This window comes from Quercus suber, unplaced genomic scaffold (assembly GCF_002906115.3).
Source record: "Quercus suber isolate HL8 unplaced genomic scaffold, Cork oak 2.0 scaffold_463, whole genome shotgun sequence".
Classification (NCBI taxonomy): domain Eukaryota; kingdom Viridiplantae; phylum Streptophyta; class Magnoliopsida; order Fagales; family Fagaceae; genus Quercus; species Quercus suber.
In genome coordinates this window covers 506,394-578,482 of record NW_027069914.1, presented here as the reverse complement: position 1 = coordinate 578,482, position 72,089 = coordinate 506,394, and the positions used below count along the sequence as shown (strand labels likewise).

At 36.3% G+C, this 72,089-nt stretch overlaps 1 protein-coding gene across 2 annotated transcripts; it reads left to right on the top strand.

The window, feature by feature from the left end:
* The first annotated feature begins 16,738 nt into the window (after positions 1–16,738).
* On the top strand, positions 16,739–54,530 carry LOC112030746 (probable E3 ubiquitin-protein ligase ARI8). 2 transcript variants are annotated; one of them, XM_024063411.2, is made up of 15 exons: positions 16,740–17,124; positions 25,207–25,331; positions 25,623–25,728; positions 25,841–25,931; positions 30,455–30,627; positions 41,008–41,112; positions 41,314–41,402; positions 43,513–43,620; positions 43,953–44,043; positions 44,179–44,268; positions 52,530–52,577; positions 52,960–53,031; positions 53,106–53,205; positions 53,284–53,410; positions 53,823–54,530. In XM_024063411.2, the coding sequence occupies exons 1-15, from the start codon at positions 16,849–16,851 to the stop codon at positions 54,094–54,096; spliced, it is 1,875 nt and encodes a 624-aa protein (XP_023919179.1). In that variant the 5' UTR covers positions 16,740–16,848; the 3' UTR covers positions 54,097–54,530. The 2 variants fall into 2 exon arrangements, with proteins under 2 accessions (XP_065618625.1, XP_023919179.1); XM_065762553.1 differs by lacking the exon at positions 41,008–41,112 and having other exon boundaries at positions 16,739–17,124.
* The last annotated feature ends 17,559 nt before the right edge of the window (positions 54,531–72,089 follow it).

Genomic DNA, 72,089 nt, shown 5'->3' with positions numbered 1-72,089 from the left:
TTCATACCCATATTGAACTTTCATATATATACCTGCTCACCCCTTCCAGTGTAATTATCATAGTCCATGTCACCTAAGGTAAAGCGATGCCTAATTTCGGAAACAAAAGTAAGGTGACATGTCATCGGATTTTTAACGTGGAAATCTAGTACTTTTCCCGAATGTCTTAGGAAAGCATAGATTAGGACCACGGCCATTCAAAAGCCAAGCCTTAAAGCCCCCTATGCATGCAAAGCTCCAAAAACCAATGCCAAAATCTTTTTTTTTTTTTTTTTTTTACTGTCAATCTCCGAAAATTAAGATTTTATCAAAACAAATGACTGTCCTTGGACAGGCATTGTGGGATGCCTAACACTTCCCCACAGATAACCAAACTTCCGAACTCAAGAATTAAGATTTTTTGTCATCCACATTAGATTAGGAAAAATGTCATTTTTCTTAACCTAGGATTGGTAATAAAATCAACAAGAAATAGGTGACCAATCACACCTTAGAAAAACCCAATGATTAGTGGCGACTTCACTTACCTTAAGTAGTCACCTAAAATTTGGTCAAGATTCCTGTCACACCTCCAAATGTAGACAAATACCTTCCTCCACTGAGAGAGAGAGAGAGAGAGAGCACCTGAAGCTTCACACGAACCACACAATTATCGAGAAGGGCCTTCAATGGGCCCCACAAGCGTAGGAGTGTCTCCACGACGAGTGGTCAAATGAAAGCCTGACGGCAGTTTTCTAGCCGTTCGAGGCCCGAGCGTTGACAACACTTCAAACCCCAACCAAATTACCTGACATCCACAAATGGGGGGAGATACTTCAAACCCCAAGCAAGTTACCAAATGCCTACATATGGGGGAGACGCTTTGAACCCCAATCAAACAACCTAATATCTACATACGGGGGGAGACACTTTGAACCCCAATCAAATGACCCGACATCCACATATGGGGGGAAACACTTTAAACCCCAAGACACTGATCTAAATGATCCAACAAAAATTTTCCACATCACAAAAGGAAGACACTTCAAACCCCCACATTTGGAGATAGACAACCCAATAGAAGCCTTGAATAAAGCCACCCGACAAACACCTACCAAAGAGGATGAGGTCCTCAAGCAACTACAGAAGACACAAGCCAAATATATCTTTATGGAGTTTACTCATGGCCTCATACAAGCACTGTCAGAATCTAGTAGACATTCTCAATCAAATCCAAGTCCCTACAACCACTACTTCTCATAATCTGAATGCTATGATTGGGTCCATAAGTAGGGAACTCACTATTTCCTACTCTAACAAAGATTTGACGAAGAAGGAGAAGTACCATAATGACCTATTACACATTACTATAGATGTTAAAGGTAAGAGGATTCTGTTGGTTCTAATTGATGATAGAAATGCCTTAAATGTGTGTCCTTTAAAGAATGCAAGTTGCTTGGGCCTAAGTATTGAAGACTTTGTGCTAACTGATCAGCATGTGAGGGCATATGACAATAGTAGGAAGGAGGTCTTGGGAACCGTGACATTGGAGCTCACTATAGGGCCAATGATCAAAAAGGTGGAATTTCAAGTCCTGAACATAGCATCATGCTTCAATATGCTCATTGGGCGACCATGGATCCATAACACAGAGGCTGTACCTTCATCCTTATACCAAAAGGTTCAGTTTCTGCATAGAGCCATAGTTACCATATATGGTGATACTTCAACCATACCGAAGCCCATTTTTGGTATTGATTCTGAAAATGAGCCATTGACCTTGGGTGGTTTTGAAATCAAGAAGCTTGGTTTTGGAAGAAGAGAAGAAGAAATTGAGAAGATCCCCATGGACTTTGCTTCCTATAGTGACAATAATATGGTGGCAATGATGAGAAGAATGAATTTCCTTCCAGAGATGAACTTAAGGAAGACTGTGAAGAAGGCAACTGCTTAAGTCCCAATAATTCCCACTACCACACCACTTTTTGGGCTAGATTATAAGCCATTTAATGATGACTTGCTAGAGATGGAGGTAAGAAGAATGGCTCGAGCAAAGGCCAAGGCAAAGAGACTTCCTTGTCCTTCGTAACCCCTAAAACCCTATACTTCCTCAAAGCTGGAGATAGTCAACGTTATTGGGGATTTCCTGAACTGAGATTCGATCCTGAGTTAAGAACAATGGTGCCCGGATTTGAGCTATTATTTGATTGCAACAATAAGCTTCCAAAGCTAAAGAAGGAAGACACAAATTAGGTCCCTACTGATTGGGCTGATTATATTGACCCTGATATAATGACTACACTTCTAGGAGATGCCATTTGCAATATAGAAGACGACGAAGAGTACTGGGAAGCTTGCCAAAATGCATTGAAGAGCCCATATGAAGCAGGAACAAGTGATGAAGATGAGGAAAAGGGAAAAGCTCCTAGTGATAGTGATGAAGGTAGTAACAGCAAGAGTGATAATAGTAGTAATAGTAGCAACAGTGACGATGGAGATGGTGAGATGATAGCAACAATGATAGTGAAAGCAACAAGAGTGAAGACTAAGATAGCCTATATAGTGGCAATGATTAGGGTAAACCCTTAGTGATACAGAGGATGAAGATGTAGGACCTTTCTATGAAGACCACTTTGATGACGACGTGGATTACTATGATGGAGATATAGAGGATGATGTTGAAGCTGAACCTATAGATGCAGAGAATGACGTTGAAAGTAAAGAATATGAGCTAGAAAATGTGCTGAAAGCTGTAGGAGAAGAGGTTGAAGAGGCCAACAATATATAGACTACGATGATTACCTTTATGGGCATCCCTCGAATTAGAGCTGCATTACTGATGTTAGTTCAAGGTCAGGTCCTCGATATGACAAGCATGGTAGGGAGATTCCTAAGTTAGGGTCATTTTACAATTCAGATCTTGGCTCACTAACCCCGTACACTGAGGAAGAAGACGACATAGATGCTAGATTGGCCACTCTAGACACAAAGTTGATGATCCAGAGTTTTAGAAACTTAACACTAGAGAGTCTTGAAGGTGAAGATGAGAAGATGGAAGGGAATGAGTTAGAATATCTCCCCCAATACATCCACCTGAGCAACAAAGGAAAGCAAGATCTGTTTGGTGAGTGGATGGATAGTATAGAGCGTCTGGATACTTATGTGACTGACAAGCCCATAGATATGGAGAATGATGGTGAAGGCACAGATTATATGAATGAAGACCTCAAGGTATTGATGTTGAGGGAAGAAGAAACTCATTAGGAGCCACCTGCCATTGTTGAAGCCAAAACCAAGTAGAAGAATTGGGCATAGGAGGGAGTTGCCCACCTGATGAAAGTCTCTATGAAGAAAATCAAGATTGTCAAGCCAATCACTCCTACCAAGAAGATCAAGACCGTCGAGCCAATCACTCCTAACAAAAACATTGTTTCTATCCCTATTGAGTCTGTTTCTACTAGTATTATTGTTCATGTTGAGTCTATTTGTGATCATAGTCCTATAGAGTCTATTTCTGTTGAGTTTGTTAAGAACTCTTTCCTTTATAATATGATTTCTGATTTTGCTTATTTGTTGGCTTTGAATGTTTTTATTTCGAAAATTGGTAAAAAAACTCTTAATAATAAGGAATTCAAACAAGGGCATGTAGAACCTATAAAAGAAGAAACACAACTTGTTAACCTGGGAACTGATGATGAACCTGAGATGATACAAGTAGGCAATACCCTAACCTACTCAGAGAAAGATGCATTAGGGCACTGTTAATAGAATTCAAAAGGGTATTTGCATGGTTATATGAAGACATGCCTGGGATTGATACAAATATAGTGCAACATTGTATTCCAACAAATCCAACCATAAAGCTAGTCAAGCAGAAGTTGAGAAGAATGAAGCCAGAATGGACTCTCAAGATCAAAGAAGAAGTTGAGAAATAGTACAATGCAGGATTCCTAAGAGTGGTCAACTACTCAGAATGGTTAGCTAATGTGGTTCCGGTGCTGAAGAAGGATGAAAAAGTTAGAATGTGTGTAAACTTCCAAGATCTTAATAAGGCTAGCCTGAAAGATGATTTTCCTTTGCCTCACATTGATATCTTAGTTGATAACATAGCAGGACATGCCTTGCTATCATTTATGGATGGTTTTCAGGATACAATCAAATAAAGATGGTTCTGAAAGATATGGAGAAAACCTCCTTCATTACTTCTTGGGGGACAACTACTCTGTTGCATGATTTGATCCACAAAGAAGAAGAAGGTTATGTTGGTGACATGATAGTGAAGTCTAAAAACCATAAAGGGCATATACTAGCTTTACGGAAGTTCTTTGAAAGAATCCAATTCTATAAGTTGCGGTTGAATCCAAAGAAGTGCACTTTTAGTGTAACATTCAGAAAGCTATTGGGGTTTATGGTAAGTCATAAGGGAATTGAAGTCAATCTTGACAAAATTAAGGAAATTATAGAGATGAAGCCATTTGAGGGTTCTTAAGGAGGATACAGTACATCAACAGATTCATAGCCCAACTCACCATGACATGTGAGCCACTTTTCCAACTGCTCAAGAAGGAAGTTCCCACGGTATGGAACGAACAATGTCAAAAAGCTTTTGAAAAAATTAAGAATTATTTGATAAAGCCACCAATACTAGTCCCACTGGTACCAAAAAAACCATTATTGTTGTATCTCACTATTGAAAAATCTGGTTTTGCATCTCATATAAAACACACAGCGAAAGCAACAAATACGGATCTACTTCATTCATGAAAGATAGCATATAATCTTGAATTTTAAAACAAAGAATAGAAAGCGTACCTTGATGCTGTGAAATTCAAAACCAAGACTTGAGAATACCTCTAATCAACATCCTAATTCCACATAGTGCCTAAGAAGAGTAGTCTCTCAATCAATCTTTATGTACATTGATTCTCAAAGAAAATTTCATTTTAAAAGATATTGTTCTTCTTCTTCTCATTGTAGAGAAAAACTGTTTTCTTTTCTTTTCATCATACGTACATTCTAACAACCTTGGTAGTTACTTTATTTAATAACTTTTATTAAACAAAAACTAATTATTTAATTGGGTTAGCCTTTTGAGCCTACCTAATTGGGTTTAAATTTATGGCTTAAGATGGGATCAAAGGGAACAAATAAGATTCTAACTCCAATGGGCTTTGGGCTTATCTGTCAATTCTTGACAAGTTTAAAATTACTATTAATTTTATTTAATACCACTATATAAATATAATTGCACTTTAGGCCTTACTAATAAATTATGTTCCAAGACTCTAATGATATCATTTGACCTCTCCATGAAATATCCATAGTGAACAAAGTAATAATAAGCTGTCACTTTGTAAACAACTATTTTATCCTTGAGTACCCTATTTAATCTTTTATTTATTCATATTTATTGAAATCCAATTTCAATAAATATAAACTTTAGTAACTCCTTACTAAAGTGGGCACCCTGAATAACCAGTTCCCATTGAACTTATCTCAAGGGGATATTTCGTGTCTCTATTAAAAAAAATTATGGATTTTATCTTGAGAATATGTGTTTCTTCAATACTAAATATGATTACCCAACATACTGAGGTTTTGACCGTCAATATTAGATCTCACTCTTGATATATTAAAGTAACTTACATTTTATGATCGGGTTCACTACCCTCTTAGGATTGAGAGTCTATGAAATTAGAAGTCATGAGATTAATCATTCAGATGACAGTTGTTGATTGAATAATTAATCTCACAATGGTCCAGTTCAATATGTCTTAACATTTAAGACACATCAACACATCAACTAGAAGTCTCCACTTCCATAATCAAGACAAACCATCTTAATTGATGTGTTATAGTCTTCGCGGATGAAATGCCTAATTTCATCACTAACTACGAACAATATTTTGAGTTTACAAGAAACTCGTGATTTATATATTCTGTAACTAAATTACATAAATTACATACAATGCATCTCAAGGACTATAATAATGTTTCATTAGTTCATTTATAAATAGTCTTATATAATTAAACAATTTAATTATTTATGACATGCCAAAAAATTGGATTTTATGACAAAAACCCCAACAATCTCTCACTTGCCCTCAAAGACAATATACCATATATCCGACACTTATTTCCCTTTAGAGTAATTCATAGTCACTCTAAAGCAAGGTTTGAAAACAAGTTTCAACTTGATTTATTGCATAAATTATATTTTCTACTATTACATCTCACATACTCAGATCTCTTTAATGAGATAATACTTACTCTTGATGTTTATCTTCACTGCCTAGGATGAACTATCTTTAAGTCCAACTTCATGAATTACAATTAAACTACAAGTCAATATTTGTACAACCAGTAACCATCAAATCCTCACTTTGGTGGACAAGCATATAATCTCTCGTTCTCTTAAGATATTTGAGTATATGCTTTACTCCCACTAAATTAAGTGATCTTAGATTCAATTGATATTTGCTTACCATGCCCACCGCAAAATAGATATTTAGTTTAGTATAACATAACATAAAGACTTGCTCTTGATATGATATAAGAAACCGTCTAAATATGCTCTTCCTTTTCTATGTCTTAGGACTATAGTCCTTTAGAAATGAACTTCAAACTTAAAAGGAAATAATCATTTCTTGAAGTATTGCATGCTATACTTGACTAGAATCTAATCTATTTAAGCAATTTGAGATAGACCCAACATCCTAATTTTTTAAATTTTAACAAAGTTTAATTCTTAGGATGTAACCAGTCTTTTCCAAATACTTTATATCAAACTGGACTAGACAAAAACAAATCCATTGTTGACAATAACTCTACATCATTATAAATTATTAGAATGTCATCAACATACATTAAAAAATTTATTATTCTATATAACTTTTACACACATAAGACCTTTTAATACTTGATCAAAATCAAACAATTTGATTGCTTGATTCAGATGTTTACTTTAGTCCATAAATGGACTTTAAGCAACATGCATACTAAGCACTACTAGTTCTTTGCTATGAATAAGTCTAATTATATCATATAGATGTCTTCTTCAAGATTGCTACTAAAAAAAGTTTTCTTGGTATCCATTGTTATATTTCATCTAAATGAAATATAATGAATAAGAGAATCTAGATAGAGTCAAACTTGACTATTAGTGAAAAAATCTTTTCATAGTTGAACCATTTCTTACCGAATAAATCTTTTTGCCACTAGTTTTGACTTTAAAGGTTTACACTTTCTAATCTATCAATCTCATTTTCTTGTAGACCTATTTTAAAACAATAGGCTTAATGCCACTAGGCGCCTTTATAAGTTCTAGACTTTAAATAGAATCTAGTTCTATTCATATAACCTTAATCCAGTAATACATATTCATATCATCTATTGCCTTTACGCAGGACTAAGAATCAAATTCATATCTTTGTGGAATGACTTCAAAAGTGTATTTCAAAAGTATGAATTTATTTGGTAATTGATAATCTTCTCACTACGATATTGTATCGGTGTAATAATTATCTATAAAATAATATCTTATGGTGTATCTAATACAACTGTCTCATTTCTAAATGTATTTTGTAGTTGTCCTACAACAAATTCTAACATTTTTCTTCTAGAACATTCTACCTTTAAAAGAGCTTTATTCCTTTTTTATGTATGCACAAACTTAAAGAAGTCACTAGAACTTTATTCCTTTATAAAAAATGAGCCATAGATCATATCATCCTCTAAATAGAATTCATAAACTGGAATTATAACAAAAATAATGGTTCTAAAAGCCCATCTTTCACAAATTTTGAATATCATTTAGATTAATAAAAATTTGATATAAGTGCCAAAACATACAATACCAAAGGATAAAAACTTTCTCTTTAAAAAGTAAAATATGTAAATTTTCATCTAGAAAACAATCATGGACAATACTTAACTTTACCAAAACAGAAACACTTTCCGTTTGGTCATACTTTTGAGTCTAATTTCCTTTTAGCAATTACTAAGGCAACTAGCTTGTCAAACTGTTTGGTATTATAATTCCTCTTCTTACCACCCTTACCTTTCGGTTCAAACTAAGAATTTAAATTAAATCATATTGATCCTATCCTTAACTTTTAGGATGTCTTCCGTTACGTAAAACTCACTTATGAACTTAGATAATATAGAAAAAATTTATTTTCAAAACAATCTGAATTGATCAAATGACTCTAACAAGGACTTGTGGATCATATTCATATGAGATTAACATTTAATCTCTACATCCAAGAATTCCAATTCATTTAAAAATAAAACATTTTCATAAAATGATATAGAATTGAAACTCCTTAAGCCTTTCTAAGCACTCAATATGATTCATATTAAACACTTATTTGGACTTAATATAAAGTCTAAGTCTAGTATTAACTCTTGCATCTCATGCTGTAGCACAATTGAAATAGAAGCCAATGTAATATTTTAGCATTTCAATGGAGACTATGATCAAATCATAAGCTATCTTCCATAAATGCATCATGTATAGGAAATTATGACAATACTAAATCGAAACATATTTATATACTTCAGCTCCTTTAAGCACCATGTCCAAAATTATTTCTTAGTTAATGTGATTCAATTAAAATAGAAGTTAGAGAATAAAAATTTATGACAACTTTATTTTGATACTATGAATATAAATACAAGGACATTATAATTTTGCATCTATAACCATATAGTATGAAACTTAAAAACCATACTATACTAGGTGCAACTAAAACCTAATCCCACAATTAATATTTTTCAGCATAAAGTGAATACCAACCACTATGATCAGGCAAGAACTATTCTCATTATTAATACTATCATGGTAACTCTTACAAAACAAAAATAATTTACTGCTCTTCCTTTAACCTCTAAGTAATAATGACATAGCTTCTTTGGGAGATTAACATTACATTTAGCTTAGTGTACACCATTATCTAGAATTATGTGTAGCCAGATTTCATCTCTCTTATAGTGTTTAAACTTGTAGTACCATGAAACAAAACACTCTCATTTGGGATTGCAAGGCATATACGCCAAGAATAAGGTGCTTGTTCACACTACTTTAAATAGGTAAGTTCAATCTTATAGTATTATAAAGTAAACACCCTCATTTGGGATCGCGAGGCATATACGCCAAGACGAGGTGCTTACCCACACTAGTATGAACCGATAATAAAGGCCTTGAGATTCAACCCTTGTATCTCTTTCCCACTATAAATTTTAAAACAAGTGGATTGTCTTGAAATCATTGTGATCTTATCACAATTTTAAACCTACACATCAAATGTGTTTAATTGTTTAAATTTGATGTGATTTGACTAAGTCACGTCATAGTAGCGTAACGAACATTCGCGTAATCACAAAGAAGTTTAATTATGTAATCTGTGAAGTAAATACCCTCCGCATAGAATGCAAAACTTAATGCCAAGACAAGGTATCTATTCACATTACAATAAACATAACAAAAGGATTGTTTCAGCACTTTCACTTGTTATTTGGGTTTTCCTTTAAATAATTATGATCCCATCACAACTAATAACTTTGCACTTATTGAAGACTCTAATTTCATTAGAGTCACTAATTAAAATGGAAGTCCCAAACTATTTAGAATTCCTTAAACCCTAATGGATCAAAAATTAGTTATAATGAACTATATCTTTAATTTACTAGATAAAGTATTCTAATCTCATTAGAAACTATATAACTTTAATTAGAATTTTAATCTCATTAAAAACCGCTAATTAAAATAAATTAAGAACTTTTAATCATACAACAATTCCAATCTCATTAGAATATTTCTTAAAAGAGAGGTCCTAAACAAATTAGGACTAAGAGTTCTATTTAATTAACATCTTTGATCTCATTAGGTCTTTTAGTTAGATAATGATTAATAAATGTCTTTAACTTTTAAGGACTATAAAAATTAATCACTTTATATAGAAACATGTGTAATCTCATCACACACAACCTTGTCTTTTATCAAAGTTTTAACGCTTAATCAAAAAGTAAGTGAAAATTCAAAATTTAGTACGTTTGATTAGTCGAATATTTTCCTCGATCGAATGAAAAAATGAAGAAATACATCACAAAGTCACTGTCTCATTCGATCAATTCTCGATTCCTATTTGATCAGTCGAAAAGAACATTCGATCAATCGAAAGGGATTCTCGATAGATCGAGACAATGAAGTATTTCGTCATAGAGTTTCTGCTTGAATTGATCGGTTCTCGGGTTCTCTTCGATCAATCGAAAAGAATAATCGATCGATCGAAAGGAATTCTCGATCAATCCAAACTCGCAAAACTAAATTTTTCTCAGACTTTTCTGGTAAACATTTTTGACATCTTCATTATTCTTCCATCAAAAACACCTTTTGATTTTGTCAACGAAGATTTACTGATCAAACATTAGCGTACACACACTTCGAGTATACGTATGCATGCATGAAGCATGCGCACGCATCCACGCCTAGAACTCTAAACCCAACAACATAGAATAGAAAACTAAACAAAAATAAGAAAACTAACGAGAACAAACAACAAAATAAAGAAAAGTGAAGAGTTAAAGTTAGAGCCTCTACCTCAACACAAAAACTCTCTAGAGTTTGATTTGACCATTCCCTTAAATCAATCTAATCAACAACAAAACCAGTAAGTTAGTAAGCTTTAGAGCTTAAAGACTAAGAGCAAAATAAGTCCCAACCAAGCAAAACTTGACATGAGGATGTTTTATGAAAAACTCCTTCTTTGATTCACTATTTTCTAGTTCATCTTGCGTATATCTGTCTCCTTGAAAAGTGCTTTTATGACTTTATATAGTGGTTAAATAGGGGTGTGGGGTGGCTCCTAGACAATGCGGGATTCGTTCCACACAGATTTATGTGCAAAAAAGCTTTCTTTCATAGTTTCTGAAACCCTAGATGTGTGCATGTACTCGGGGTAAAATAATCAAATTTGATGTTTAATGTGGAAAACAATGTTTTGAATGAAAATATGTAGATTTGATGTAAATTATGTAAAGAAAAATAAAGTTTTGATGACTGGGTGAAAATTTGGAATTTAATATGAAAATTTATGAATTTTGGTGAGAAAAATACAAATCTGTTTTTTTTTTTTTTTTTTTTTTTTTATATATAAAAAATAATGAGTTTTTAATGAGAAAATTGTAGATTTGATTTAAATATGAAAAATGATGAGTTTTTAATGAAAAAAATTTAGATCTGAAACCTATAGTAACAAATAACCATGGATCTAAGACTATGTTATGAACAACCCTAAATCTACATGTTCAAGCATATGAATCAGCCAGTCATTATATTCTAATCATGGAATCAAAATCCAAAAGAAAGAAAATCATACTAGAAACTGATATTTACATGCTAACATGGAATTCACAATCAAACATAAATGCTACTAAAGAAAGAAAATTAATACTTGTATCAATTAGAGAAGACAAAAGGGATTTCTTTAGAAATTGGAGAGAAGGGATCTCTCTAATCTCTAAAGAAAGAGCAATAACAAAAGAGAAAAGTTTGAAGGGAGGTTTTCTACATAAATTCTAAATTAGTGAAGATCAGAATAACGGTAGAGCTTCGAAAATCTCTCTATTGCTAAAAAGGTTAAAGGGTGTTGAATTTTGGGTATTTTTCTCTATTTATAGAGGTGTTAGTTGCTAAGAAAATAAGCTAAATCTGACTTGAAAGTTAGTAGACATGAATTGGGTGAGATTTATCAAAAAACAAAAAAGAAAATGATTTGATTAGTTTTAAAGTGGAAAAAAACCTAGGGCATATTCTAGAATTTGTGCTAATCGGCATTGTGGCACTCCTCGTAGATTTCCCCAATTTTCTTTTTTTTACACGTTTTGGACTCTTTTCAGCATTTTTCTAAGTTGGAAATTGTATTTGGATGTGTTCTAGAATTATTTTCATGATAAAACTCATTCCATCTTGATAATTAAGCTTTTAAAATAATTATTTTTAAGATAATTTCTCTAAAAATCTAATTATCAATCCAAATTTACTATTATTAGCTTTTTTCTTTTATTCTTATGTAACAAATCGCATTTTAATAAAAATATTCCACCAATCACAAAAATTCATTTAATTAATTTCAATTAACAGTCAATCAAAATTAATTTCAATTAATCTCGTGTGATAGGTTCCACTCAAATGAATGAATGCAGACCATTAAAACTTGATTTTGTGATATCTTTCAATTTGACCATTCGATTTGGAAACCGAACATATCATTGTGATCGTTAGAAACTTAAGATCATTTTAATGATATATGATGAGTTGTTGACTAAAATGCAACCATGATTTTTGGGGTATATAGAATGGTCATTTTGTCATCTTCTAAGGTTAATTTATGGGTGCGAAATGGAGTGTTCGGAGGTAGAACATAAAATGAAATACATGGGTAGAAGATTTTTGTTTGCCCATATAACACCTACTCAGGAATGGGTATACATCTTATGCATGAATTATGTTCTTCCATGGATCTCATAAATATGTAAAGCCTATCAAATATAAAGAGACATTGCATAAATATATCCCTTAAAATAGTTTTTCAAGTAAAACCATGCTCCCACTTCCTCCCCCTTTCCCCTTCTTAAACACAAAATAATCACTAACAAACTAATTAACAAAAGGCTAAAGTGTAAATTATACCCATAAAGTTTAGGCATCTATAAATTTTACATCTTGAAATTTCAGAATTTGGATTCTTAAAATTATATTATGTTTAAATCAACAATCCATTGGTTCATGTTTTCTATTGAGTGTAATATAAGTTTGTCACATGTATTTAATTTTTTTTAGAAAAGTCACATGTATTTAATTAATTCAATAAAATGATGTCATGTCATTTTTGGACTTAAGCTACAAAAATGGAATGACATCAAAAAAAAAAAAAAAAAAAAAAAGAGGAAACGATATTATTCTTTATTCAATTAAATCATGTTGTACAATGGGGAGGAGGAAAGAGGGGCATTTTCCTAACCAAACAATGACCTCCTCATCCTTTTTTTGTAGCACTAGCTAGAGTTAAGGCAACACGAATACATCGTAAATGTATACTATTAAAAGAAATTAAAGAAAAACTATCTCTAATTAAACCAATGTCTTCAATAATCCAAGCAAACAACAAATTCTGTCTGAATTCAAGAGGTCCACAAGCTTAGCAAAGTTGCATTCCACCATCACCTTTTGGAAACTGGTATTTTGACAAAACAATAGTGCCAATCTCATCACTATATCTGCTATGCAGAAGGGGTTCAAACTTTTCTATAGACAATGTTAGGAAATTTAGATCTCGGTTGATAGAATTGACAAATTTTAAATTCAAGTTGTTAATTAGATTAATTATGAATAAACTTTGTTAAAACAAATAAACATTAATATTATGTCAAAATCATACAGTGAAAAAATAAATATGACAAGATATTATAACCCAAGAAAACTAATGAAACAAACTAGTTTCATAGTAAAAAAACCTAAAGGAAAACCTTTTCGAAAAGTAATCCACTATAGTAAAGAGGAGTTTCAGATCTAGTACAAAATCTTTATCCCCAGACTCTACAATCTCCGTAGATGAACTTACAGTAGAAACCTTCTACCGCTTTAGAATATCTGAACTCTTCAATATATGAACGCCACCCTTTTTTGCACTAATCCTAGTACGTGACTAATCAATGATGCATGGCTTTCAGTACATGACTAACACACCAACTTGAAGAAAATGTAACTTGAAGAAGCACTCTAAGGCGCAAAGATGTAGTAGCTTCTTTCAGAAAGAATAAGGCATCGGTTACCTTTTTCATATGTTCTCCTTGTATTCTCTTATGTGACGGCTTCTAAAATAAGTCTTATATATGTCTAGAGTTGTGAGAAAAGAAATTCTACACAAATATTTAAGCATGGGCTGAAAATTAGATCTGGAAATCTGAATTTCATAATTCTCAAGATACCCAGATAGGTAGTATTTGTCGAGCTTCATTAAACCTCGATAGATGGCTATCTGTCGAGCAGCTTTCGAGCTATCTATTCGTAGCTGTTAAGCTATCTGTCCAACTTTAATGAACAACTTTTCTTCACTTGTTTCTTGGTCCAATTTTCGTGGCTTTAATACTAGATTTGAACAACATGTTTCTTGAAGTATTAAACACATTCTAGATCTACCCAATTACAAGTAAAGTGCATTTTGTCAAAAGATTAGCCAATTACATAAAATGTTGACATATGTTCCTAACATGAATCACATATGTCCTAACAGACGATGACATGATACCTCTAAGACTTCACCTTTATTGTTCCTTATAAGAAAATCAATCCATTTGGATCCCAAACCAATCTTTGGTATTGCAAAACCATCCATCACCTCTAATTTCCTCTTTAAGCTATGAAAACCATCCATGTTGAGACGAGTTTTAGATAAAAAGAGGATTTTGGACCTTCTTCATTTGCCAAACAGCGAAGTTCTTGAACTGCCTCTAGGATCCCAAGCCCTCGGCAATTGAGGCTTAAAATCTTCATGGTGAGAGCATTGTTGAAGGAGTACCTCCACCTATAGTTTGCAATATACTCAGACTTTCCGTACTTAGCAATTATTTCTTATGAGCGTGTGAATCCAGAGAACTATGCTTCGAAGACATACGCTTTGATAAGCATGGAAGTTTAGGTGAAACTTTAGTTGCAGCTTTGTTATTAGAACTCCTAGGGATGCGTTTCCAAGACCGAAGAGAGGATTTTTTCTAATTCGGGAAGAAAATCCAACTCCATATCCCCATTTGAACTTTCCCTGTTTGGATTTAAATCATCCACTAGCTTATCCTTCGCCTTTATCAGTTGTTAATTACTATGCAAAGACTTGCCACTCTCCATCTTCTCAAGAACTAGAAGAGTTGTGTTGTAAGTGTATCCCTCAAAACATGGAGCAAGTTTATTCGATATTTGTCGCCCAACATCATTGGATTCCATCGGGTTAACAACTAGCCGATTTTCTTATGAATTCAAAACTTGAGTCACTGAGGGAATAATGGTATTTGGTGCTATAAATTCAGGCTCACCATTATCTCATTTTGAATTTGAAATTTGAGTTGAAACCTAACGATTTGAATCTCTGTGTTCCTTCGAGTTTCTTACTGTGGATGGGTGAGCTTTAATCATCTTTCCAGTGAACTCATCGGCGGATGACATTTTTAGTGGTTGCTACCGAAGTTTATCACCTCTAACTGCATTATCTTCCTCATCAGAAAGGAATGTATCTTTTGTTTCAACATCACTGTATCCGTGTGGACCGGAATTTCCTTTTTTTTACTTGGTTTTTGGGGCTACAGCTTGCAACCAAAGGCCAAATTCAAGCACATCAACATTTGTATGGAAGCATCCTTTATTAATCCCTTGATAATCACGATCCTGATGGCCTAGTATACCACATCGATAACAGAACATAGGCAGCCTCTTATACTTAAAAAATACCCAAACATCCTCCATCTCTTCAATGTGAATCATTTTTCCCTTCATAAGAGGTTTTGTGATGTCTTCATCTCCCTAAATCCTGAGAAAAAGACCCCAAGCAAGGCCACTTTTTGAAGCGTCTATCACCAACGAAACTCCAATCTCCTTCGTAATACGATTACCAACAGCAGTATTCATACTTTTGATTGGGATGTTGAAAACCCAAATCCAAAAGGGAAAGTATTGAAAGGAGACACTACTTAGACTAATATCTCCATTGAAGTGCTTTAGTAGGATAAGCTTTCTATCGAATGACCATGGGCTTTTATCAAGAACATCCATCATGTCTTCCCTATGAACAAAGCTATCTAGAAAAAGATTTTTTCCAACCTTTTAATAGTGACTCCCTGTGAACCACACCAAAGTTTTTGAGTGGTTGATTTGAACGCCTCCTTATTAAATTCCTTAGTAGCTTGTAGCTTGAACAAGATATTGAATTGAGCATGTTCCTTCAATGAGGCCACCTTCTAAGAACTAACAGACAAAACACCTTTTTCTTCCTTTGAGAGTGGAATTTTTTCCACAGCTCCTCCAACGCCATATCCATGGTAAATATAGATCCTTATAAATCTGATCAAAGAAAAGAACCTGCAACCAACCTATAACAGTTGAGAGAATAAGAAAAGGACAAGAAAAGAAAGATAAAGAAAAAAAATCCTCTACTTAGATCAGCAAAGCTAATCTTAGAGGTTTGAGACCTTACGTAAAGAAACATAAGTTGGTACCTTTTACTTTCCAAGACCACAGAGAGTCATGGAGAGAAAAGTTTTATTCACTTAATGACATCAATTTATTGACTGAACTAAACATGTGTGACAAATTTTTTATATAGTACTCAACATAAAAGAAGGACAAGAAGACCATTTATGCAAATAAAATATGATTTCGATGTCTTTCTCAAAAAAAAAAAAAAAAAATTTCAATGTAAAATATAAATTTCGAAATTTTATGATGTAAACTTCAAGGACTCGATGGGTATAAGAGCAACCACATCAACGCATGCAAACTTTCCACCTATTTTACATAAAAAAAAGGTACTTTTTTTTATTTTTATTTTATACATTTATTTTTTTAAAACACCTGCATCGATCTATTTATTCTATATACCTATTTAATAAAATATTTATTATTTTTTTTTTCGCTCTCTTTCTCTCTCAATACTACCAAAAAATATTAAAATATTAAATGCATGAGCTATGCAAAAAATTTTTTTTACCCCTACTTCTTCATATTTACAGCTATCCCTCTCTTCTCCAATAAAAGCACCCCCAAATTTCTAGGGCTTCTCCAAATTCCACAAATCCTTTCAGTTTCTTCTGAACCGAAAAAAAATGGAATCGGAGGACGATTTCGACATGCACGACGCCCGCGACACCCATCAAAACGAAATCACCACCACCACCACCACCACCATCAACGACAATGAAGACGGTGTCGTTTCGGTCGAGGACGACGACTTTTATAGCGGCGACGAAGACGACGACGAAGATGGTGAGACCGCCAACGCTTTTGCTTTCGACAGCGACGACGATGCTGACGTGGCAGACTACGAGTTCATCGACAACGATTCTGACGATTCCGACGACGTTGTTTCACACCGCTACCAGGTGGCTGTTACGTAATTTTGTTAATTGGTTTCCATTTGGGTCTATTGGATTTTTTTTTTTCGCTTTAGAATATTGAGCTTTTTTTTATTGGCTGTTTCATAATTTTGTTAGATTCCATTTGGGTTTATAGGAATTTTGAGGTTTTTGCTGTGGAAATTTCGAATTTTTAGAATTTTGGGTTTATTGATTTTGATTATTGGATTTCATTTGGGTTCTTAGATTTTTGTTGCGGTAATGTTGTTTCTTATTACTTTTTGGATTTTGGCTTTGTGGATTATTAGAATTTTATGTTTTTATTTTTAATTGTTTTTGTTGTTGTTTAGATTTGGCTATGCTTGATTTTAATGATTAGGTTCCATTTGGGTTATTGAAATTTTGAGGCTTTTTTTTTTTGGTCGTGGTAATGTTGATTCTGATGGATTTGTAGTTTTGGGTATCTGGGGATTTTTTTGGTTAAGAGTTATCTGCTTCATTCTTGTTTTTTTCGTCTAGTTTGGGTCATTGGAATTGTGATGTTTGTGGTAATGTTGATCCTGATTTTAATTTTTAGAGAGCTAGCTTCAGTTGGGTTTAGTTGGGGTTATTGGAATTTTGAGACTTAATTTTGGTAAGTTAAATCTGCATGATTTCTGGTATTGTGTTAATTGGGATTATCCAAAATTTTGAGTTTTTTGTTGCAGTAGTGTTTATCCTGCATGAATTTGGTTAAGTGGTTAGCGTGTCTAATTGGTGTTATGGGAAATTTTTTATTTTTTGTTCTTTTAATGTTAATTTTGGTTGATCATGTGAAGGAAATTTAACATGGAAGCTATTTTTTAGATGTCTAATGAAAAAAAGGAATAGGATTAGGTACATTGTAGGCGTGGTATATTAAGTTTTGACACCGCAATTTTTGAAAAAATAGGACATGGGTTTGGCAGGACATGTCTATTAAATAATTATTAAATATATTTTTATTTATATTTTCTATATATTGTTAAGCACTTATTTTTCATATAATGTTATATATATATATATATATATATAAATATAGAGTAATAGTGGACCATAAAGCAAATCCATGACTCTAAAGGATGTTTAGACGTTATATTACAAACCAATAATAAAGATATTTATTAATTTTCAAAGGCATTATTACTATTCAGAGCATGAATGCTCCCTTTGTTTTGTGAAAGGGTATTCAATTCCTCTTGTTCTCATGTCTCGGCTGTGTTTTGTATTTTTATTTTTTTAATTTTTAAAAAGGACACGGCTGAGTCACGCATGTAGAAGTGTCCTAGAGGTGTCAAGTGTCTGACACGGGTACTACACTCCAAATGAAGTGTATGTGCTTCCTAGGTTGAAATTTAATTGGGGAAATTAATAAAATGCGACCAAAGTATTGTACCTAAGTTTACCCATAAAAAATATGGAGAAGTTTGTAATGATCTTCACAACTCCATATGGTTTTTCGTGTCCTAGAGAAAGTGTATGATCGGGTACCTAGGGAGGTTATGTGGTGTGTTATAGAAAAGAAATGAGTTTCTCTAAAATATATTAAGTTGATTAAGGATTTGTATGATTGAGTTGTAATTAGTGTGAGAATTAGGGTTTAAGTGATAGCTTAGCGGGAATGGAATCTTTGGGGTGCTCCAAGTTTGTGGTTCAATCAAACCCCACCTCTCCCGTCCCCACTATCTACCTATGAAAAAAAGTTGTAATTAGTGCGAGAACAATTAGATGCATCGCAAGTGAGTATCCTATCACTATAGGATTGCACCAAGGAGCAACATTAAGTTCATATCTCTTTGTACTAGTGATGGATGAGTGCATTAGATCGATTCAAGATGAAGTACCTTAGTGTTTACATATGTTACAATTTTAGTGGATGATGAGAAGATAATGTCAAGTTAGAAATTTAGAGGGATGCTTTAGACTCTTATTTATAATTTTTTATTAATGGTGGTTTTGTGGTGTGGGAGGGGGGCCTGGGGGGGTGGGTGTCGGTGATGCTAATTTTTCTTGATTGGTATTGGATTTATTGAGGATTATGAAAATTCGTTGTTTGGGTGAATCAGGCAATAAAAATCTAGAGTCTAGTCACTTATCAACAATAATAATAATAAAAGGGAAAAGAGAGTTGAGGAATTTAATTTCCTCAGTTAATTATGATAGAGTGTTGTTAGTGTGGTAGAAATGACAGTGGGATAGTAAAAGTCTTTATGAAGTTGAAAATGATTCCATGGAATGTTAGAGGATTGAATGCCTCCTAGAAACTTCTGGAAGTGAGAAACTTGTTACGTGAGTGGAAGTGTGATGTTGTATGCTTTTAAGAAACAAAGCTCCTTGGCATGGATAGACGGTTTGCAGTTTGTGGAGCTATTCGTAGGTGGATTGGGTGGCTCTAGATGCTGATCAAACTGCTGGTGGAGTTTTGATTGTGTGGGATAGGAGGGTTTTAGAAAAGTTGGAGGTTCTGGTGGGTTTGATCTCAATGTTGGTTCAATGGAAAGGTGTGGAGGATGCTTTATTTGGGCATGTTCAGGGGTTTATGGTCCAAATGATAACAATGTGAGGGGTTATATGTGGGATGAGTTGGTTGCTATTCAGTAGTACTGGAATGTTCCTTGGTGCTATATTGGAGATTTTAACGTTGTTCGTTTTCCAAGTGAATGGAGGGGTGGTTCTTGTCTTACTCCAGCTATGGAAAAGTTTTCTGAGTATCTAAACTTGATAGATTTGCCATTGGAGGGAGGGAGTGAGTTTTACTTGTTCTAGTAGTACTAACCTGCCATCCATGTCCAGGATTGATAGAGCTTTGGTGTCACATGATTGGGAGCAACACTTTCCGGATGTGATCCAGCAGATTCTACCGCGACCTGTTTCAGTTCATTTTGCAATTCTTTTGGAGGTAGGGGGTATGGCGAGGGGGAAAATTCCCTTTTGGTTTGAGAACATGTGGTTGAAGACAGATGGGTTTGTTGATAGAGTTGATTAATGGTGGAATTGCCATTCTTTCTTAGGTACACCTAGTTATGTGTTTGCTAAAAAAGTTGAAGGCTTTGAAAGAAGACATTATTTAGTGGAGTCCTTGAGAATTTGGCAATTTGGCAATGTTGGTCGTTAGAAGAAAGAATTATTGGGGGCTTTAGAGTTATTAGATGCTAAGGAAGGGGATCTTGGACTCACTAAGACGGAGATAAATGAGAGAAATGGAGTGAGGTTGCAAGTAGAGAATCCTCTTTCTCTAGAGGAGATCTCATGGAGACAGAAATCGAGGATGTTGTGTATTAAGGAGGGTGATAATAATACTAAATTCTTCCACAAGATGGCTAATTCTCATAGAAGGTATAACCATCTGAGTTTTTTGAAAGTGGATGGGGTGATTTATGAGAAGGGAGCAGAAGTGGCTGCTCAGGTTGTTCAATTTTATAAAACTCTGTATCAGGAGTTAGAAGAGTGGAGGCCTTTTGTGGAAGGTTTGGATATTGATCAAATTGGAGAGATGGAGAGGGGTTGGCTGGAGAGGATGCTTGAGAAGGATGAGATACTATCAGTTGTCAAAGAAATGGAAGGGGATAAAGCTCCAGGTCCATATGGCTTCTCTATGGCCTTTTTCTATCATTGCTGGAGAGTTGTGAAAAGAGATGTCCTTGCAGTTTTTGAAGAGTTTTATTAGCACTGTAAGTTTGAGAAATTTCTTAATGCTACCTATAGCTTTAATTCCTAAGAAGAATGATACCTCTAACATTCGAGATTTTAGATCTATCAGCTTGGTGGGGAATATTTATAAGATCTTGGCCAAGGATTTGGCAAATCAATTGAAAGTGGTGTTAGATTAGTTGATATCTGAATCTCAGAATAGTTTTGTAGGAGATAGACAAATCCTTGATTAAGTTCTCATTGCTAATGAGTGTGTTGACAGTCAGGTGAAGTGTAAGATTCTAGGGGTGATTTGTAAGTTAGATATTGAGAAAGCTTATGACAATGTGAATTGGGAGACACTTTTGAAGTTGTTGAATTGGCTTTGGGGAGAAATGGTGTGGATGGATTTGAACCTGTATTTTTACAGTTCAGTTTTTTGGGTTGGTCAATGGGTCTCCAGCTGACTTCTTTGGTAGTTCTAGAGGTTTGAGACGAGGGGATCTGTTGTCTCCCATGTTATTTTTAGTTATGATGGAGATGTTTAGTAGGGTGGTGAAGAGAATGGAGGGGGTAGGATTACTTAGCGGCTTTAAGGCAAATGGTAGGAGGGGCAGATGGGAATGTGTTTTGCACTTGTTTTTTGTAGGTGATACTATTCTTTTTTGTGATGCAGATGTGGAGCAAATCTTACATGTTCGTTAATTGCTTATTTGATTGGTTTGAAGGTCAATGTATCTAAGAGTGAAATGGTTCTTATTGGGGAGGTAAATAATGTGCATGCTTTGGCAGGGATCTTGGGCTATAGGGTTGGGTTCTTGCCAATGATTTATCTTGGTATGCCTTTGGGGGTGTCTCATAAGTCCCTCTCTATTTAGAACCCTATATTGGAAAAAAATTGAATGGAAGTTAGCCGGGTGGAAGAAGTTGTATTTGTTGAAAGGTGGTAGATTCACATTGCTTAAAAGTATGTTATTTAGCCTTCTTACTTATTTTATTTTATTTTATCTCTTTTAACCATTCCTACACATGTGGCTTACAAAATTGAGAAGTTGCAAAGAGATTTTTTGTGGGGTGATTCGAAGACACATTTGTTGGGATGGGATAAGGTGTGTGTGCTTATTGCCAATGGCTTTGGAGGAGGGTGGTAGCTTTTAAATTTGGGGAAGAAAGAGAGGGGGGGGGGGGCGACCTCCAAGCTGGGAAGGGGTGTTCATGGGTATGGTTTGTGGAGAAGTATCTGGATGGGTTGGGAAGTTTTTAGCAAAAACATCCAGTTTAAGTTTGGGGTGGGGAATAGAGTGAAATTTTGGATAGACCTGTGGTGTGGGGATCTTCCTCTCCATTTGGCTTTTTCGGTTTTGTACAATTCTGTTGCAAATAGAGCGGCTTATATAGACTCATCTTTGATATGCCAAGGAGCGAGGGATGAGAAAATTTGGGATGTTCGTTTCATAATGATTGGGAGGCGGATGTGGTGGATGATTTCTTTCAATTCTTGGCTTCCAATTTACCTTCAACAACTGATGATGATTGTATGAGATGAAAGTTGACAAAGAACGAGGATTTTAATCCATTCATTTTTTCATAAGTTACACGGTTCTTCTTCTGTTGTTTTTTCATGGAAATGTATTTGGAAGGTTAAGGCACTCCAGCGTGTCTCTTTCTTTGTTTGGACAGCTGCGTGGGATAGGATTCTCACGGGAGATAACTTGTTGATTAGGGGATTTGATTTCGTTGACTGGTGCATTATGTGGTGGTGTTGTGGGGAGACAGTGAATCATTTGTTGTTACGTTGTTGAAGGGCTTATCGGCTGTTGGGCTTTGTCTTTAAAACTTTTGAATTTTGTGGGTTCCCTCATGTTCGGTGACAGATTTTCTATTTGGTTGGTGGAATTAATTGGGGAAGATTCATCTGACATTTGGAATTTAGTTTTGTTGTGTTTGATATGGTGTATTTGGAGAGAACGCAATTGGTGGACTTTTGAGGACTTGGATAGATCCGATGACTAGCTACTTGCTCTCTTTTCTGGTTTCCTTTTTGATTGGTCTAGGGCTTGGGGACTCACATCTAGTGATTCTCTCCCTTTGTTGCTTAGCTTTCTCTTTCTTTGTAATTAGTGCTTCTTTTATGTTTTTGCTTTTCTCTTTTTTATTTTATTTTATTTTTATTTTTTTTTACTTTTTGACATGCTTTGTGCCACTTTGCATTTAGCAGCTTTTTGAATATACATCTTTCTTACTTATCAAATAATGATGATGATGATGATGATGATGATGTAGAGCCTAGTTTGTCATGGTAATATCATTTTTGGTTGAATTGGGTCTTTGGCAAGTGCTACAGTGTTGGCAATGCTTAAATATTTAAATTACAGGAAAACTGGTAGAATTTTCATTTGTTTGGGCACTGCTTCTATGAATGAACTGGACATCTGTGGCATTGTTGCTACTGTAATATTAATTGGAGTTGATTTTGTTGGCTTAAAAAAGGACAATTTTAGCACCTATCAAATAAAAAAAGGAAAATTTTATCAACCTATAAAAGGAACACTGGGTGAGTTTTTCTATGTTGATGATTTTCGTTTGGTGATTGTTGCTTCTTTGTTGTGGACTATACAATCTATTTTTTTTGGTTATGCTGACGTGAGTTCTTTGAATTTGAACATGATAATTTGAAGTAGTCTTAGCAATTTGTAAGTATAGGAACTTGGTAATTTGGATATGTTTTATTGAATACTTGTGCTTCTTGTGCAGAATGCTCAAATGATGAAACCTTTAAAATATAACTATGTTACATAGTCTCCCCAGGTTCTTCTTGAACGTACGTAGTTGTGATGTATGGATGTTCATGAAAGTCCAGTAGCATGCTAGTTCTAACCTTTTGGAAATGTTATTTTGTTATCTGTCTATCTTAGTGGTACAAGTTTCAAAGGAATTTTACCATTAATAATATGTCCATTCCCCCTCTCCTCCTTCATGGACTAGCAGGTTTTATGAGATTATATGTGCAAATGCAATTTAAATCATTGTATGGTGAATTTTTGGGACTCCTTTTATGGAAGTTAGAAAGGTGGTGGAACCTCTTTGTTATGGTTTTAAAAACCAGACCGGTTTGGCCGGTTTGACCGGTTCAACTGGGAACTGGATCTTAATCCGGACTGGTTATTATTTAAAACTGGAAATGAAAGAAAAACTAGACAAATAGGACAAACCGCCAGTTCAACCGGCATAACCGGAAACCGGTGTGGTTAAATCGGTTTTAGCATTTCTTCATAAATACTTCAACTGTTGTGTTTTTAACCCAAAAAAAGAAAAAGAAAAAGAGAGAGATCTTGTTTTAGATTTAAGAAGAGAGATTTTGATTTTGAAAATGTTCTCTCAAGTATGAAGTGATGAAGCCTAAGACACTCATAGTAACCCAAAAACATCAAATTTACTTTACTTACCTTTTGCTCAAAAGAAAAAAAGAAATCAGATTTACTATATTTTTGTTGAGGAAGAACCAAAGAAGCCCAAAGATAAGCAGATTTATAATGATCTGTCTGCTTCAGTTGAGGCTTTTTTTGTTGCTCTTGCCTCTTGCACATGCGCATATGAGGAGAGAGAGAGAGAGAGAGAGAGAGAGTATCGTAATATGCACAAAACTATTGTTAAACCAAACATGTGGATGTATGGATTTCAAAATGTGTGGTAGTTGGGATATTAACTTGTAAATGTTTGGAGGTAAAAAAAAAAAACCAAGTGGGCAGTGATATTGTTACCCATTGGTGCATTTACTTTTTGTTATTTGAAAGGTTAAAAAATAAGTAAAATATTTTATAGTGGGCTTGTGGGTTATGGGTGCTTATATATGTTTTTTTGTTTCTGTTTTAGTTGAATTGTGTTGAGTGGTGTCTAAAAGTTGGTAAGCTAAAGTTTAATGTTTTACTATTATTTAATTTTTTTAGTTAAAATGACCAGTTATAAAATGATTTATTTATTTATTTTTATAATTATTAATTAAATTATTTATGACGTCACTAGTTCGACTAGAAAACCAGTAACTAGTCCCTTTTTTTGGTTTTTTCACCGTACTGGTTTTTAAAACCATGCTCTTTGTAATTATAGGGCAAATTATATGGCAGTTATAAAATCGAAGTATGCATAACTTTGTGTTACTTTTTGAGTTTGTGCTTGTTTGTGTTGATGTATGTATGGATACTTGTGATACAAATGACTCATAATTTTTCCTTCTACTTGACTTCCATCATATATATATATATATATTTGATTGGTAACTTTCATCATATAAATTCTATTCTTTTGCCATCCAATTGTTCATAAAGACCATGTTTTCTGCTACAAGCACACACTTATGCATGTGCATGCATAATCAAGGAAAAAGAAATGAGTCTTTTAGTTGCCTTTCTTCTTCTTTTATTGTAATTTTTTATTCTAAGCGTGTATGGCTTCTTGTCTTAGCAAAGCTTTACCATTCTAAGTGAAGCGGATATTCATCAACGTCAAGAGGATGATATCATGAGGATATCAACTGTGCTTTTTATTTCAAAGGTTGCAGCTAGCATACTGCTCCGCTATTATAATTGGTAAAATGCTTTGACTGATTATCTAATGTGGTTCTTACATAGTTTTGGAATGACATTATATTTGTTCGTACAAACTGATTTGAGCTAGTTATCAAAAAAGCAAACAGATTTGAGCTCTTGAGTAAATGTGCAAGTGCCCCCAAAAAAAAAAAAAAAAAATTGTCCATTGGTTTATAAATTAAAAAGAACTTGTGTCGTGCAGATTACTTGTTTGTATTTGGTAGCCCCTTGGTTTTGAGCATTGTGGTGCCTTGATGTTCTGTAGAATTTATATTTCCTTTGTATATGCAGGAGTGTCAGTAAAGTGCATGATGAGTGGTTTGCAGATGAAGAAAAAGTTAGAAGGTCTGTTGGCTTGTTGGAGAAGCCAGTTGTTGAATATCCAAATGCTAGAGAAGTATGCAGTTCATTCTCTACTATGCTATTAAAGTTTTGAAAGCTAGGGTTTTGACTACCTTGTTTATCCTTATTAGAATTATGTGTGTCTTGATGTATTCTTGTTTTGACAGCTGACTTGTGGGATATGCTTTGAAGCCTATCCTTGTGACAGGATTCACACAGCTGCTTGCGGTCATCCTTTTTGTAGTTCATGCTGGGCAGGTTTGTTCTATTGGAATGTCATTCTATATGATCATCCTGAGAAAAGTCAACTTCAGTAAAAATATATGGAAAATGGTGGCGTGTTTGTTGCTTTTAACTGTCCTTATCCATAAAAAGATTATCTTTAAGAAATGGCTGCAGAGAAACAAGCAACTACCATTTGGCTAGACCAAACCTTGACCTTAATTAAATTCTCCAAGCTCAATCAAGACCTTGTTTACCTCATCTGAAGGAGGGTCCCCCGGATAATATATGATAAGGGCTTTCATTGGGCATTCTCCTGAAGATATATATTAGGCATGAAGACCATCCCAATTACAATTTATGGATACAAATAAGCGAGGAAGACATGCAAGCAAAGATGAAAGTAGAGAGTTAACCTACAATTTGAGTAATTTGCTTAATAGAGATACCTCACCAGATTTAGTTACCAACATGATACCTATTTGAAATAAGATTTAGGGTCCGTTTGGATACAGTTGAAAACTGAAAACTGAAAATATTGTAGCAAAATAATTTTTAAATGTGTGAATAGTGTTGTGGGACTCATTTTTAATGAAAAAGTTGTGAAAAAGTGAGATTTGTGGGACTCGTGAACGGTGCACTGTTCATTGGCGAAAAGTCAAATAATGCGGGTACTGTTCATGAACAATAGCCGCATTACACCTGAAATGCGTGAAAAAAAAAAAAAAAAAAAAACGGAAAACTTGCAAAACATAGACGCCATTGCCAAACGCTCACTTAGAGAATAAATGGCACAAATCTTTATTTTATTTTAATATTTTTTTTGCTTAGGACACCTAGTTGTCTAGCACCTCTGACAGTAACTGATTTAAATAAGGTTTGAAATGATGACGCAAATGAGTTGTTGCCGGATCGAAAACAAGATTCCAGATCTAATTTATAAGTTAGATATTGAGAAGGTGTACAATAATTTGAACTGAAAAGCTTTTTTTATATTTGCTGGAGAGAATGGGGTTCGGGGAAAAATGGAGGGGTTGGATCTGTTTTTGTTTCACCACGGTTTGGTGTTCCGTACTTGTGAACGGATCTCACTCAGGTTTATGGTTTGGTGTTCCATACTTGTGAATGGAGCTCCCTTGGGTTTTCTTCATGTTTCAAGGGGCCTAAGGGAAGATGGCTCTCTTTCACCCTTGCTATTTATTCTAAGGATGGAGGTATTGAGTAGGATGTTGAGTTGGTCAGTGGTAGGGGGCCACATCTCTGGGTTTAAGGTTGGTCTGGTGGGTATGAAGTTGAGTTGAGGATATCTCATTTGTTTGCTGACAACACGGTCATGTTCTGTGATGTATGGTGGGAGCAATTGCTTTTTATTAGAATGGATCTTACTTGCTTTGAGGTAGTTATTGGATTGAAGGTTTTTTTTTTTTTTTGATAGGGTTATTGGATTGAAGGTTTACCTAAGTTGAAGTAGTTCCAGTGGGAGATATTGGGGATATAGATGAGTTGGCTGATATAATGTATTGTAAGCTTGCCTATATAGTAGTTGGGCATACCTTTTGGGCTCGTTAAGGTGTGGAATCTACCGAAGAATTTGTCTGGTTGTGGTGGGTTTATGTTCAAGAAGATTTGTGGATTTTGGGGTTTAGAACTTGTTTTTTATAAGAAGGGTTGGGGTTTAAGAGAGTAAAGATTGGATTTTTGCTTGAAAAGAGACTGGAAAAAAAACTATAAATTTTATAATGAACAGTAACAATGAACAGTGAGTTAAACAGTAACTATGAACGGTAACTGATAAGAGAAAAGAAGAAAGAAAGAAGAGAGAGGAAAAGAACTCTTGAGGCCAACGTGCCTTAATACTCAATAATTTTATTAATAAACTTTTTGTCTCCTTTGAAAACATTGAGTAAAATGTATAAAGAAGACTTTCTTGTACTAGTAGTATTAGACTATTAGGAATCCTAATTTGACTGTTAAACCAATTCTTGTTTGAATGAATCCAAAGCCCATACATGAAGACCCATAAACTAATTAAGGCTTACTTATTGATAAAATAAAACCCATGGTCCATAACTATGGCCCATATCCAATTGTAAAATTATTAAAATGCCCTTGACTCTAGAATAATAAGATAAAATATAAAACCTAATTAACTACCATGTACACTTATTTTTGGGCTTTGCCTTAGCTTTAGGCCTCCAAAGAAGGTTTATTAATTTATTTATTTTTTTTATTTATATATTTTAATATGAGTAAATAATGAAACGGAATACAAAAGCAAGAGCCTTGGTAATGGCAAATGCCTTTTACCATAAGCTATAGGTCGCGGGTTCGAGTCCGGGAATCAAACTCTCCAATAAATTAAGGGTAAGGTTGCCTACTATGACCTCTCCTAGACCCCACCCTTGGTGCAATGGCAAGTGCTTTTTACCAAAAGCAACAGGTCTTGGGTTTGAGTTTGGGAATCAATTTTTTCAATAAATTAGGGGTAAGGATGCCTACCATGATCTCTTCCAGATTCTGCAAAAGTGAGAGCTCTGTGCACTGGGTAAGAATTTTTTAAATAAGGAAATAGAATACAAAGTTGTTGTACTTCCAAAGAAGATATTCTCTCTACACCCATGCTAACTTATGTACTTCTTCACACATGAGGTAGCTCTTCTGGAATAAATTACTTATCAAAAAAGGATTATCTATTTTGGTAGACTGAATGAAGGATAGAAAAAGTAACAATTTCATGTATCAACTTCTTATTATTGTGTCTGCTCATTGGGGGAGGGTGCTTTGTGGTTGGCCTATGCAGTTGTTGAAGTGACCTTCACTTGCACCACACTGGCGAGTGATTGTTGCAGATGGTTGAGATGACTTCTCTGTTAGGTAAAGTTGTTGGAATCTTGAAAACAAGTACTTAATGCAGTTCTGATTGCCTCCATGAGTGGAGTAGTTTTTTAATGGAGTTCAGGTCAAATGTAAGTTGTGGAATATGGTGGTGCTATATGTTTGGAGATTAGATTCAGATCTACTTTGTATACTTTGAGAATACGCAAATAATGGAATTACTCTATTTTATTGTTATGGTTTGGAGCTTTGCTTTTGTAGAAGATTTTAGTGTTCGGAAATGGTAGTTATCCGAAGGAGTAGTAACATTTGACTGTGAAACATACCTCATGAAGCAGAGGTTAGTAGTTCAAATATCCCCTTCCCTTTCCTGGGGCCGAAACTTGTTTATGAAAAGAAAAGGCAAATAGGGAAGTGGTTGCCTAGGTGTCTTGGCCTGGTATCGTGCACCTTGCGTTCATGATATCCATGTAACCTAACCTCTCACTAGTCCCAGTATCCCTCACAAGATCTGGGTTTCCAAGTTTATTTGTGCATTTCATAAATAGATTATATACAGGGGGAAAAAATTGATAGTTTTTTTTTTTTTTTGGGGGGGGGGGGGTAGGGTTTATGAGTAGCTCTATTATAGGCAGACTCCTTTCTGTCAGGTTTACACATCTAGTGTGGCAGAAGGGAAATACTTTCATGTCTTAAATGTTTTGGGAGGTAATAGTTTGGCACATATTTACATGAACTTTGCCTATCAAAAATCAGTTTTAGACAATCTCTGATTGCAGTTCTCAATTTTATTAAAGGGGGCTTTGACTTTGGTTGATGGTTTATGATCAAGTGGATATTGGGCCACCTATTGGACTATTGTATTGATTGGACATTCCTTTGTATTGACACGGGTTTTGTTATAGTTTCTTTTTCTTGATGTACAGCTTGTGAATGACACTTGACTTTTTACACCAGTTGATTTAGATTATAACTATATTGCGAATGAAAAGGGTCATTGTTCTGATACCCTGAGCAAGGGACCTTCAATTTTTTGTTACAATATCATAGATTTGTTTAATTAATGACCTATTTATTTGTGTGTTCATAAATACAAAGAAGCGAAGTGGAAATGTTATATTTGGGAAAGTAAAAAAAAGAAAAAGGAAAGGAAAAGATGCTACCATTTGTATTCTACCACAATCAGGTTGCTTGTTGGCTACAAGAGTGGAGTATGATAATTTTGACATGATAGGTATTATGATGCAAGACAACCTAGGTGTCCATACCATATTATCAAGAGTAGATTTTTTTTTTTTTTTTTTTTTTGATTGAAAAATTTGGTATTCTATGCACTTAAAAAATAGAACAAAACTTAGGTACAGTACTTTAGGTTCCTCTTTTAATATTCAGCCATTGTGGCTTTTTTTCTCATGGAATGGAAGTGTATTTTTAGTTGAGTAGCCACATGGCTGAATTTTAAGAGGGGAATCTAAGTAATAAACACCTTAGTACTATACTTAAGTTTTGCTGTAAAAAATAATCACTGCCTATATTTTCTGTATTCCAGCTGTATTTTACTGAACTTTAATCTAAACAAAATTAATCATTTTAATAAATTGATACCTACATATGAATTTTTTTTTCCTCCATTTTTCTTTGTGAATTCTTAAACTCCTTCCCCCCCAATTGGAGTTCACTTCAGTTTTGATTTCATATATTGATCTTTTTGTTTTCCCCTTCAGGTTATATTAGCACAGCCATTAATGATGGTCCTGGATGTTTGATGTTGCGATGTCCAGATCCATCTTGTGGTGCTGCTGTTGGTCAAGATATGATCAATGTATTGGCTTCTGATGAAGACAAGGAGAAGTATTCTCGTTACTTCATCAGATCTTATATTGAAGACAACAGGAAGGTAAGTTTATATTTGGAACTTTCATGAATTGTTTTCTGTTGTATCTCAAATAAATGACTAGTTTTTTTTGTATTTTACAAACATATTCCAATGAGATGAACATATGCTTTTTTTTTTTTTGGTGGGGGGGGGGGGTATGCAAATTAAGACAAGGAGCTTGATTCATATTCCAATGAGATGAACATATGCTTTTTTTTTTTTTGGTGGGGGGGGGGGGTATGCAAATTAAGACAAGGAGCTTGATATAGTGATATATGATTAATCTTACATACTCCTATCCCATAATGAGTGCACACTTTGAAATTCACCCATATTGAGAAGGAAGTGTATATTGCCTTGACAACTCTGGATTTCTTTACGTTCTTGCAACTTTTTCCCAGTAGGTAAATGAATGGATTAAAACTGCAAAAAGGGGCACACACTAGTAGATGGGAATTAATCAAAAGAAGAACAAAAACTAAAGGATGCTTATCATCTAAATTTGAACTAAATGAAAAGTGTTTTTAAAAAAATGCCAAATCATGATATGACGGTAACAATGAATCGAAAGACAGCTAAACTTCCTTGAGGAGTTGAAGGATCATATATAATTTATTGCTTGTTAGTTATGGGAGGTTCTACTTTTGTTTTTGTTGAATCTAAAACTTTTGAGTTCACTGTTGAGGAAGGGGGTTCGTTTTTCTCTCTTTGTATCTTTGAAAGAGGTAGGCAAACCTCTCGTTTTGTCTGTATGGGTAAGGAGAGTGCGAAGAGAATTTTGTCTCACGTTGAGGAGTTGACATCCAAGCAACAGCCAGGTCAGTTTGTGAGAATGGCTCGGGAGGGAGATAGAACGTTTATCCTTCAGTTGGGCTCCAATGCCCATGGCACTTTTCTGTTGTTCTCTAAACTAGACAAAGGCCGCCGGAGGGGTTCCATTGTCATACCGGAAGGGAACTTGGGGAGTGGCTGGAGAAGATTTGGTGTCCATTTGAGGAAGATTATCTTTCCGGTTAGCCAGAAACTCGGTGCTTAGCATAGAAGAACCACCATGAAGCCGGTGGGGGTGTTGCAGAATTTCCGGCAAAATCCTAAAGGTGTTGTTTACAAAGGGAAGAAGATGATGTCAGGGTTTCAAAATTTGAATCCAGATTTTTCTTGGGGAGGGAATTCCGGGATTGAAAAGGTTAGTGATGGGGTGGTTGTCACGTCAGTCATTAAGGGTGCTGCGTGTAGCAGTGGTTTTATTTCGTCGACCTTGGATATCTCCTTGCGCGTGGAACGTGGGAATGATGGGCAGTGGCCGGTGATTTCTTCTAAGGTTATTGAGGTGGGCCCGGTTGCTGTGAAGCCCAGTGGTAACAATAAGTTATACTGTTTTAAAACTGTGTTAACAAAAGGAAGTGGGCCAAGGCCCCACGCATCTTGGAAACCCAAAGCCCAAGCTGGGCTTCATAAGGTTTTGCCTTTTCAGCCTAAGCCACTATGTGTTAGTGTTAGTTCTAAACCCCCCTTCTTTAAATCCGATGAAACCCAGTCATCAGGTGCTTCGCCTAAGTTGTCCTCTCCTGCTTGCAACACCGATGTCCAGTTGCGTGAGTCTTCTCTTCAGCCTAGTGTATCGGTTTGCCATGTTTTCGGGATCGGGTCTTCGATTTCTTCTTGTGAGAACTCTTCCTTTGCATGCGATTCTCCTCTCTCAGTGCCTCTCCTGGTGGTTCCAGGCTTGGGATCTTCATCTTCGGCGGCTCCTTCTGTTCTTTGGCTTCCGTAGATGATCTCAAGCAAGCTGCCAGCTTTGCTGTCGGTCCAAAAGGTGGGTAGTAGATTACCGGTGAGGGACGAGGTTGGGATGGGGTCCGAGGAGGGGAATTTTGAGGCTGATTCGGCAAGGACTTCTCAGCAATCAGAGGGATCGGAGAAGTCAGATCAAATTTTCACCAAAGCACCACAGGATTTTGGTCCTTCCCTTAGTGATTTTGTTGGTGATTTGAGCAAAAATTGGGGTAATTCCAATGATTGGATGATTGAATTTTGGGATGGGAGGAAAATAGTTATCCCACTTTCAGCATTTCGTTCTCCTAATTTCGTGTCAGACTAGATTGCTTCGGAGGGTGTAGTTAATCCAGGTATGGATTCTCTTGTTAACGAGGGTCAAATTAGTAGTTAGGCTTCTGAGTATGATGGTGCTGTGGGTTCTGCTACCTCTGAATTGGGGTCAGAAGGTGAGACTTGGGACTCTGAGGTGGGTCTGTTGATGTGGGAACATTTAGGTGAACCACTTGAAGTGGCACCTCTGGTAGTGGATAACTCAGTGGTTATGGAGAGCCCTATGGTTGAGGAGAGAGGGTGTACGGTGGATGTCGACAACTCCAAGTTGTCACTTTGGGTAACTAATAGAATAAAAGCTTTCTAGAAATCTGTTGGGACCTCACTGGAGGGGTTCGAAGAACAAGTTACAGGTTTGCTCTTAGCTCTTGAAGAGCGTAGAAAAAAGAGGATGTTGGAGGTAGCCTCTCAGAGGAAGATGGTTAAGGCTGGGCATAAAGGGCATCGTGAATTAAAGAATTTATTGAATTCTTGGGGTGAGGAGAATGAGGCAGAAAGGAGCAGGAGTGCAGTTAGGGATCGGGCCGTTGTAGTGCATCAATGAATTTAAGATTTGTTTCTTGGAATGTGAGAGGGTTGAATGAGCAGGAGAAGCGGCTTCGGGTTAGCAGTTTGATCCGTAAGTGGAAAGCAGATATTGTTTGTCTGCAAGCAACTAAGATGGAGTTAATTAATAGGGGTGTCATTTGTAGTTTGTGGGGAGGTCAACATGTGGACTGGCTCTTTTTGGGATCTGTGGGTGCTTCAGGTGGGGTGTTATTGATGTGGGATAATAGGGTTGTGGAGAAGTTGGAGGAAGCAGTGGGTCATTTCTCAGTCTCTTGTAAATTCAAAAACATGGTGGACCAGTTTGTTTGGGCTTTCTCTGGTGTTTATGGGCCCAATTGTGATAGAGACAGATGTCTCTTATGGGAGGAGTTATCAGGCGTTTGTAGTTGGTGGGAAGTGCCTTGGTGTGTGGGAGGTGATTTTAATGTGATTGGACAGATTCCTTCTTTCAGCTGACTGGGAGGAGAAATTTCCATCTGTTTGTCAAAGTCGGCTATCTAGGTTGCTTTCAGATAATTTTCCTATTATTCTAGAGGGTGGGAATCTTCTTGGAGGTAAGAAACCTTTTAGGTTCGAGAATATGTGGTTAAAGGATGAGGGCTTTTTGGAAAGGGTGTGTTCTTGGTGGGGGTCATACCATTTCCAAGGTTCGCCTAGTTTTCTCTTGGCAAACAAACTGAAGATGTTAAAATTGGATTTGAAGAGATGGAATGTGGAGGAGTTTGGTAATATAGGTCTCAGGGTCCAGAATTTATGGAAGGATCTCAATGTGTTGGAAGTTATCGAGGAAGATCGTGTGCTTTTAGTGGAGGAGAGTTTGGAAAAGGATCGGATTCGTGGAGAGTTAGAAAAATCAACCTTGTTGGAAGAAATCTGCTAGAGGTAGAAATCTAGGGCTCTTTTCCTTAAAAAGGTAGATAGGAACACAAAATTTTTCCATCGTATTGCTAATTCTCATAGAAGAAGCAATACCATCGATAGGCTTATGGTGGACGGAGAGTTATCCATGTATCAGGGGATCATTGAGGGGTGCATCTCTCAATTTTTTAGATAGTTATACTCGGAGAATGAGGTACATAGACCTCTTTTGGATGAGGTTTTCTTTTCTAGCATATCCGAGGAAGATGCCAATTGGCTGGACAGACCCTTTGATGAGGATGAAGTTTATAGAGTGGTCCATGATTTCAATGGTGATAAAGCGCTAGGTCCGGATGGTTTTTCAATGGAATTTTTTCAGTCTTGTTGGAGCTTGATGAAAACTAATATTATGAATGTGTTTCATAATTTTCATGCTCACGCGGTGTTTGAAAAGAGTCTCAATGCTACTTTCCTTGCTCTCATTCTTAAGAAAAATGATGCGTGGATGTCAAAGACTTTTGGCCTATTAGTTTGGTGGGAGGGCTGTACAAGATTATTGTTAAGGTTTTAGCCAATCGTATGCGAAGGGTGGTTCACGGTATCATCTTTGAACTCAGAATGCCTTTCTAAAAGGTCGTCAAATTTTGGATTCTGTCCTTATAGCTTCTGAGTGCTTAGACAGTAGAATGAAGGCAGGAGTTCTAGGGGTGTTTTGCAAACTGGATATTGAGAAACCTTATGACCATGTGAATTGGGAGTTTCTCCTTTTTTGTGACAACAATGTGATTTTTCCGATAAGTGGAGAAGATGGATCAGGTGTTGCATATCAACCGTTAAATTCTCCATTTTGATCAATGGTTGTCCTTTTGACTTCTTTGGGAGTACTAGAGGACTGAGGCAAGGTGATCCGTTATCCCCTTTTCTCTTTGATATTGTCATGGAGGCTTTGAGTCGTATGTTGGATGCAGCTATTGTGGCAGGTCAGTTTTCGGGCTTCTCAGTGGGGAATGCAAATGGTTCCTTGTTGACGGTGTCTCATTTGTTTGCGGATGATACTCTTGTTTTTTGTGATGCTAACAACAATCATATAACAGTTCTGCATGGGATTCTCTTTAGATTTGAGGAGGTGTCAGGGCTAAAAATTAATTTAGATAAGTCTGAATTGATTCCAGTTGGGGATGTGTCTAATATGCATGAGCTAGTGGAGATTTTGGGCTGTAGAGAATCAACTCTCCCGTTGAAATATCTTGGTCTTGCGTTGGGTGCTTCCTTTAAAGATAAGACGGTTTAGAATCCTATTTTGGAAAAGATGGAGAGAAGGCTAGCTAGTTGGAAGAGATTGTATTTATATAAGGGGGGCAAGGTTACCCTTATTAAGAGTACCCTCTCTAGCATGCCTACTTACTTTCTTTCCCTTTTCCCTATTCCAGTTAAGGTGGCAAAGCGGATGGAGGATTTGCAAAGAGACTTTCTTTGGAATGGTATCGGTGGCGAACGTAAAATTCATTTAGTAAGTTGGTTGAAGGTTTGTAGGCCAGTGAAGAATGGAGGGTTAGGCATTCAGTGCTTGAGAAGGTTTAACTTTGCCTTATTAGCCAAATGGTTGTGGCGTTATGGTGCGGAGAATGATGCTCTTTGGAGAAGGGTCATTAAGGCGAAGTATGGGAATGAGTTGGGTGGTTGGTGTACAAAATCCGTGTCTGGAGCATATGGTGTTAGTTTGTGGAAGTTCATTAGAAGAGGCTGGCTGTATTTTTCTAAGTTCATTCGGTATGATGTGGGTGATGGTTCTCGTGTGAAGTTTTGGGATGATGTATGGTGTAGGGACCATCCTCTTAAGGAGGTGTTTCCAGATTTATATAATATAGTAGGACAAGGGATGCTTCAGTCTCTAAGGTTATGTGCTTTGCTAATGGGAGAATTTTTTGGGACCTACAGTTTCGTCGCCTAGTGAATGATCAAGAGTCACAATCTTTGGATTCGTGTATGGTCTTGATCTACAGCCAGTTACTTCCTGTGGAAAATGGTGTGGCCATCGAAGGTCCCCCCCCGGGTAGCTTTTTTCTTTTGGACAACGGCTTTAGGCAAGATTCTAACTATTGATAACCTTTGGAAGAGACATTTTGTTGTCCTGGAGTGGTGCTTTATGTGCAAAAGGTGTGGGAAATCTGTTGATCATCTCCTTCTTCATTGTCCTTTGGCTTTTGAGATGTGGAGTATGGTCTTTTGCTTGTTTAGTATTTGTTGGGTGATGCCGCAAAGGGTAGTGGACTTGTTGGATTGTTGGTCTTGTAACTTCAGGCATCATCATAATATAGTTATATGGAGGATGGTGCCGCACTGTTTGATGTGGTGTATCTGGCGGGAACGGAATGTCAGAAGCTTTGAGGGTTACAAACGGTCCATTCTTGAGTTTAAGTCTTTTTTCTTTTTTTCTCTTCTCCAATGGTGTTTAGCTATACCATCTTTTTCTTGTTTATCTCTTCCTGTTTTGTTTGATCATTGTAATTTGGTTTCTTGATGTTTTTGCTTGTCTTGTACATTTCCTATGTACGGGGCTGTGTTTTTCTTTAATATGTATTTTCAGTTACTTATCAAAAAAAAAAAAAAAATGCTGAAGAAGATTGGGGTGGGCTCCTCACATGCATATAAGGACAGTTTCAAATTAAACATAGATTCATTTAAAATTCTGAACATTTTAAATTGTTTCAATTTGCCCTCTTAGTAAGAATGCAAAATTATGAACATTAAAATTATCAACTAAAGCAATGCAATGGAAATCCACACGAACTATTCTTAGGACTTATATAGACAATAAAAATTTGCATGAATTTGGGGGTAAGGAATAACACCCTTTGAATTGTGAACCCTTGTTCTGTGTTGAAGTTGTTGGGGGTCTATAATTGGGCATGACTATGGTTTCTGAAGGAGACAACATGGTTAAGAGGGAATCTTCCAAATGGGTGTTGAGGAAATTATGGGGGTTTAGTAAGTATGTTGGATTCTCAATTGAAGGTTTTAACTTTTAACAAGAATGTATTGAAAAAGGAAGAAAAATGCAAGTGGTTCAGTTGCTGGTCCCTTTGGTGTTAGTTTGTGGAAAAATATCAATCGGGGATAGCCTTCTTTGTTTCGTTATTTTGTGTATGAAATAGGCGATGGGTTGAGGGTGAAGTTTTGGCGAGACTGATGGTGTGGGGAGACACCTATTGCTGTAAGCTATCTTGAATTATTTAGATTTTGTTGAGATAAGAAGGCAAGTTTGGCTGAGCTTATGAAGTTTACTAATGGAATCCTTCATTGGGATGTAAGTTTCTTTAGGGCTGCCTATAGTCGGGAATTGGAGGCTCTGTTGAGCTTCATGGATAACATATATGACACTTCTGTAAAGGGGATTAGGGAGAATAAAATGAGCTAGAAACTAGATAGAACAAAGGGGTTCATGGTTAATGCTTATTATTGTATGCTAGTGGGCTCTAATGATTTTTGTTTTACTTGGAAAAGCATATGGAAGTAGAAGATCCCCTCTTTAGTGGCTTTCTTTGTCTGAATTGTAGCTTGGGGATGATTGGCAATTTAAGAAAAAGGAAGTTTTGGATATTAAGGGAAATGTCTGACGGTTGACCATCTTTTCCTTCCATGTCTGGTTGCCATGGATTTGTGCTCAATGGTTTTGGGTTTATTTGGAGTAAGCTGGGTTATGCCAAAGTCAGTTGTGGGGCTCCTAGCTTGTTGGCAAGGGCAGTTTGGTTGTCATTGGAACGGTCATATATGGATAATTGTTCCCTATTGTCTAATATGGTGTCTTTGGAGGGAAAGAAATAGTAAGTTTTTTGAAGATAATGAGAGATCCATATTAGACCTCAAGTTATTTTTCTTTAGAACCTTAGTAGATTGGCTGTTAGCTTTGTGAAACCAATAATTCTCTTCTTTTCTTGAATTTCTTGATTTATCTGTATGATATTGGTGATGGGTCTAGAGTGAAGTTTTGGCAAGACCGGTGGTGTGGAGAGACTTCTCTTGCTGTTAGATATCCTGACTTGTTTAGATTTTGCAGGAATAAGGATGCCAGTGTTGCTGAGCTTATGAAGTCCGCCAATGATGTCCTCTTTTGGGATGTGAGATTCCTTAGGGGGGTGCATGATCGGGATTTAGAGGCTATGTCAGTCTTCATGGAAACCATATATGGTTCTCATTTAAGGGGGCTAGGTGAGGATAAAATGTGTTGGATACCTAGCAAAGATAAGGGCTTCCTGGTTAGAGACTATTATAGAATTTTAGTTGGCAACACTTTCTTTGGTTTTCCTTGGAAAAGTATTTGGAAGTAGAAGCTTCCCTCTAGAGTAGCTTTCTTTGTTTGGACGACTACCTTAGGGAAATGCCTGACGATTGATAATTTACGAAAGAGGAAGGTGTGGATTTTGGATTGGTGCTACATGTGTAAGAGAAATGGTGAATTGGTTGACCATCTATTCCTTCATTATCCTTTTGCTATGGATCTATGGTCCACGGTTTTGGGTCTATTTGGCATAACTTGGGTTATGCCGCTCGTTGTTTTGGGGCTGTTAGGGTGTTGGCAAGGCAGCTTTGGTCGTCATCGAAATGGTTACATTTGGTCCATCATTCCTCATTGCTTAATGTGGTGTCTTTGGAGGGAGAGAAATAGTAGATGTTTTGAAGATATTGAGAGATCTATTCCGGACCTCAAACTTCTCTTTTTTAGAACTTTAAGGGATTCGTTGTTTGCTTTGCAACAACAATCTTTCCATTCTTTTATTGATTTCCTAGACTTTTGCAATTTTTGTATTTGATTTCCTTTCCCTTGTTCACTCCCTGTGTACTAGGGTGTTCCTTTTTTATATCAATATAACTTATTACTTATTAAAAAAAAATGTAATTTTTGTACTTGATTTGTTTGACCATTGTATACTTCCTGTGTACTAGGGTGTTCCTTTTTTGATATCAATAAATCTTATTACTTATCGAAAAAATAAAAAAACAAGTGGTTGAAAGGTGGCACATGACAAATGTGGAATGTATGTCCGAAAGCGTTTCAAGGTGAAAGCTTTTATCTCCTATGTGAATTATGATAGTTTTGGCTGTCATCAAAATGGGTATATATGGCTTATGGTTCCCCATTGCTTATTGTGGTGCCTTTGGAGGGAGAGAAATAGTCGGTGCTTTGAAGATAAGGAGAGATCCATATCAGACTTGAAGCTATTTTTCTTTAGAACTTTAATGGATTGGTTGACTACATTGCGGAACCAATCCTTTTCATCCTTTCTTGATTTCTTAGATTCTTGTAATTTTTGTTCTTGATTGTTTGACCCCTTGTACACTCCCTACTAGGGTGTTCCATTTTTTTGAGATCAATAAACTTTTACTTATTAAAAAAAAATGATAGGCCATAGACAACAACCAGTTGAGGGGTTGAGAAGGAGACTGGAATGTGGCTGTTAAAATTTAAATAATGAAGCTGTGAACGTTGACAAGGAATGTTTTGAAGAGCTTGTTGAAGAATTGGAGATGTGACGTGGTCTGTTCATAGGAGACAAGAACTGATAAAATGGATGCTACTATTGTTCGAAGGTTATAGGGTAGTCTTTTTGTAGATTGGGTAGTCCTAGGCAGTAATAATGCAGCAAGGGGGGTGATGTTGCTCTGGGAATGATGGGTGTTTGATAAAATTGATACCCTTGTGGGAGCTTCTTGGTGTCTTGTTAAAGCATGTTAAGGGAGGGTTTTGACTTTTGAGTTGGTGTGTATTAATACCATTGTGGGCAGTTCGCAGTGTCTTCCTTCTTGGATAAAATTGATACCCTTGTGAGAGTGTTTGAAGTTGTTGTGATGGCTTTCTTTGCTAATATTCATTGACATTGTGAGTTAGAAAAATCCCTCAATGCTTCCTTTATTGCATTAGTTCCTAAAAAAAATAATGTCACTTATAGCCAAGAGCCTTGTAGCTTAACTAGTTCATCCACGGTTCAAATCGCCCTTCCCTTGTTGTAACTATCAAATATCAAAAGAATAATGCCACTAATATTAGGAGGATTTTTGGCCTATTGGCTTTGTGGGAAGCATGTGTAAATTGTTGGCAAAGGTTTGCTGATAGGAACTTATTTTAGAGTCAGAATGCTTTTATAGGTGGCAGGAAATCCCTTCCTGATAGGAACTTATTTTAGGGTCAGAATGCTTTTATAGGTGGCAGGAAATCCCTAACCCAGTCCTAATTGCCAATGAATGTTTGGATAGGAGAATCAAGAGCCTTATTACACGGGTGATTTGTAAGTTGGATATTGAGAAAGATTATGGCCATGTTTGTTGGGTTGAAGTATTTTATTTGTTGGGCAATATGGGGTTTTGAGAGAGGTGGAGGGGTGGATTTGTGCTTTTATATCTATGGTTAGGGTCTCAAATTGTAAACGGTTCTCCATCTGTCTTGTTCAGTAGTTCACGGGGGCTAAGGCTGGGATCCATTATCTCCATTACTACTCATTGTAGTTAGGCAAACTGGGCATTTGCCTAGGTGCCTGGGTGAGAGGCAACACTAAGTCTCCTTAAGATTTTATATCAACAAATCTTATTACTAATCAAAAAAGAGAAATAGAAATTTTGTAGTTAGTTGGCACAGATAATATATGGTCTGTTTTTTCATACAATAAACCAAGGATTTTAATAGATATATTTCCCATTAAAATCACAGAGATGCATTTAGCCATGAGTGGCATTAAGAATCAGACAGCCAGCAAATATCAAAACAATCTGTATACTCTGGCCCTTTAAACATTGACTACAAACTGTATAGGTTTTCTCTAGTGTGAATATATTTTCTGGTAAAACAATTAGCCAGCAAAATAAAAACAATCATTTTCTTGGTTTTTGCAGACCAAATGGTGTCCGGCTCCAGGCTGTGATTATGCGGTAGATTTTATTATTGGTAGTGGAAGCTATGATGTTACTTGCCGCTGCTCATATAGCTTTTGCTGGAATGTGAGTTCTTCAAGTTGATTTATTATTCAGCTGTTTCAATCGATGTATTTTGAGTAATCTGTGCTGGAATATAATTCTCTTTACGGGGTCTCCTTTGGGTTGTTTAACTCTGCACTGGTTTTGTTCATTAATTGGAATATGTGCAGATGCTTTTTGGTTTTCATGATTTGGCACTTTGTAATTAGAATTTTGCCTTTGCAGTGTACTGAAGAAGCTCATCGCCCAGTTGATTGTGTTACTGTGGCAAAGTGGATATTGAAAAATAGTGCTGAATCTGAAAATATGAATTGGTAATGGAACAAAATCGTGGTATCTTAAGCATTTTCCTGTTAGAATAATTTATTTGTAAATGCTGGCAAAAGGTACTTATTAAATAGGAGTTTGCAGTACTTCAGAGCAAAACTGCTGGGATTTGGGTCAGAATAAACCTTCTTTATAAATTGGGTGAGATGTGCACAATTACACTGAAAGGGGAAATACAGTCAGTCCAGGCACTAACTACCTTGGCTACTGCTTGACCTGGGCAAATTCCCTTGTTCTCCTCTCTAAAGGCCTGGTTTTCTTTTTCCAATTAGTAATAAAGTATATTAAGAAATGCCAAGATGAGTAATTATCAAAAAAAGAGGGTAAAACCTTAGTAAACAGGAAATACACAAAGTATACTCATCAAAAAAGAGTTTTTTTTATCACTTTGTGAAGAAAAAGAAGTATAAGGGAAGCATCTCTAAAAAGTGAAAGAACATATGAGTGTTGAGATATGAAGACTCAGAGAATAAAAAAAATAAAAAAAATAAAGAAAAGATGTGGAAGAACCAACTAAAGAATGGAACAAGATCCATTGAAACAAAAACTTAAAAAACCCTTGATTTTGCCTATTGATTGTTCCAAACCATCAAATGCCTCCTAAATCTATCTAACTGAATGTACAATTTAAGCATTAAACAAAAAAATTGTCTACCCCTTGGAAAGGCGTAAAGATTGGAGTGTTGCTTGCCTAGTTTCCTTTATGAGAATCAGAGATTGAATCCCCGTCCTCCCTTGTTGTAACAATGGAAGTATATATAAGAAAAGGGCCTGGCGTGTTGATTTTTTAATTAAAATTTATATGCCAAGATTATAGGAGCTAAATGATCACCTAAGTATAAAGTTATTTATAACTCATTATTGAAACTTTTTATTCAAATTTCTTGTATATTTATTCAGTTTTTCTCAAAATTTCCCATTCCTTGTTGTAAATAGGGTATATTGGTTCAAAGTCCAAAACATCTCTCTTTTTATATTTTACTTTTTCCCCCCCTACCAATGAGTTTTAGAATGCCATGCATTGACATGAGTGACTTAAATAGGGGGTATCTTATAGGAAAAAAAAAATGACATAAATTTGGAAAGTTGATTGTTGATAATTTTTTGATTGTTTAATATTTGGATCCAAGAGTACTTTGTGCTATGTAAATTTTATTTCCTTACCTTAACATAATTTAATCTATAGTTTTAGGTTGTTATACAATATTTGTGTCCTTTTTGAATGAAATAAGAGAATATTACAAACCTGGGGCTGGGGTATTTGGGTAAGTGCTAAGCTCCCAATCTCAAAATCTTTGAGGGTTTTTTTTTTTTTTTTCCTTTTCCTTTCCTTTTCCCCATTGTAGTCAAAAGCAAGTCGGGCGCTTGTCTAGGCGCCCAGGCGAGGCTAGGCACCACTACGACACCTTAAAGGCTCTAAGGCAAGGTGGCTTTAGTGAGGCACTTGCATTTAGAGCCTAGGCGAGCAAGGCGATCGCATTAGCCTTGAAAAAGGCGCCAAGGCAAGAGCCTTATTTTTATTTTATTTTTAATTTAAGGCTGTTGTGATGCTGTCATTAGATTGTTAATTTAGAAAAGCATGTTATAAAAAAGTTTGTTGTAAACCTTATTGTTAGATTAATTAATATATAGTAGAATCTTGTTGTAAAACCTATTGTAAGAATGACTAATAGAGCCTAAACCATGTTAATCCTATTTTGAAATCATTAGATAGACCTAATTACTTCATGCATCACTTTTAGAAACACTTTATTATAATATTTCAATACACTATGTACGTACAATTTAAGTTCTATATCTATAACTAATATATGTAGAATTTGGCGCCTTGCTTTACTTGAGCTAGCGCTCTTTGTTGCCTCACACCTCAGGCTATACAATGCTTTGGTGCCTTAAGGTTGCCTTTTTCCTTTGACTACCTTGCTTTTCCCTGTTATTATTGTTATATTTCCTTTTGTGCCCATGTTTTGCATCGCCTAGGGAAGTCACAATCACCTGGTATGCGTTGGCTATCGCTTAAAAATTTTAGAGAAATTTTTTTTGTTAATGTTTATTCTAAGACATTGATGAACTATATCTGTGGTGTATAAATTTCAGGATATTGGCTAATTCCAAGCCTTGTCCAAAGTGCAAGCGGCCAATTGAGAAAAACCAAGGCTGTATGCATATCACATGCACGCCACCTTGTAAATTCGAGTTTTGCTGGTAAGTTTATAAGCTTGTTCTAAATCATCCTCATTCTCTAGTCTTGATTTTGTTCATATACCAGACCTTAAAGTGTGGAACTTGCTTTGATTTATTATTTTCTATGATTTATAGAAATCATTTGTATGTTAGAAACCTGGATTTAACTGCTCTGTTATTTTCGTTTATGTTATCTAATCAATAAAGATGAAAGTGCTTTATAGTCAGGACCTTTGCGCTGCTAGAGTGCTTATTTTCTTCTTTATGCATATGTTCTCGTCTCTCTCAATTTTGTGTTTAACCATACAATTTTGTTTTTCTTATTTTTCTACATACATTAAATATGCTTGCAGGCTTTGCCTTGGTGCATGGTCCGACCATGGTGAGAGGACCGGTGGTTTTTATGCATGTAATCGCTACGAAACAGCAAAGCAAGAAGGAGTGGTATACTAACATATTCCTTCTTTTTTCCCTTTAATTTTTTTACTTTTGCATAATATTTTATATAATATTTTGGCATTATCTTTTAAGAGCACATTTAATCAATGTTTTAAGAATTTTCTACTCTTTTGCTTGCAGTATGATGAGGCTGAGAAGCGAAGGGAGATGGCCAAGAACTCCCTAGAGAGGTACACTCATTATTATGAAAGATGGGCAACCAACCAATCGGTATGTACTAATGTGTCAAAACTAGAGCAATATTGGCATGATTCATATCATTTTGTTACCTTTAGCTAAAATGATTCATATCAATTTTTTTTTTTCCTTTGTTACCTTTAGCACACTGCCTATGTGCTTCTTTCCTCTGTATTTCCTCACTTTTTATTTCGATAAAGTTTACTTATTAAAAAAATACACCCTCATCCCAAAGTAAGTATTTTTCTTGTAATGGCAAGGGAGAAGATATAGTAGTCTTAGAATTGTACATGACTAGGGTGTGTTTGTTATGCAATTATTTGGAATACATATCGTTAATTCCCTAGAAATCAGGAACATTTGGTTGGTTGTTTGGAAAAATTCTTGAGATTTACAGTTACGTAGAACATCTGACTTCCCATGAAATTTTGGAATTGAGGCTTGGTTGTTGATATCTCAATTCCCATGAAATATGAGAATTAGGAAATGTTAGGCAATGTAAATTCTTGCATATTAAATAACATAAATGTTAAGTCTAAATAATTTTAACTCTTTGAGATTAAACTCTTTAAGTATTTAAATGTCTCAAGATTTGAAATTCTTATTAACCAGATAGGATCTATGCACTTGAACCAAATTTGTTAATGTGGGTGTGTAGAGTTCTTAGAGCACCTAACTAATCCTCCTTAGGGGTGGCCCTAAGGTGTTGTCTAGGAGACTTGAACCGAAGACCTCATGGATAATATTAGGCTTGAAAAACTATCGGACCAACCCCTTGGGGTTGCGCCTATTCTTTAACTATTAATGTATCAATTTGGAGAGTTGTAAGGGAGGTCAAAAGGAACCATTGCCAGGAAAAAGGATTGAATTGCATCTGTATCCAAAAAGTTCCCAACTCGTGTATATATGCGATGCATCTTTCCCACACGTCTTTAAGATTGTTGAGATTGCATATTTATTATTTTGTATCAATATCTTCGTGACTTTGGGTCCATCGGTGATATGGTGGGTAGCTCGGCAACGACGACAATTGTGGGTTCAAAATCGATTTTCTCCTCTCTCAGACCTGGGTAATGGGGTTGAAGATGAGTTTGTGGAAGGGGAAGATCATGTTGAAGATTAGAGGAGTCACCACCATGTTGATTTGGCGCGACAAATGACAGTGGGTTTTGTTGGGGAATTTCAGTCAGTTTTTGGGCTTCATCTCTTTCCGTGGGAGTCCAGTGAAGTGTTTGACCATAGTTGTGGAAGTGGAGAGAGATATTTGTGTGCTAGAAACCCAATGATCTCAGAGAGTTGGTGTTGGTTCAGGGCTCTACAAAAGGAACTCAAGTGACGGAGTCAAGGCCACCTTCGAATTGGGTGTCCCAGTTGATGAAAAATTTCTACAACATGGTGGGGTTCCCTATTGTGAAACACGAAGCTCAATGTTTGGCTCTGTTTTGCTTTTTGGAACAGGAGTGTCTCAAGGTGATTGATGTTGGAGTGCCCAAGCGACCGGCTAATTTAGGGTCATGAGATCTCAGGGTGCTTAAGGGGCTTATCTCTAATGTTAATTACGAGGGTGTCTCTTCTAGGAGTAGGAGTAGGAGTTTCTTCGACTGCTGTAGGGGTTGTTGGTAGTTGTAAATGACTCTACGACTACTTTCTTGGAATGTAAGGGGGCTTAACAATCCCCGGAAGAGAGGTTTGTAAGAATCTTCTAAAATATTGGAAGTGCGATGTTGTTTGTTTTCAAGAAACGAAAGTATCTTCTACTGATGTTGCTTTTGTTCAGAGTTTATGGGGTAGTCCTTTCATTGATTGGGCTATTTTGGACACGGTGTAGACTTCGGGAGGGGTCTTGCTGATTTGGGATAAGATTGTTTTTGAAAAATTGGATATTATTGCTAGACAGTTTTCTGTTAGTGTCTTACTGAGAGGAGTGGTGGATGACTTTGTTTGGGCTTGTACAGGTGTGTATGGCCCCAATGATGATGGACAGTGGGCTATTTTGTGGGAGTTGTCTCAGGTGCGTGCCAGATGGGCCATGGCATGGTGCATAGTACGTGATTTCAATATCATTAGGTACCCAAGTGAAAGGCTTGGCTGTGAGTCGTTTAGTCTTGCTATGTTTGCTTTTTGGGACTTTGTAGAGAGAAATTCTTTAGTTGATTTACCCTTAGAGGGTGCTTCCTTCACTTGGTTTAGAGACTCTAGTCTTCCCTCCATGTCAAGAATTGACAGGGCTTTGGTTTCTCTAGATTGGGAGGAACATTTTGAGAATGTATCCCAAAGGGTGCTTCCTCGTGTTATTTCAGACCACTACCCACTTTTGTTGGAAGTTGGTGCTATTCGACGTGGTTGGAGTGTCTTTAAATTTGAAAATATGTGGTTGAAAGCTGAGCATTGGTGGAATGGGTACAGTTTTGTGGGTTCACCGGGTTTTGTTTTGGCTAAAAAACTGAGGGCTTTGAGAGCTGACTTAAAAAAGTGGAACAGGGAGGAGTTTGGTGACTTGGCTCTTTGGAAGAAAAATTTGCTGACTGAACTGATGGGTTTAGATGCGAGAGAGGAGTTGCTGGGTCTTTTGAATGAGGATCAACTCCGTTGTATTCAACTCAAAGGAGATATAGAATAGTTGGCTTCCCTTGATGAAATTTCCAGGAGACAAAAATCTCGGGCTTTGTATGTGAAGGAGGGAGATAAAAATACTCGTTTCTTTCATAGATTAGAAAACTCTCATAGAAATGCTAATCAAATTAAGAGGGTCTAGGTGGATGGTGGTCTTTATGAGGATGAGGCGGAGGTGCGCTCTCAGTTAGTTCTCTTCTATTGGGGGTTGTATGAGGAAACTGAATTGGGGCGCCCTACTATGGACAGATTAGATTTTTCTTGTATTGCAGAGGAGAGGTTGTCCTTCGAGAAGGAGGAAGTTATCGAGGTCTTAAGGGAGATGGAGGGTGATAAAGCCCCTTGTCTTGATGGTTTCACCATGGCTTTCTTTCATAATTGTTGGAGTGTTGTGGAAAAGGATGTCGTGGATTTTTTTGATTATTTTCATTGGCACTCTGTGTTTGAACGGTCTTTAAATGCTTCATTTCTCACTTTAATCCCTAAGAAGTGTAATGTTGTTAACATTAAGGACTTCCGCCCTATCAGTTTGGTGGCAGTGTGTACAAGTTGTTGTCCAAGGTGCTGGCAAACAGGTTGAGGGCGGTTTTGGATAATCTCATCTCTGAGACTCATAATTCTTTTGTTGGTGGAAGGCAGATTTTGGATTTAGTGCTCATTGCAAACGAGTGTCTGGATAGTAGGCTGAAGAGCCGGTTACCGGGGGTGGTTTGCAAGCTCGATATTGAAAAAGTATATGACCATGTTAACTGGGAGGCCTTGTTTTATTTGTTGGGCCGAATGGGTTTTGGGTTGAAATGGAGGGGGTGGATTAAGGCTTTTGTTACTTTAGTCCGTTTTTCAGTCCTGGTAAATGGATCCCCTGAAGGTTTTTTTGGAAGTTCTCGTGGGTTGTGATAGGGAGACCCACTATCCCCCTCTTTTGTTTCTCTTGATAATGGAGGTTTTAAGCAGAATTTTGAAGAAGATAGAGGAGAATAACCTTATTCTGAGTTTTCATGTGGGAGCAGTGAATTTTGTTGGAGTGCGGATTCTCATTTGTTGTTTGCGGACGACACTATCTTATTTTGTGATGCCTCTAGGGATCAGTTGTTGTCCATAAGGTTGGCGATGTCTTGTTTTCAGGTGTTTATGGGTTTAAATGTTAATGTTGGGAAAAGTGAGATTGTACCTATTGGGGAGGTGAATAATCTAGTTGAACTGGCTAGTATTCTTCAATGTAGAGTGGGGAGTTTGCCTATGAAATATTTGGGAATGCCTTTGGGAACTTCTTTTAAGACAACTTTGATTTGGAATCCTATTTTGGAGAAGATGGAGAAGAAACTTTTAGGGTGGTAGCGCCTCTATTTATCTAAGGGTGGTAGGCTCACATTACATAGTAGTACTCTTTCAAGTTTTCCAATGTACTTTTTATCTCTCTTCACTGTTGCTAAAGTTGTGGCTGCTAGAATCGAACGTATTCAGAGGAATTTCCTTTGGGGGTCTTCTGAGGGGAGTTTCAAATATCCTTTGGTGGCTTGGGAAAAGGTGTGCGTACCTAAATTGAGTGGTTTGGGGATAAGAAGTGTGTTGTCCTTTAATCAAGTTTTATTAGGGAAATGGTTGTGGTGATTTGGGCATGAAGTTACCTATCTTTGGTGAAGAGTTATCTCCACAAAATATGGTGAGGGTCAAGGGGGGTGGTGTATGAAAGTGTGCAGGAGGACTCATGGATGTGGTCTTTGGAGAAGCATTCATGAAGGGTGGGAGAGTTTTTTTAAGTATTTGTCTTTTGTAGTGGGTGGAGGCTCCCGTATCCGCTTTTGGCATGATAGATGGATTGGGAATAATACCCTAAAAGATCTCTATCTTGAGCTCTATGTGTGTTCAGCTACCAATGATGCATGCATCTCTGAGGTTTTGTGGACTCCGAAAGGAGGTACTTTTAGAGTGTGGGACTTAGGGTTTTATAGGGCTTTTGAAGATTGGGAGCTAGTTGCATCTCTCTCTACTTTAGTTCATCCATCCTCGTATTCCTCGAGGGGATAAGAGGGATACCCTTCGTTGGCGGCTCAAAGGAGATGGTAAGTTTGATACCTGATCTTATTACCAAGAAATTCAAGGCACTCTGCATTTTTTGTTTCCTTGGAAGGGTGTTTGGAAACCAAAGATTCCTAAGCGATTGGCTTTCTTTTTGTGGACAGCTACTCACGATTGGATTCTTACTTTGGATAATCTCATGCGTAAGGATCGCTCTTTGGTAAATCGGTGTTGTATGTGTTGTGGTGATGGGGAGTCGGTAGACCATCTTCTGCTTCAATGTCCTGTTACACATACCTTATGGTCCTTCATGCTTCAAGCTTTTGGTATTCATTGGGTTATGCCAAGATCGGTGGTGGTGTTATCTTGCTGGCATCAATTACTTGGAAGCATAACTCGAATATTTGGAATTTGATTCCAGGGTGCTTAATGTGGATTGTTTGGTTGGAATGAAATCGTCGCTCCTTTGAGAACATGGAGAAGACGTTGGATGAGTTAAAGGTTTTATGCTAGGGCAGTCTTTTTGAGTGGTCTCATTATTGGGGCTTTACTGGTTATTCGTCTCTTTCAGAGTTTATGTTTTCCCTTAGATTATCTTTTTGATTTCCCTTTCTTTTGTTTTGCTGTTTGTTACATCTATTTCTTGTTGTTCATCATCATGAACAACTTTTCTTTTCATTTTTTCTCATTAATAACAGTTCTCTGATTACCTATAAAAAAATGTTAAAGATACTAACGTTGTTTTGAAACTTGGACCTTTCAAAGAGCTGGAAAAGGGAGAGGCTCAAGGTTTTTGAGATTGGATTAAGGTTCAACCAAGGTCAAATGGTGACAAAATAAAAATTATTAATTCAATTTATATAATAAATATTATCTTTGATTTTTTTGATTCTTGTAATTTTTGTATCTAACCCCTGTACACTCCCTATGTCCCTTTTTTATATTAATAAATCTTATTACTTATCAAAGTACCTTTGGGCTAATCAATCAAGTTTTTACTTATCAAAGCTTGTCTTCCTTTAGACGTTGTTTGAACGGGCAAAATGCTTCGGGCTTCTGTCAACTCTTGATTGATTAGCCCAAAGGTACCATTATGGAAACACTCTTGGCCTTACCAATAAATTATATCCTAAGACTTAAATATAATATCATTTGACCCTTTCATGAAATATCCATAATGAATAAAATCATAATAAACTGTCACTTTGTAAATCACTATTTTATTCCTTGAGTCCTCAATTTAATCTCTAGTTATTCATATATTTTATGAAATCTAGTTTCATTAAATGTAAACTTTAGTAACTCTTTACTAAAGTGGTCAAGCTTAGCACCTTGGATAACCATTTCCCACTGAACTTATCTCAAGGAAATATTCTCTTTATAGAAAGAGATTATGGATTCTGTCGAGAGAATATGTGTCTCCTCAACACTTCGTGTGGTTACCACCCTACATACTGAGGTTTTGACCATTATATTAGATCTCACTCTTGATATATTAAAGCAACCTACATTTCATAATCGGTTCAGATATTAATAGTCTATGAAAATAGAAGTCGTGAGATTTATTATTCAGGATTAAGTAAACGCTGGTTCTTGTGTAGGGTACCTGGTTTGAGTCCACACGTTCATTTTTTCCAGAATTTTCCAAAAAACTGGATGGAGCTCCAGTTTCCGGTTAACTTGATTGAACTGGCCGATTCGGTCCGGTTATGAAAATTATGGATACTAAGTACTAAAATTCTCAACAACAAATGAATCATACCTGAGATCTGAATGAGGGAGATGGCTTTGAAATTTGAACTGAGTGGAACAAGGATCATTAGAACATTCCAATTTTCATTGGCTATGCATATGGGTGTGGAAATTGTGTTGAGCTGAGTAACTAAGATGTATCTGGCAAAATAATTTTGAGGTTGAGAGCATGGTAAGATTGATCAACTGTACTTCCATTGAGGCTGGAAATTTTCTTTTGTGTTCCCTATATTGATCATTTCTTTCCTTTCTCAAGTAGGGCATTGTTTATGGTACGGTTGAAGCATGACTTATAAATATGCAACATGCTGGTTAAAATATGGTTTGATATATATATATATATATTTCTGTGGGACAAATTAGGGAATTTGTCTACGTGTTTTCGAGGTGGGTTTTTAGGTTTAGGAAAGGAGAATACTTAGAGAGAAATTAGGGCTGTCCAGTTCTGTGTGAATAGTAGTCATGAACACTAACTTTAGAAAGAAAGAAGAAAAGAAGAAGAGAGGAGAAAAAACCAAACAAAGGCTAATGTGCCTATTGCTCAAAACACTCAATTTTATTATTCGACCCATTCTATCACCTTTGAAATCATTGAGCACAATATATATAAAGAATCTTTACTTGTACTAATAGTAAAATGATTCCAACCAGTATTAGGACTACAAGTTTGATTGGTAAAATAAAACCTAATAAATACTTAACTTGGACCCAAAGAAAAAATAAACCTAAGATACTTGGAATACCTTCGAAGATCCTAGACTCAAATAAATTACCAAAGTACCCTTAATTTGTAGGAATTGCAGAAATTACAGATTTTCCCCTGAATATAAAATTGACCATAACTAGTAATATCAAAACCCAAATTAAAAATTGTTTTAACCCTAAAAGACTCATACTTAGACCATTAAAATGACATGACTTTTACTTCAATTGGACTTCACACGAGGACCCAATAAAAGAAATCTTGAATAGGCGAATTTTGCAAGTAATAGCAAATTTTAGCATATTAATCTTCCATGACTTCATCAGTGATGATGTGGTATGGCCCTTTGGACCTACCCTTGACCTTACCCGTTAGAACCGTGTATGAGGTAATTTAGGAGAACTAGTGGGATTTGAACCTAGGATGTCTAGATCTACAACTCATCCTAAGCCTTCCACTACTGGGCTGCACCTTGATGAGTGCACATACATGTATATAGCCATTTTTAATTCTTTAGTGGTAAAAGTGGCAAGCCTTTTACTTCTTACATCACCCATTACATACTTGCTATGTTCCTCACGGTAAAATTTATTATTATTTTAAAATCAAAGGGTGATTTTCCTCTGTATAGGTACTTTGTAAAACTCTAGGGTAATAATGAAAATCTGGACACTGATTATTCTCTCAGCTCCCCCCAAGATCTATGGATTAGGGAAATCTGAGCTGTACATTTATTTGCACCTGGCATTAATACCTTAATCCATGTTTGAATATTATCAAATTGACACGGCTATTTGGAAAGTTGAATCCATACTTTAGTACATAGAGGGAAATGAAATGAATTGCTTTTTCTTTGTATCACACCAGATAATTGGTACTTTTAGTGGCAATCTTTTTCCAAACAAGTCTATTGGGAAGTTGAATCTATACTTTAGTACCTAGAGGGAAATAAAATGAATTGCTTTTTCTTTGTATCACACTAGATAATGGGTTCTTTTTGGTGATCTATTGCCAAACTTGTATCAGTGATGGGTTGTAAGGAATCTGGTACATTGAAAAACATGACTGGAATAGAGTTTACAAACACGATTTAGAAAGGAATAGAAACAGGAGATAAAGCATTAGGTATGAGCATACATGTTAGCTCTCTTTTCTTTTATTTTCTCTGTAAATTATATAGTTAATGACTTTTCTTTCCTCATTGCAGTCTAGGCAAAAAGCGCTCGCAGACCTGCAGCAAATGCAAACTGTGCATGTAAGCTGAACTACTTACCATCAGTTTGTTGGCTAGTAATGCTGGTGTGGTTGATCTTCTGGGATTTCAATTAAAATGGATGGGTTTAATATTACACTAAAATAACTTGTGTATAAAGCTTCTTTTCACATTTTATTTAACTTGAAACCTTCCTAGAAGATAGCGTGTCTTTCCTTACATCTGTGTGAAGAGTGATACTAATCATATGTTCTGATGTCCATGTCTTGGCAACTAATCATTGTAGGCTAGTTCTGAAATTCACAAATTCACATGTTAGCTCTCTCTCTCTCTCTAGTGTCGGGAGGGTTAACAGCAGTTTTCTTTCAGTAAATCTTAGCTTCTCTAAGTCGTCAAGAGTGCTTATATCCGTGTATTTTTGTAGCTTGAGAAGCTAAGCGACATACAGTGCCAACCTGAGTCACAGTTAAAGTTCATAACAGAGGCCTGGCTACAGGTAAATCTTTAGTTCTTGCATTTCATGATAGAAGTTATATTTCTTTTTCTCACCAAAATATGCTGTGTATGCAGATTGTTGAATGTCGGCGAGTTCTGAAATGGACATACGCCTATGGATATTACTTATCCGAGCATGAACATGCTAAGAGACAGTTCTTTGAGTACTTGCAAGGTATGTAATTTCATCCAGCTGGAAGCTGACATTGTATCTCATCTTGCTTTGTTCCATTACGATCTATTTGTCATGCAGGTGAAGCCGAGTCTGGGTTGGAGCGACTTCATCAATGTGCAGAGAAGGAGCTACAAGTTTACCTCAATGCAGAGGGCCCATCGAAGGATTTCAATGAGTTCCGCACAAAACTTGCTGGATTGACCAGGTTTCTTATCTGGATAATTGGGCTGGACCAAGAGTTAACTTAATTCAGGATTATTTAGAATTTTAGAGTATTAGAACCATTTTTCTTACTTAATTTAAGAACTTAGTAGGGTTATTAGTGGTGTTAGATAAGCTCTCACACTTTTTATATTGTTTACGAAAATCAACTTTGATTATGCCGCCTTGTGGTAAAGCCACATCAGTGTTGTATTTTTAGGCCTAGTTTCTAAACTCATCCCTCTCATGCTAATTTGCTTTCATGTTGAAGGCCAACCTACTGAAAAGAATTTATAAGTTGTTAATTAATTAGAAGCTTCATTTCTTTATATTTTTTTCCTATTCTTTATTGTTTAAGACAGACTTATAGTGGGGCTTTCTCTGTTACTCATTGTCTTGTATTTTAATGGCAACAGTGTGACTCGAAACTACTTTGAGAATTTAGTCCGCGCTTTAGAGAACGGACTTTCAGATGTGGACTCTCATGGTGCCTGCAGCAGGACAACTAGCTCAAAAAGTTTGGGTGGTGGGAGTAGTAAGGGGAGAGGTGGTAGGGGCAAGGGTACAGCATCCAAATCAAGTAGCTCCAGTAGAAATATTGACGACTCAAGCCATTGGTCCTGTGAACATTGCACATTTGCAAATGTCAAGTCGGCCACCATCTGCCAGATCTGCCAGCAACGCCGGTGAACCTTATGTCCTTTGCAAATTGAAGCACCTGGATGTGGAGATTTTGGTTCTGTTTCTTGGGCTGGTTGGCTGTGATGAACTGGCCAGGTAGAATGTGATGGAGAGTTTTCCATCAATCCCTCATCTCCAAAATTATGAACACGAGGAGAGAGCATAATGGAAATAGGGGCGGGATGGGAGTAGAAGTAACTGTACTCTGTATGTCTTGTGTTATTGGATTGAGCTGTATATAGTTCATGATGTTTATTTGTTGTTTTTGCCTAACTTATATTGGGACCGCATCAGGATCCCTGAAAATGCATTTATCTGTAATTTTAGTTGTAGCAGGCTGGAAGCCTCTCCACTTCTGTTGTAAGAATGAACTAGTTGGGGACAATAAGCTGCATTGGCCCCCGTATGAATAGAATAAAAATTTGATGTACTATTTCTCTACACTGTCAGATCCCCATTGAGTTCATCCCCATATTATACTTTTTCCCCCCCTCAGGTGGTGCCGTTGACCCTCCTGAGTCCTGATAGCAATGCATCGGTGATGGTCTTGCAAGGCCCACTTGGATTTTGCTTTTGAGATGGATTGCTATTGTGTTTTTCAATTCTTTTTCATTATTCTTATATGCTTCAGAAAGATTTGGAAGAATTTACAATACAATATGCCTGGAGAACTAACATATTGAATATGTAATGAAACAGGAATAGAAAGATTTCCATAGGAAAACTGTGCAAGAAATACCATGAGTCGGTTTCAATAGCCTATTATCTCTCCATTCTTTTTATTTGCGGTTTCCTCAAAATTTCAATTGTCACGACCCAATTATTTTATTTTTTTTCAATTCTCATGTGTTTTTATTTTATTTTTTCTAAATCTCTTCTTCTCTATTGGGAAAGTTTGTTTTCTATTTGAATTCAAATACTTTCAATTTAAAAATATATTTTATGTTTTATATTTAAACTTAAATACTCTCAATTACATTCCGTTACTTTTTAAAATTTTTTTTTTTAAGGGAAGTGTGTTGGGTTAATTTAGAGAAAAAAAAAATTTTTTCTCCTATCAAAATCACGGTTTTTTCAAATCTCAAACTTATCACTCTTTGATAACAGTTCTTTATATTTCAATTTTTTTTTTTTTTTTTTTCATAGTATTTTTCATTCATCTCAATTTTTTATCACTCTTTGATAACAGTTCTTTATATTTCAATTTTTTTTTTTTTTTTTTGCATAGTATTTTTCATTCATCTCAATTTTTAAATTACGATACAACCAAAAAAAAAAAGAAGCTTTGGAGTTGTTATTTAACGATGTCATCACAATTTTATTTATTTGTTTTAATTTTTATTTATTTATTTATTTATGTTTCATTTTTGTTGTTGTAGTTGTTAGTGCAAAATGTGAAACTCTTGGCGTGGAATGGTGTTTCAGCAAAATCACAAATTCAGCAAAAACTAATATACTAATTAAAAAAGCTAAAAAAAGAAGAAGAGAAAGTAACAAAAAAAATGTACATACCAAAAATCATTATGAGCCAACCATGGAACCGTCAACTTCTTTGTGAGAGAGCACCAATTTACTGCGTGCAGGTGGAATTCTTTTCAAAATTGAATTGTATTAAAAGAAAAGAAGTGTATATATATATATATATATATTGGTGTTCTAAATTGTTGAAACTGTTTTTATTTGAATTTCACTTAAAACGTAGGGTGTTTAAATTTACATGGGGCGTTTCAATGAGGATATATGGTAGTGCCTAAATTTAAGGAATATAGATGGGAAGTTAGAGTAATGGTTTTATAGTAGTAATGGTTTTTTTTTTAGAAGTTCTATGTCCAAAATATTTTCATAATAAATCATATATGGTAAGTTGCTATTGGTTCAAATTTGAATTCACAACTTAAATTACTTTTTTGCCCACTCGTAACAACCAATAACAACCTACCACTTAGGATTTGTAGTGAAAATATCGTGGATATAGCAATTTTTTTTTTTTTTTTTTCAAATTCAAAATGAAGAAAATGAGTTTGAAAGGCTAAGGGTTTCAGCTCGCCCGAGGAGTCCAAGGAATAACTGCTCCTTGGGAGACAGGAAGAGGGCAACAAAAGTTGAGTTTGAAAGGCCAAGGAGGACCATGATGATGCACAGGCAAAAGAGAAAGGAAACTTCCAGATCAAGCATCCACCACCTTCGCATTAAATACTCTACAACAACTCACTCTACCACACCATATTAATGACAGAATGACCCCTGAACAGTGTCTTCATAGCCTGTAACCTACTCTAATACTATCAGTAAGGTAGTGATGAGACAAGTATCCAAAGAAAGATCCACAGTCCTCCAAGTGGGGTTGGGATGCAATCCAAACAACTATAAATAGGAAGGAAAATCATCCTAGAAAGGGGATCATAAAAAGTTCACAGAAAGAAGTAGTGATAGAGAGAGAAAGAGACCTGTGTAATATCGAGAAGTGTATTTCACAAGAAATAATTGTTACTCTATTTGGTTTTTTTTCCTGCTTCATTATTAAATCTTATCATTCTTGCTAATCCCATTTCTTTAATTATTAAGCCGTAGTCCTTAGGAATTAACGAGTTGGCCTTAATTACCCATCTCTACAAATTAGTTGTATTGGGCTCCTATCCTAGCTCATTCTCAGTGGACTGGGCAAGTTTTAAGATTTGCCCCCAACAATTAGTGCCGTCTATGGGATAGGCCACCTTGAATCTTTGGTAGAACTATAGCCCAAAGTGAGGACATGAGTTCATGGGGTCCAGGCGTAGAGAAAATTTTGCAAACATGGATCCTAGGAGGGACCGAGTGAGAGCTGACTCCCTAAGTATAAGGGATTCACCTGTTCGTTCTGATCATATTAGTTGAAGCCATTTTGTTTTGTCAAGGCCCGCACTGAGGGACAAGAAATGTATGATCTAAGAGTCCAGGTTCGCCAGCTTCGGCAACAACTTCGTCAGAGGGTGCATATTAGGGCATACAGAAGCCCGACACAAAGTTCAAACTCTAGCTCATAAGATAAGCGAAGTAACAAAAGGAGAACCAGAAGCCCATGAGGCAATGTCCACAAAGAGCCCTCCCATTCTGTTAAGGGAGAAAGACACCCTCACAGGAGGAATAAAACACCTCCCTTAGGGAATATAAGGGGGTGATGCCTTGAGTAGGTCCCTGCACCAAATATCTTGGTCACCATTTTTTGGTTACCTTGAGGACGTGGAGCGTCCCCCGTCAATTTACTCAACTAGCCTTCACTGTTTATAACAATAAAACAAACCCGGTGGAGCATGTAAGCCATTTTAACCAGAGGATGACCATTCATTCTAGAAATAAGGCCTTCATATGCAAGGTTTTCCCATCAAGTCTCGGCCCTACATCCATGAGGTGGTTCAATGGACTTGAGGAAGGATCTATAAGATCATATGACAAATTGATGAAGGTGTTCGATGCCCAAATTTGTCACGTGCAGTAAAGTCTCCAAACCTCTGGACTCCTTGCTCTCTATGGCCATAAGGGAGGGAAAATCCTGGAAGACGTACTTAGATAGATATTGGGAGCTCTTTAACGAAATATATGGGGATTTCAAAGACGTAGTGGTCCACACCTTTAAAGTGGGGCTTCCCATGAACTCTGATCTAAGGATGTCTCTCACTATAAAGCGTGTACAAGTTATGCATCAGTTGATGGACATGATCTAGAAGTATAAAAGGGTGGAAGATGACCAAGTCCAGGGCAAGGGAAAGGCTAAGGTCTTCACACTCGAGTGGAGAGATCCTCGACCTGATTGTTTCGGCCCTAGCAGGGCGAGGGAATTTTTCAACCAAGCACTCCAATGGAATGTGCAGGCAGTAAACTCCGTATTTTAAGAGCCTGTATACCGAGTGTTGGAGAAGATAAAAAATGAGCCCTACTTCAAATGGCTGAACAAGATGGGTCGGGATCCCACCAAAAGAAATCAGAGTCTATATTGCCAATATCACCAAGACCAAAGACTGTAGGACTTTGCGAGATTTTTTGGATTAGTTGGTCAAAGCAAGCAAGCTAAAGTAGTTCATGCATCAACCATCTGGACAAAAGGAGAAATCAGGCTCTAGACCTCAAAGGGACACGCCTTTCCACCCACACTTAGGAACCATTAACGTTATTTTTGTAGCTCTAGGAAGGGGAGTTGGCCCCTCGTCTTAGATCGTGACCATCCCCCCACAAGTTGTGATTGAGGAAGATCATTGGGAGACCATACAGAGAAGGAGTGAGGAGGAACCAATTTTGGGTTTCTCCAAGGCTGATAAAATAGGAACTTTCCAGCCCTATGATGACACCCTTGTGGTCATGCTCCAAATTGAGGAATTTGATGTGAAAAGAGTTATGGTAGATCAAGGAAGTGGGGCTAAAATTATGTACCCCGATTTGTACAAAGGGCTAGGTTTGAAGTCCAAGGATCCCAGTAAGTATGATTCCCCATTGGTCAGGTACGATGGAAAGATGATAATCCCTAGGGGGATGATTAGGTTGCATGTCTAGATGGGGAACGAGGTGGTAGAAGTTGACTTTATTGTCATGGATGCATATTCCCCTTATACAGCTATCTTGGCAAGACCTTGGCTCCACGCCATGGGTGGTGTTTCCTCCACCGTACATGTAAAGATTAAGTACCCAACGGAGGGGCATGTAGGGGAGTTTTTTTGGGATGCCAAACTGTGGCAAGACAGTGTATGGTTGTAGCCATAAGGCATTAGTCGCAATAGGTCAACCATCTCAGCCCAAACCCCACACCATAGCAATCAATGATTGGCAAGCCTGGGGCTCTGAATTAGGTAAATGCAGCCAATATTTAGTGTGAAAAGCTCAAGAGGGTAGTCCTCGAGTCGGACAAGGATTAGTATTTCCAAGTGGGGACATAACTCCCACTAGCCAAGAAGATTGAACTGATGGCTTTCCTAAGAAGTAACTTGGATGTGTTTGCATGGAGCACATACAAAGCCCTAGGGGTCGATCCAGATTTTATATGCCATCACCTCAATGTAAACCCTACAATGGTGCTAAGGAAGCAACAACCTCAGATTGAACATGTTAACGCGGTGAAAGAAGAGGTTAATAATTTGAAAAAGGCAAGGGATATCAAAGAGGTCTTTTACCCCAAGTGGCTGGCCAACACTGTTGTTGTCAAGAAGAATACAAGCAAATGGAGGGTCTGTGTGGATTTCACTAACCTTAATAAAGCCTGCCCTAAAGATCCTTTCCCAGTCCCAAGGATTGATCAACTTGTCTGTGCAACCTTCGTTCATCCTCAGATGTGCTTCTTAGATGCTTTCCAAGGCTATCACCAGATCCCATTGGCATTGCCTAACCAAGAAAAGACTACTTTCTTCACACCGATCGAGAATTATCACTATGAAGTAATGCCCTTCGGTTTGAAGAATGCTGGGTATACTTACCAAAGAATGGTAACTAGGATGTCTGAAACTCAGTTGGGGAAGAATGTGGAGGCCTACATAGACGAGATGGTAGTTAAGAGCAAAGAAGTATCTGAGCACTTGGTAGTCCTAGATGAGGTCTTCTCAGTTCTAAGAAAGTTTAAGTTGTGTTAGAATGCTTCTAAGTGTTCCTTCGGAATAGGGTCAGGGAAATTCTTGGGTTATATGATCACCCACCGAGGAATAGAAATCAACCCCGAGATCAGATCAAGGCAATCCACAATCTACACCCAACCTAGAACCCGAAGGAAGTACAACGCCTGACCAAAATGGTGGTTGCTCTAAACTATTTTATTTCTCAGTCGGCCGACTGATGTAGACCATTCTTTCAACTGCTGCACAAATGGAAGGACTTTGCCTGGACTAAGGAATGCGATAGAGCTTTTGAGGAGCTAAAGAAGTATTTGACTCCCTATTCTTATCTAGACCCGAGAAAGAAGAGGTCTTGTATGCCTACATAGCAATCACGGCCTATGCAGTGAGCCTAGTTTTGATTTGTATGGATGAGGAGGTGTAAAACCCCCTCTATTATGTGAGTAAGTCCTTCCAAGAAGTAGAAATGTGATATCTCCCACTAGAAAAGGTCATCCTAGCCATCATACATACCACAAAAAAGCCTCCCCACTATTTCCAAGCCCACATAGTTTTAATCCTCACCCAATTGCCCCTACAAGCTCCACTCTGTAAATTAAACTTCATAGGGAAAGTGGTGAAGTTGGGGACCATTCTAGGAGTGTTTAACATCAAGTATCTCCCTTGAACAGCCACAAAAGAGCAAGTTCTAGCCGACCTGGAGGCAAAGTTCACTAAAGGAGCAAAAATGGGAGAGAATGAGGAAAATGATAGCTATATGTGGATGAGGCTGCTAATAAAAAAGGTTTGGGGATTGGAATGGTCATGATCTCCCTAGAACATATTACCATCGAGAAATCCTTGAGGCTAGACTTCTCAGCCACCAACAATGAGGTGGAGTATGAAGACCTTATGGCAGGTTTAAGCTTTGTCAAGAAACTTGGGGGGGGGGGGGGGGGGGGGGTGCCTCCTTCAAATCTTCTTGGCCTTGGTTCTGTCCTCGGGAAGCGTCCCATTCTTGATGAATGATATAACTGGGTCCATCTAGCTTGGACTGATGTTCACCATATTTACTGGTATGGGGGTCCTATTGACATCGCTAGGGATTGCCAGATTTTCTACCATTATGACTCTCGGCAAAATTTCTCCTATGGAAGTGGCCAAGGTTGTCAATAAATCATCATGAGTGTTCTTGCACCTGGATATTTGGTCTATGGTGAAGGTTCCAAAGTGGGTTTACAACTGTTTTATCTGGCCTAAATACCATTGCATTCTTTGATCCTTGGCCTCAAAGTCTCCTCAGACTTGTCCCACTACCAGCCTTAAGTCACAGAAAACTTTGACAAATTCCCCTNAAGATCTCTATCACATAGGGCTCTAACTCAGGGGTATTGGTGGCCTAGCATGCATAAGTTTGCCAAAGAGTTTGTTAAGAAGTGTGACCAATGCCAGAGGTATGCCTCGAACATTCATTAGCTAGGGAGAACTCTTAACCCTCTTTCTAGCCCATGGCCTTTTGCATAGTGGGGCCTGGACATTATGAGACCATTTCTAAAGGTAACTAGACACCGAAGATGGCTCCTCATCAGGACCAATTATTTCACTAAGTGGGTTGAAGCAAAACCCCTCTCCAACATCCGAGACCAAGATGTGAAGAGGTTTTTATGGCGGAACATTGTCATAAGATTTGGCATGTCACACACTCTCATCTTGGACAACAGACTCTAGTTTGATAGCAAAGCCTTTTGAGGCTACCAACAAGGTGATTGTGGATGGACTGAAGAAAAGGTTGGACGAGGCTAAAGGCAAATGGGTTGATGAGCTACCTCACATTCTATGGGCATATCGCATTACGTTAAGAAAGTCAAACGGGTGAGGCCAACTTCTCTATGACATACGGCTCAGCTTCATTTATCCTCCTAGAGGTGGGATTCCCAACAATAAGGACCGACCAGTTTGACAACAATAGAAATGAACAACTCCGATTTACAAGCCTGGACTTGATTGAAGAAAGGAGGGAACTTACAGCCATTAAGTTGGCTCATTACCAACAGAGACTCACTCAAGGGTATGATAAAGGCATCGAGACAAGAGCCTTTATGCCCGGGGATTTAGTTCTAATGAAGGTTATGAGAAACGTGAAGCACCTTTCATGAAGGAAGCTGGGCCTCAACTAGGAAGGGCTCTATCAGGCCATGTTAATAGCAGGAATTGTGAGCACAACGCATGGTTTAGGGAGTACGCCTCAGTCGAGTGGACCGGGGTGGAGATAAGATAAACAAAGTCGTATCCTAGTTATATGGTCTAAGAACCATGTATATAAAACCCTTACATGGAAGGACTGATCTTACTACCAGTGTACGAGTTTAAAGTTTAGGTACGGTTTTGAGAAGGTGTTAGGCACCCAAAACCACTTGACCCATGGGTCAGCTTCCATTCATACAATAGGCTCGAAGGACCAATCTTACTACCAGTTTTATGTGTACACATACTTCGAGCCTGCGTATGCATGTAGGAAGCATGTGCATGCATGTAGAAAGCATGCGCACGTAGACACACCCTGAAAAACCCTAACCTAGAAAACAAGAACACAGAATAGAGCAGGAACTTAAAACAAAAATCTAACTACCTAACATGCTTTTAAACATAAAAACTACTAAACCCTAGGCTAAACAAACATATCTAAACACAAACAAAGTAAGGAAACAAGATTAAAAACAAGATTAAAGCAGAAATGAAAGAAAAGAATTTAGAACTCAATACCTCAAAACAAAAGCTCCTAGGCTTGATTTTGACTGTTCCCTCATTCAAATCTATTCACAATCAAACAAAGAAATGATTAGTAATCGTAAAACTCAAATATCATGGCCAAAAAAGGCCCCAATCAGAAAATATTGACTTGAGGATATTTTGTGAAAAAATCTCTCTTTGATTCACTATTTCTAATGAATCCTACGTTTTCCCTTAAGATTTTCTATGTTTTTTTGAAATATACCATGTAAGGCTTTATATAGTTGAAAAATGGAGGTTTGGAATGGGTCTCAAACGATGTGGGATTTATTCCAAACCTTAGTTTTAATACCAAAAACTTGCCTTTCATAGCTCTCTAGAACCCTAGCTGCATACGTAAGGCCGTGCCTACATACACATGCATCAGACCTGCGTACGCATACATATGCATGCATCAGACCTGTGTACGCATATGCGTGTATGCGTACGCAGGCTGAGGGTTTCCTTGACATTTATTTTTCAAAAATAGATTTATTTGCTCATAAAAAGTTATATTTTTCATTTTAACATTTCTCAAGTCAATTTAGAATCTAATTGGGCCCTAAACCAACCTTAGGCCTTAGAATTTTAGCATCATGGGGGAACATGCACTTGTGTAGTAAATGGTACAAAATGCGATGTCTACAGATGCGACTCCTTTGATTCGTGAGCTCTACTAACAGAATCAAAAGAATAAAAAACAAAACATTTTGTTTCAACGTACGGTTCGGGCACAACTCATGCACACAACACATAACACGCATACACGGGGCGAGGTGCAACTCTACAGAGTTGTGTGGGATTCGCATGTCTGAATTCCCACCATTGTTGCTTGGGAACAAGCAACAATAGGTTTACTATCCTAGGACTTGTTTTGCCAAAGGCGAGTGACTCACTATCCTAAAGTCACTTTAAAAAAAAAAAAAAAGAAAGAAAAAAAAAAAGGCTAACGGCTGCAACCATTAACCAAACAAACAAGGTGTTTTTACAAGCTTAAAAGGATACATATTTGTGGTGTCCATATTGGAACATTTAGATTTATTCATCTACGATAATCAGGTCAATTTCAATGTAGATGGGAAGGATAGGGAGATTTTTCCCCTCGCCCCTAAGTTGAACTCTCTTTTCTTTTCTTTTTTTTCTTTTCTTTTTTTCACTCTTTGTTTATATCCGCATAGTAGAGGGAAATTTCTTTTCTTTAGTTGTAAGAATCTTTTTTGATCTCTTTCTTGTTTATGTGATAATAGAGGGAAAATAGATTGGTTGTAAATGACTATAATAGAAAAGAGATGCAAAAAAATATTGTACTTATTTTAAATCTTGTTGCTCAAGACATGTAGTAAGCTTTAGATGGGTTGTTATAGCTGCTCTAGGAATGACTAGTACTGAAAATACTTTCGGAAAGCAACTTGGGAGTAAGAAGTTACAATTCCAAAGATAGTTGTTGCAATGCTCAAAATTGAAATGCAAGCGTAAAAATATGGATCATCATTCTTCGTGAGAAGTAATAGTTGCCTGGTAATAGCTATCCAATGTTCATAGCAAAAAATTTCAACCTAAAATAATTTCAAATGCTCCCTGTCATTATAACAACCATTATATTAATATACACTATAGAATGTTATGAACTAGCCTCTTGAAATTGTAAGGGAAAAAGAAATTTAGTTCTAATTTTCTACTTTCATCTTTATTAATTTGTTTCTTTTTAAATAGCATATAGTACATGACATATGTACAATACAACTTATGATAAAACACCCAACTCATAACATAAGCTTGATAAAAAACTAGCAAACAACCCAAACCTCCTTTACACTTCAGAAAGTCTAGGAAATAAGCTATTAATAATTTTTATCTCTAACTAATGAATCCATCTCATCCAAAGCCAATAATGACAGCTCCTTCATGTTCAACTTGTTGATCCTCATTCTTGGCCTATTGTAAAGTTGTGATTTACAACTATGTTTTATGTTGGCTTTATTCCATGACAAAATGTGTTGTATTTGCTCAATTTTGTTTCTTGTATTTTGGGAGATTTTGTTGTAATGGGTTTAGTATTAAGTTGGTGAAGACTCAAGCTTAACTGAAGATCAGTGCATTTCGCGACTAGCTCGCGATAAGTTCGCGAGAAGGGTTCTTGCGAAAGGGCATGTGAGGAGCACATGACTGGAAGCTGAAGAGTCATGCCAAGCTGTCGTTTTCGTGAATGTCTCGCGGGTAAGGCCTTCTTGCGAGGTAGTCGCAAAACATTCTACCTGAAGGATTTTAATGTTTGATTTTCTTACCCTTCACCCATACTATATATACCCTCATTACCTACAAATGTAGAGGAGGCAATTCAGAGAGAAAAACCTTAGATAGGTTTTCTACAACACACACACCCATCTTTTAGAGAGAGAGCTACTCATCCTTAGTGAGAAATCATTCTAGCCTCTTCTCATTCCTTCTCCCATTGACATACCTTGAGAGGAGATTTGTACCCAAACACAACCCACACCTATTCAGAGTAGAGAGTGTTTTGGAGCTTGGGAAGCTATGGGGATTTGCCAAAAGAAACCGGTGAGGCTTGGTGGATGCAATTGGGCATATTGTGGGATCTAGAAAGTTAGACAAAACATGGTTCCGAGAAGCCTTGTTGGAATAGAAGCTTGGAGGGCTTAGGTACATTGGATAGATTAGGCTTGGAGGGTCTCTTACTATTCGTGTATCCCAACTTATTATCTAGTGGATCGATTTACCACTTGGAGGGCGGTGGAGAGGTTTTTTGCCGAGTTCTTCAGTTTCCTCTTTGATAACACATCGCCGTATTATCTTGTGTTTGCATCTCTCTTTCCTACTCTTTTTCATTCTATTTTACTATTGTGTTGTTAAGTTTATGGATTAGAGTGGCTTGTTTGTTTATCCACTCGCATTTACATTATTCCGCATTTAGTATTAAGTTAGTGTAAAATCTATCGAGCAGTAACTTTAATTTGGAGGGTCTAGACAGCTCTTGTGTTTTCAACACATTTTCGAGCTTTCACCTATTGCTCATCCTCATCTTTGGCAAGCCGAGATTCCCTTTACTCCAAGCATCTTCCAAAATGCAAATGCCTTCCAAGTTTTTCTGAATCATAACACAGAATCACTAAGTTATTGTTCATCAATAAAAATCTATTGTCTAAGTACTTCATGGTTTCAACTATCTAATATCCACCATTGCATCATTAACTGTATTCAAAAGTACATTAAAATGCACACAAGTTTGCTAGCACAAATGCCAATTATTATTATTGTTAATTAGATTGACAAGACTTTATGCAATCAATCATTACCTTTGGTTCTGAAAATAAGATTTTTTTCATGGTAAGGATAACTTGAACTTCATAAAAGCCAATATCTAAATATCTATATATTCAAAGTTCAAAAGTTTTTGCCTATCCAAATTTTCACCATATCTGCCGTAGTTAGGAAACCATAATACACACTAAACTTTATTTCAGGGATTCAATTCTCTCTTGCTTTGTTATTGACATTCATTCCATGGGATTGGTTGCCAATTGAAAATATGATTAGACACCACTACTCATGCATGTATGCCTAGAATTATCACAACACTCATAAACAAAGAATAAAACTTATAGCTTGGTCATAGCACTAATCTTGATATAGTATATAGAGCATTGCTCCTCAGATCTAGCAACTAAAATTACTTGCAAATTAAAGTTAAACAACACTCAAGAGTTCACGTGATAACATGTCCAAGAATGAGTCTTGATGATTGAACTAAGTTTTTCTCATGGAAATAAACAAGTTGAACGAAAAGCCTATACCCAAATTCTGTAAAGATGACATAGTCTTTCCATTGGGGCATTTTATCAAACACGTTGATTACAGTGAGTTAGTGATAGGAGGAATGAATATAAATTGTGAAATTAATTGTCCATAAATACCTAAATACCCAAAAGAAAAATCATCAAAGAGATCAACATGGATATCAATGGAAACTAAAGAAAAACAAAATAAAAGATCATCAAGAACACCTATGGCATAAAATGTCATGGGCTAAGAAATCTGGGAATTTCATCCTATAAAAGGAAATGGAAAATAGAACTCACCCCATTCATTGCTTGAATCTTGAAGCATTATCATCCTTTGTTAAAGGAACAACATACCTCTCATATCTAAAAATTTGGATTACCTATCAAAGCATTTGTATATCCAGGATGAGGAGGCTAGGGATTACGATAGAGAAAACATAGAGGGGGCGTGCTGAGGTTGTCGTTGTTGGCGAGCGTGACGTTGGAGGTAATTTTGCCAAAAATACATTTTGTTTGGTGTTGGGAAATTTGTGATATTCCATAAAAACAAATTTTGAAGAAAAACTTTCAGATCCCGTCATTTACATCTCAAATTTGAATTTGGTTTAAAAACAAAATTTGAAAACACTGAACTAACGGGGTTAGATGGATGTTAGACATAATGGGTGACATGGCAGTTTAGCTTACATCATCAGTTTTTAATGATCTGTCTTCTTCTTATTATTGGTTGGGACTACACAATAATTTCCCTTAAATAAAATACAGATGATTTAATTCCTTTCAAAGGAGGGTGAGACCTTCGGGGATAACTTCACAAGGAAGGAAGGGACGTACTTCGGCCGAATTCTTCTTGAAATTCTCATAACTAAGCTAAAAAGTTAACCTACTCGAAGAAATGAGAAGTTTTCTACTGGGTCTAGAGAAAGTTTTAAATACTCCATACCAACCTATAGAATGAGATGTATATTTTGTTTAATGGTAAGTTATGCATTATCATTTGCTAACCCAAAAGCCACCCTCTTTTTTCTTTATTATTTTATTTTAATTTTAAACCATAAGTCAAAATAGAACGCACCTCCAACTTTACTATTGAAGTCCACGCCATTATCACCCACTATATTGGCTCGGATTGGTGTCATAACTACTTTTCAGTTATAGTCTCACTAACATTCATAAATGAGTTTTTGAACTCTCACTACAAAACGAAAGTTGAGTATATCACTTTCACAAATTTTCAACATCTCAATATATATATATATATATAATTGGCAAAGAGCAAGTTAAATTCAAAAGAGAAAGAAGACTAAATTAAAATGCACACGAACAATGAAATTTGTGGTGCTGATATCTAGCAATAATATATAGTTAAACCAAAAATTTCCTATAGGGACTTTGAGCACTATAGCACCAATAGGTGGCTAATGCCCAGCAGTAGTTGAAATGAGATTTTAATTGAGGATGGTCATTATTTAGCCCCATATAGTTTCAGTTATGTGAATGGAAGTTGGAAAGTAAGAAATGAGATTTTAATTGAAGATAGTCATTATTCAACCCCATATAGTTTCAATTACGTGAATGGAAGTTGGAAAGTAAGAAAAGGATGTATACTAATAGTTATGATAAGATGCTCTAGATTTTAACCTTTGCATATGATGATTATTGACCTTGAAAAAATAAAAATAAACTCAATTGATTACTGAAATTAAAAATAACATCCCAAAGAAAATAACGAGAAAAATAAAATTGACCTCAAAGGGACATTCCAATTATGATGATATGTTTGTGGTATTTGCAAAGGTGTGCAGAGAGAGCAATTGGATACGATTGGATTCCTTGCCATTTCCCTTGTCATAGGATTTCATAAAACCACTTCTTTTTATTTGTCTGTAATAATTCCAATAAAACACCCAACACGTCAAAATTGCAAACTCTAATATTGAATTGATAACAACACAATTAAAAAACCTAACCCTCTATTGCAAACTCTAATATTAGATTGATAACAACAATAAAAATTAATTTAGTTTATATTAGTTAAAGCACAATATTTGTGTTTCCTCTTACTTAGCCAAGAACACAATCACTTTTCTAGAATAAAATTTCAAAAGGAGAAAAAGAATAAAATTTCAAACCCTACTCACCATGTTTGAACTTTACAGATTCTAGAATGCAAAACCACGATTTTGCCATAGGATTTACTCATTTCAAGCACAATCTGTCCAACAATACATTAAGAATTTAACAATCACTTTTCTAGTATAAAATTTCAAAATGAGAAAAAGAAATAAATTTCAAACCCTTACTCACCACATTTGAGCTTTACAGATTCCAGAATGCAAAACCGCAATTTTGCCATAGGATTTACTCATTTCAAGCACAATTTGTCCAACAATACATCAAGAATTTGAGTTATAAAAATGTGATTGCTAAAAAACGTGTAGCTAAAGATTTTAGAAAGAAGAAGAAAAAAGAAAGAAAGAAGAGAAGTGATTGTAAAAGGAGACTCATGGCTAGAAGGAAGTGTACTAATTAACATATAACTTAGATAATTGAAAGAGGTGAACAACTGAAGGGTTAGATGTAGTAGAGCTATATAACTTAGATAACTGCAAGAGGCGGTCAACTGAAGGGTTAGATGTAGAAGAGCTGAATTAATGGTATTTTTTTCTTTCTTTCTTTATTAAACAATTAATGGTATACTTGAAAGTTAAAACTTATTTTAGTCAATTGAGACTTGAGAGAGAGGGGAGTGATGAGGAGTAATAAGTAATAGATGAGGTGTAACTTGAACCCAAAAATAATAATAATAATAATAATTGGATGGCTATTAAAGAAGGCGCCACATGGCAGAACCTTATGCTTTTCCACAAGAGGTCTCTGCTTTTATATATAATAATAATAATAATAATTGATAATTTATTGATGATTCTTGGATCTTATTTTAGAAAATGGCAACCACCAATTGCTAAAACACAGTTCAACCAGGTCTTATACATCAACTAGCATTTACCCACCAAAAAAACTTCTTTTTTTTTTTTTTTTTTTTATAGCAAGAGTAAATTTGAAATTATGCCCGAGACCTTGAAAAGTATGAATAGAATGACAATTCTTCTGTGTTCTTTTCATGTTTTTTTTTTTTTTTTTCATTAAAAAAAGAAACCTCATTCTTTATATTTAAAGATATAAAAATGCAGCTTAGAAGGGATAGAGTGGGATTTTTTTAATAAAAAAATTAACTTAAATTTTTTTTTTAAAAAACCCACTACCACTTGATAAAAGATGGAGATTAAAATCCACTAACACTTGATTTTAAAGAAGACATGTCTAGTTAAAAAAATACTAGATGTAAGTCAAACCCTTCAAATTAAACCCTACAATATTAAAAGTTTTAACTTAAAATTCAAAGTTTTGGTGACAAATTAAACACTATAGTTCTTTCAAATTTAATCTTGATTTAAAAATAAAAAAATCATATCAATTTAAACTCCTAAATAAACTCTAAAAAATCCAAGATTTCAATTGATATTATTTTAAAATTTTAGTGTTTGATTTGAAACTAGCGAAGCCATAAATTTTAGAGTAATGCTCATATACAACAATTTTCACAACATTTGAGTTGACTTGTTTTATTAGTTCTTATATGGTCATCCCTAATATCATTTTATTATTTATCAATGACAATTTACTAACTCAACAATTGTAAAATATATTTTGAGAATTATTATGGATCTAGAATTATTGTAAATTTTAATTTGTAACTGTANTTGCAATGCTCAAAATTGAAATGCAAGCGTAAAAATATGGATCATCATTCTTCGTGAGAAGTAATAGTTGCCTGGTAATAGCTATCCAATGTTCATAGCAAAAAATTTCAACCTAAAATAATTTCAAATGCTCCCTGTCATTATAACAACCATTATATTAATATACACTATAGAATGTTATGAACTAGCCTCTTGAAATTGTAAGGGAAAAAGAAATTTAGTTCTAATTTTCTACTTTCATCTTTATTAATTTGTTTCTTTTTAAATAGCATATAGTACATGACATATGTACAATACAACTTATGATAAAACACCCAACTCATAACATAAGCTTGATAAAAAACTAGCAAACAACCCAAACCTCCTTTACACTTCAGAAAGTCTAGGAAATAAGCTATTAATAATTTTTATCTCTAACTAATGAATCCATCTCATCCAAAGCCAATAATGACAGCTCCTTCATGTTCAACTTGTTGATCCTCATTCTTGGCCTATTGTAAAGTTGTGATTTACAACTATGTTTTATGTTGGCTTTATTCCATGACAAAATGTGTTGTATTTGCTCAATTTTGTTTCTTGTATTTTGGGAGATTTTGTTGTAATGGGTTTAGTATTAAGTTGGTGAAGACTCAAGCTTAACTGAAGATCAGTGCATTTCGCGACTAGCTCGCGATAAGTTCGCGAGAAGGGTTCTTGCGAAAGGGCATGTGAGGAGCACATGACTGGAAGCTGAAGAGTCATGCCAAGCTGTCGTTTTCGTGAATGTCTCGCGGGTAAGGCCTTCTTGCGAGGTAGTCGCAAAACATTCTACCTGAAGGATTTTAATGTTTGATTTTCTTACCCTTCACCCATACTATATATACCCTCATTACCTACAAATGTAGAGGAGGCAATTCAGAGAGAAAAACCTTAGATAGGTTTTCTACAACACACACACCCATCTTTTAGAGAGAGAGCTACTCATCCTTAGTGAGAAATCATTCTAGCCTCTTCTCATTCCTTCTCCCATTGACATACCTTGAGAGGAGATTTGTACCCAAACACAACCCACACCTATTCAGAGTAGAGAGTGTTTTGGAGCTTGGGAAGCTATGGGGATTTGCCAAAAGAAACCGGTGAGGCTTGGTGGATGCAATTGGGCATATTGTGGGATCTAGAAAGTTAGACAAAACATGGTTCCGAGAAGCCTTGTTGGAATAGAAGCTTGGAGGGCTTAGGTACATTGGATAGATTAGGCTTGGAGGGTCTCTTACTATTCGTGTATCCCAACTTATTATCTAGTGGATCGATTTACCACTTGGAGGGCGGTGGAGAGGTTTTTTGCCGAGTTCTTCAGTTTCCTCTTTGATAACACATCGCCGTATTATCTTGTGTTTGCATCTCTCTTTCCTACTCTTTTTCATTCTATTTTACTATTGTGTTGTTAAGTTTATGGATTAGAGTGGCTTGTTTGTTTATCCACTCGCATTTACATTATTCCGCATTTAGTATTAAGTTAGTGTAAAATCTATCGAGCAGTAACTTTAATTTGGAGGGTCTAGACAGCTCTTGTGTTTTCAACACATTTTCGAGCTTTCACCTATTGCTCATCCTCATCTTTGGCAAGCCGAGATTCCCTTTACTCCAAGCATCTTCCAAAATGCAAATGCCTTCCAAGTTTTTCTGAATCATAACACAGAATCACTAAGTTATTGTTCATCAATAAAAATCTATTGTCTAAGTACTTCATGGTTTCAACTATCTAATATCCACCATTGCATCATTAACTGTATTCAAAAGTACATTAAAATGCACACAAGTTTGCTAGCACAAATGCCAATTATTATTATTGTTAATTAGATTGACAAGACTTTATGCAATCAATCATTACCTTTGGTTCTGAAAATAAGATTTTTTTCATGGTAAGGATAACTTGAACTTCATAAAAGCCAATATCTAAATATCTATATATTCAAAGTTCAAAAGTTTTTGCCTATCCAAATTTTCACCATATCTGCCGTAGTTAGGAAACCATAATACACACTAAACTTTATTTCAGGGATTCAATTCTCTCTTGCTTTGTTATTGACATTCATTCCATGGGATTGGTTGCCAATTGAAAATATGATTAGACACCACTA

Coding starts and splice junctions, on each gene's coding strand:
- LOC112030746 (XM_024063411.2), top strand. CDS start 16,849: ATGGAATCGGAGGACGATTTCGACATGCACGACGCCCGCGACACCCAT. Junction 25,729..25,840: donor AATATCCAAATGCTAGAGAA/GTATGCAGTTCA, acceptor TTGTTTTGACAG/CTGACTTGTGGGATATGCTT. Junction 25,932..30,454: donor TTGTAGTTCATGCTGGGCAG/GTTTGTTCTATT, acceptor TTTCCCCTTCAG/GTTATATTAGCACAGCCATT.